This window comes from Nannobrachium achirus (assembly GCF_963921795.1).
Source record: "Nannobrachium achirus genome assembly, chromosome: 13".
Classification (NCBI taxonomy): Eukaryota; Metazoa; Chordata; class Actinopteri; order Myctophiformes; family Myctophidae; genus Nannobrachium; species Nannobrachium achirus.
The window spans coordinates 7,522,806-7,594,894 of NC_137833.1; the positions used below are offsets into that span (position 1 = coordinate 7,522,806).

A 72,089-nucleotide genomic window follows, 5' to 3' on the forward strand; every position below is an offset into this window, starting at 1 on the left:
AACTCGGAAACCAATAGGTTTTAAGCGCCCGTCTCTTAGTATGTTGTATAGCTCTTCGAGACGAACGCGTGGATATGAAATTAATAAAAAAAAATCAGATTGTCTTCAAAACCCCCAAAATTACATGAGACTATAGTAAGGCGTCAAAACAAAGATTTTAATTCTTAAATTTCCAATAGTGTCAATCCTTTGGTATGTTGTAGAGCTCGTCGAGACGAACGTGTGGATGTGTGACACATTGCTGTGCGACCCCTGGAACCCTACTTTTTTTTCGACAAATGCAATCCTAGATTTTTCAAAGTGTGATAACTCTGAAACCAATAGGTTTTAAGCGCCCGTCTCTTAGTATGTTGTATAGCTCTTCAATACGAACGCGTGGATATGAAATTTATTCATTTTTTTCAGATTGTCTTCAAAACCCCCAAAATTACATAAGACTATAGTAAGGCGTCAAAACATAGATGTTAAGTCTTACATTTCCGATAGTGTCAATCTTTTGGTATGTTGTAGAGCTCGTCGAGACGAACGTGTGGATGTGTGACACATTGCTGTGCAACCCCTGGAACCCTACTTTTTTTCGACAAATACAATCCTAGATTTTTCAAAGTGCGATAAGTCTTAAATTTCCAATAGTGTCAATCTTTTGGTATGTTGTAGAGCTCGTCGAGACGAACGTGTGGATGTGTGACACATTGCTGTGCGACCCCTGGAACCCCACTTTTTTTTCCGACAAATGCAATCCTAGATTTTTCAAAGTGTGATAACTCGGAAACCAATAGGTTTTAAGCGCCCGTCTCTTAGTATGTTGTATAGCTCTTTGAGACGAACGCGTGGATATGAAATGTATTCATTTTTTTCAGATTGTCTTCAAAACCCCCAAAATTACATAAGACGTCAAAACATAGATTTTAAGTCTTAAATTTCCGATAGTGTCAATCTTTTGGTATGTTGTAGAGCTCGTCGAGACGAACGTGTGGATGTGTGACACATTGCTGTGCGACCCCTGGAACCCTACTTTTTTTCGACAAATACAATCCTAGATTTTTCAAAGTGCGATAACTCGGAAACCAATAGGTTTTAAGCGCCCGTCTCTTAGTATGTTATATAGCTCTTCGAGACGAACGTGTGGATATGAAATTAACTCATCTGCTGCCATTTAACAATACTTTCGTACTCTCATATGCCAAACTGTCTCCATAGACTTCCATGTAATTCATAGTGCACGGATCATGCACACCCATGCCTAGATAATGCACCACGTGTGTCCACATTGCTCACAGCTTTCAAACAAAAAAATCCGAATGGAAATCCGTTCAGGCATTCATGAGATAGCAGCCATTATGTTTTCCTAAAATGTAAACAAAGATGGCTGCCATGTTTGAAAGATGGGGTTGCTATGGGGGTTAAACATGCAATTTCGCGATCGCTATCATGCCTACTAAATGTAAAAAAAAAAAAAATGATTTTTTTGTTTTTTGTTTTTTTCAAAAATTCTCGGGTTCCTCGGGCGTGGCAGGGTGGTACATCGCGAAATTCTCGGGTTCCTCGTTTTTGGCAGCATATGAGTTAATACAATTTTTTCAGATTGTCTTCAAAACCCCCAATATTACATAAGACTATAGTAAGGCGTCAAAACATAGATTTTAAGTCTTAAATTTCCGATAGTGTCAATCTTTTGGTATGTTGTAGAGCTCGTCGAGACGAACGTGTGGATGTGTGACACATTGCTGTGCGACCCCTGGAACCCTACTTTTTTTCGACAAATACAATCCTAGATTTTTCAAAGTGCGATAACTCGGAAACCAATAGGTTTTAAGCGCCCATCTCTTAGTATGTTGTATAGCTCTTCGAGACGAACGCGTGGATATGAAATTTATTCATTTTTTTCAGATTGTCTTCAAAACCCCCAAAATTACATAAGACTATTAAGGCGTCAAAACATAGATTTTAAGTCTTAAATTTCCGATAGTGTCAATCTTTTGGTATGTTGTAGAGCTCGTCGAGACGAACGTGTGGATGTGTGACACATTGCTGTGCGACCCCTGGAACCCTACTTTTTTTCGACAAACACAATCCTAGATTTTTCAAAGTGCGATAACTCGGAAACCAATAGGTTTTAAGCGCCCGTCTCTTAGTATGTTGTATAGCTCTTCGAGACGAACGCGTGGATATGAAATTAATTATATTTTTTCAGATTGTCTTCAAAACCCCCAAAATTACATAAGACTATATATAGTAAGGCGTCAAAACATAGATTTTAAGTCTTAAATTTCCGATAGTGTCAATCTTTTGGTAAGTTGTAGAGCTCGTCGAGACGAACGTGTGGATGTGTGACACATTGCTGTGCGACCCCTGGAACCCTACTTTTTTTTCGACAAATACAATCCTAGATTTTTCAAAGTGTGATAACTCGGAAACCAATAGGTTTTAAGCGCCCGTCTCTTAGTTTGTTGTATAGCTCTTTGAGACGAACGCGTGGATATGAAATGTATTCTTTTTTTTTCAGATTGTCTTCAAAACCCCCAAAATTACATAAGACTGTAAGGCGTCAAAACATAGATTTTAAGTCTTAAATTTCCGATATTGTCAATCTTTTGGTATGTTGTAGAGCTCGTCGAGACGAACGTGTGGATGTGTGACACATTGCTGTGCGACCCCTGGAACCCTACTTTTTTTCGACAAATACAATCCTAGATTTTTCAAAGTGCGATAACTCGGAAACCAATAGGTTTTAAGCGCCCATCTCTTAGTATGTTGTATAGCTCTTCGAGACGAACGCGTGGATATGAAATGTATTCATTTTTTTCAGATTGTCTTCAAAACCCCCAAAATTACATAAGACTATAGTAAGGCGTCAAAACATAGATTTTAAGTCTTAAATTTCCGATAGTGTCAATCTTTTGGTATGTTGTAGAGCTCGTCGAGACGAACGTGTGGATGTGTGACACATTGCTGTGCGACCCCTGGAACCCTACTTTTTTTCGACAAACACAATCCTAGATTTTTCAAAGTGCGATAACTCGGAAACCAATAGGTTTTAAGCGCCCGTCTCTTAGTATGTTGTATAGCTCTTCGAGACGAACGCGTGGATATGAAATTAATTATATTTTTTCAGATTGTCTTCAAAACCCCCAAAATTACATAAGACTATATATAGTAAGGCGTCAAAACATAGATTTTAAGTCTTAAATTTCCGATAGTGTCAATCTTTTGGTATGTTGTAGAGCTCGTCGAGACGAACGTGTGGATGTGTGACACATTGCTGTGCGACCCCTGGAACCCTACTTTTTTTCGACAAATACAATCCTAGATTTTTCAAAGTGTGATAACTCGGAAACCAATAGGTTTTAAGCGCCCGTCTCTTAGTTTGTTGTATAGCTCTTTGAGACGAACGCGTGGATATGAAATGTATTCTTTTTTTTTCAGATTGTCTTCAAAACCCCCAAAATTACATAAGACTGTAAGGCGTCAAAACATAGATTTTAAGTCTTAAATTTCCGATATTGTCAATCTTTTGGTATGTTGTAGAGCTCGTCGAGACGAACGTGTGGATGTGTGACACATTGCTGTGCGACCCCTGGAACCCTACTTTTTTTTCGACAAATGCAATCCTAGATTTTTCAAAGTGCGATAACTCGGAAACCAATAGGTTTTAAGCGCCCGTCTCTTAGTATGTTGTATAGCTCTTCGAGACGAACGCGTGGATATGAAATTTATTCATTTTTTTCAGATTTTCTTCAAAACCCCCAAAATTACATAAGACAATAGTAAGGCGTCAAAACATAGATTTTAAGTCTTAAATTTCCGATAGTGTCAATCTTTTGGTATGTTGTAGAGCTCGTCGAGACGAACGTGTGGATGTGTGACACATTGCTGTGCGACCCCTGGAACCCTACTTTTTTTCGACAAATACAATCCTAGATTTTTCAAAGTGCGATAACTCGGAAACCAATAGGTTTTAAGCGCCCGTCTCTTAGTATGTTGTATAGCTCTTCAAGACGAACGCGTGGATATGAAATTAATAAAAAAAATCAGATTGTCTTCAAAACCCCCAAAATTACATAAGACTATAGTAAGGCGTCAAAACATAGATTTTAAGTCTTAAATTTCCGATAGTGTCAATCTTTTGGTATGTTGTAGAGCTCGTCGAGAACCCTACTTTTTTTCGACAAATGCAATCCTAGTTGTAATACGGTTACTGAACAAACTCTATAGCAATGATTACTATCACACTGGTGTTTAGTGGTATCTCTTGTGGTCTTCTATCTGTTCTAGTTCTATATCAAAGATTTTTTTTATGTTCTAGATATGTGCATTTATAGATGTAGAACACATAGCATTTAAAAAACAGACATAGCACCAGTAATTTATAGATCTAGAAGGAATATAATTATACATTAACTCATTTAGTGCTCCTGAAATTAACGGATTAAAATGTCCAGCGTGCCTCCCGCAGGCTGCATCCACGACCGTTGTCTTATTTTGAAGGCCAGAAGTCCATAGCGTAAACACTTCCGGTTTGATGTCATCACGTCATTCACCGGAATCGCTCGTCATCAACATACTGTTGTGTAATGGCGGATCGGTGCTTTTCAACATGTGTTATATAAGCGAGAATCTACTGCCATCCTCCCTTTAAAAGTGTTGTTTTGAGATAATGGACATTAAAGATGAGATTCCCCGTCTGCCTCAATGTTATGGGATTACTATTTTGTGCTCGTGGATCCGTGATGATGATGAATCGGCGAGGGCGATCGTCTCAGGACCTTCCACCAGGCTACAGGGTAGGAGAACCGCCGTTACAGTAATAGAGTACTTTTCGCGAGTATACTCGGGATCGGCACCATGTGCTACTCGAGTATTTTTCACGAGTATTCTCGGGATCGGCGCTAATTGAGTTAAGATGCTTTTAAATGGAACAAAATATCAAAACATGCATTAAAACATGAATTACTACAGTTAGTTACAATCAACCCCTCGAATCAACATTCCTGTAAGTGCAATTAGCAGGACACTGCAGGGAATTGAACCCCATCCTAGTGAACCAGGAGTGCCAGACCAGTGTCTTTTGCTTCTTGACGTTTTTTTACAGGTTGAAGACAAACTTAACTATTAGATTTTTACAACACTGGACGTACACATCACACGAGACGGCGCGCCTCCGTCATCTCCACCAAAAACAAGTGTTCCTTTACAAGAACCGAACTGAACCCTGGTGGTTATAGGATTCACCTCAACCAGTTAGAAAATAACAGCTCCAGATTTGACTAACAATAGAACAGCCCTTTCACAGACATCAAGACCCCAGGGGCTGTATTTTGATCCATGCCTTATGCCTAAACTTATTTGCTTTTCTTTTACGATCTTGAAAAAAACATTTCTAAATATTTCAAATAGCTGATCTGCAAGCTCACAACGTGCAGATGTAGATCAGCATTTGAAGTATTTAAAAATGTTTTTCAAAATATAAAAAAAAAAAAGGCAAAGAAGTTTAGGCATAAGCCATAAGGCATGGATCAAAATAGAGCCCCAGGGGTCAATGTGCTAATGGTCCAGAAAGACCAAGTCCCCCAGACCCATCCTGGCCTCAACACCCTAGGTGCTAAGACACTGATGCAAGAACATATCCTTACATTAAATACATAGAATCAAAAGATTTAAATAAATATATGTAATAATAAAAACTAAGAAATCCATCCATACATGCATACAAAAAAATATAAAAATAAGTAGCAGTGAAAACAGCAGATACAAGATCACAATGTGGCGCAAAGTGACACATTGTGATCTTGTACATCTGCCATTTCCACCAGTGAGTCCTGGGCAGATTTCCCTTTTGGGGCTTGAGCTAAAATGCCTTAAAAAAAGAAAAAAGAAAATCACTCCCAGTGCCTTCAACAACAATACACCAGAAACAACAGTAGTAACAGTAGCTGCAGTTTGGTCTGTTAAACCCTCAAAGGACAACTAGTAATAAAGAAACTGCTGGCTTATTGTGTCTAAAAAGACATATTTAGCCCCAATGCGTACGCATGCCCCACATTTTAGCACGGTAAACGTGCTAAAACAATAGAACGAAGCAACGAAGCAAATGAAAACATTTTAACACTCACTTTTTCTTTTCTCTAATTACAATCTAAAATATGAACCCTTGTTGTAAAAAAAAATAAAGTTGTCCTTTAAGGACGACTTCAACACTTTCTGAGACTGACTGTGCCATTTTATAATATGATTATAAATATTATATATGAAGATAGTTTGAGATCCAGATGGTCCATGGACATCTTTCAGAACGACTACAATAATACCTGTATGCAATCAAAAAAGTGGAAAATTAAGACAAACGTAATAAAAAAAAAAGAAAAAGCAGGGCACTGCAGGGAATTGAACCCCGCCCCAGTAAACCAGGAGTTCCATACCAGTGCCTTTTGTTTTTTCATTTTTTTAACAAGTTGAAAATCATACATTTTAGTAAAGTCACTTCACATTGTACAGTATGCATTTATCAGACCATCAGAACTCGGTTTACAGAGTAAACCGATGCATGGAATGTATAGACACAGTTTACCGGTGAGTCTAGTTTACTGAGGCACTACACTAAGAAATAGCAGTTTAAACAGTACAATAGCAAAACTAGAAAACTACAATTCTTGGAAATTGCAAGTGTTGTTGGAGTTTTGAGGAATCCCGTTTTGGGATAACAGCATACAATACAAAATGATACATTTGTTTTGGATTTTTGGATTTTATAAATACAAACGAAAAATACAAATGAAATAAAAACAGTAAGAGGCTCTGCAGCAAAGCGGTTGGTCACAGAATTCCTAGAGCAGCACAGCTGTACAGTTGGAGATAATGAGCCTATTGCTATTTCAAAAGTTTAGTTATATAGCATGCTTCAAAAGAATATTTGAGGTGGTGTACAATAAATGAAAAATAAAATCACATGAAACAATACATGGAAGTTAAAAGCACAAACAATGCTTTACAACTAAAGGGACAACTTATGGTGCTTGGAAAAACAAGTGTAATAATTCCCAATTGATATTATCTATCACAGGCAAAAGAAATGATTATGCATTAATTGAGACATGCCTATGCAGTCATGACCAAATAGAAACCACGAAAACAAAGAACAAAAGCACAATAAGTCGCCAATTACACCTATTAAAACAAAGTACAAATACGATAGTCAAATTCACAATCTTTGCAAATCGGTTTCCTCACTTGTCTTGCTGAGCTGCCTCATATCCTCATCACAAAAGCATTTCATCCATTTAACAATTAATTTGTACAATTATTCCATAATGTTAATGTTACAATAGTCTAAACTGTTCACTAAATGCTTAAAGAAAATTCCTTAGACGAACTAACAACAATATTTATTTAACATTTTGTTTGTGCTCATAAAGTTTTCGAAGTGCTAAAAGGATAAAGTGCAGCAGCAAATGTTTAGGTCGTAGGGCCATCGTCAGTTCCTCGCCTACTGACCGCCGTGGTGTGCCGTGAAAATGATAAGAGACAACGCAAATCACATTACGCAACGCAAGTGGCGCAAAATTATACAAGACATGAAATCACATCAATCCACATCATATACCCCTAACCTCCCTAGCCCTAACCCTATGTTTGTATGTGATGCGGACCAAAGATCATTCGCAAATGTGAAACGACGCCGACACATCAACCCACATCAAATACTGGGCCCTAATGCATGTTCGCATGTGATGTGGACTGGCGTGATGAAGCTTTCCCTGCATATTATATTTGGTGTCATAGCACTGACCGTGGTCCTATGACCTAAACGTTTGCTGCTGCACTTTCACTTTGAGCACTTGGAGAACTTTATGAACATGAACAAAATGTAATAGAAACATTTTATTTGTCTAAAAGACAGAGTCTTTTTTGCTGCCAGTTCTCCTTTGTTCGAGAACAGGACACTTGTAGACTGAACATCCCTTTCTTCTTTTTCCAAATTCTCTTTTTACCATTATTTCAAAAGACAATATTTATTACATTTAATTTGAAAACATAATTCAACATACATTAATTTCAATTTCCATTGAAAATAATGAGAAATGAAAACAGATATACCAGCTAAGCTTGTAGATCTGCTGTTTTCACTGGGTCCCGGGGAATAGTCACGTCTTGTGAATCTCCAGCTAAAATGTTATGAGACTGATGTTTACGGCTTTACACTGACATGTTGACATCTCAGTGTTTTTGCCATGGTTTGTTTATTGTTCATTTCAGATCCATAAGTGACTATTCTTCCTGGGGTTAAATGGTACTATTCAAATTAATTCATTAAATTACACACAAGCAGCCCAAATGGAACGTGCCATTTCATGAAGTAAGAAAAGTGCAAGAGATTTGAAAGCTCAAAACGAGCTTGTAGTCTATTTTCACTTTACAATTAAAATGGCATACAAGCAGCAAACAAAAAAGCAATAAATTAGGAACAATTTCTTAAAAAAAAAGAAAAAAAAGAAAAAAAAAGAAAATAGACTTACAAGCTTGTTTTGAACTTGCAAATCTAGTATGCCCAGCTACCAGGCACAAATATGTAGAGTTTAAAGCCTACTCCTTAGACAAACTAGGATATATCTTTTCATTACATTGTGTTGGTGCTCATAAAGTGATCTAAGTGCTAAAAGTGAAAAGTGCAACAGCAAATGTTTAGGTCGTAGGGCCATCGTCAGTGCCTTGCCTACTGACCACCGTGGATGATGAAGCTTTAGCCACAAATGATGCATAAATCACATCAATGCACATCACACACTGGCCGCTTATGGGCAATGTGTGATGTGGACTGGCGTGATGACCTTTCCCCGCAGACGACGCAACGCAAGTGACGTGAAATGATAAGAGACAACGCAAATCACATTACGCAACGCAAGTGACGTGAAATTATTCAAGACATGAAATCACATCAATCCACATCACATACCCCTAACCTCCCTATCCATAACCCTATGTTTGTATGTGATGCGGACCAAAGCTCATTCATACATGTGAAACGACGCCGACACATCAACCCACATCACATACTGGGCCCTAATGCATGTTCGCATGTGATGTGGACTGGCGTGATCAAGCTTTCCCCGCATATTATATTTGGTGTCATAGCACTGACCGTGGTCCTATGACCTAAACGTTTGCTGCTGCACTTTTCACTTTGAGCACTTGGAGCACTTTATGAACATAGAAGAAAATGTAATAAAACATTGTCGTTTTCTCTTGTCGGCTTTTCTTTTTCCAAATCATTTTTTACCATTATTTCAAAAGACATAACATTTACAGGTTTATTCTCTTTTTTTTTACATTTATTTTGAATATATTGCAAGAAATTCCATAGAACATAATGGAAATTAGAATATTGAAAACTGCAGATCTACCAGCTAAGCTTGTAGATCTACTGTTTTCACTAGGTCCCAGGGAATAGTCACATGTCTTTTTGATCTCCATCTAAAACGTTATGAGACTGATGTCAGAGTCAGAGTGTGTTTTTGCCATGGTTTGTATATTGTTCATTAAAGATCCATAAGTGAATATTCCTCCGGGGGTCAAATGGGATTATTCAAATTAATAAATTACATACATGCAGCACACATGGAACATGGTCCATTTCATGAAGTAAAAAAAAAAAAAAAAAAAAAACTTTAAAGAAATCAATTTATTTCTTAAAGAAATAAGTGAAAATAGACTTACAAGCTCACTGTGAGCTTGCAAATCTATTGCAATCTTTTTTACAATTAAAATTCAAATTACATACAAGAAGCAAGCACAAATAGAACGTGCCATTTCATGAAAAAGTTAAACAAAGCAAAAATTAAGCAATAAATTAGAAACAATTTGTCAAAGTGAAAATGGACTTACAAGCTCGTTGTGGGCTTGCAAATCTATTATGCCCAGCTACCAGGCACAAAAATCTAGAGCTTCCAGCCTACGCCTTAGACAAACTAGGAAATATCTTTTTATTACATTGTGTTGGTGCTCATAAAGTGATCTAAGTGCTAAAAGTGAAAAGTGCAGCAGCAAATGTTTAGCTCGTAGGGCCATCGTCAGTGCCTCGCCTACCGACCGCCGTGGATTATGAAGCTTTAGCCACAAATAATGCATAAATCACATCAATGCACATCACACACTGGCCGCATATGGACAATGTGTGATGTGGACTGGCGTGACGACCTTTCCCCGCAGACGACGCAACGCAAGTGACGTGAAATAAGAGACAACGCAAATCACATTACGCATCGCAAGTGACGCAACATTATAAAATACATGAAATCACATCAATCCACATCACATACCCCTAACCTCCCTAGCCATAACCCTATGTTTGTATGTGATGCGGACCAAAGATCATTCATAAATGTGAAACGACGCCGACACATCAACCCACATCACATACTGGGCCCTAATGCATGTTCGCATGTGATGTGGACTGACGTGATGAAGCTTTCCCCGCATATTATATTTGGTGTCATTACACTGACCGTGGTCCTATGACCTAAACGTTTGTTGCTGCACTTTTCACTTTGAGCACTTGGAGCACTTGAACATAGAAGAAAATGTAATAAAACATTGTCGTTTTCTTAAGGCTTTTCTTTTTCCAAATCATTTTTTTACCATTATTTCAAAAGACATAACATTTACAGGTTTATTCTCTTTTTTTTTACATTTATTTTGAATATATTGCAAGAAATTCCATAGAACATAATGGAAATTAGAATATTGAAAACTGCAGATCTACCAGCTAAGCTTGTAGATCTGCTGTTTTCACTAGGTCCCAGGGAATAGTCACATGTCTTTTTGATCTCCATCTAAAATGTTATGAGACTGATGTCAGAGTCAGAGTGTGTTTTTGCCATGGTTTGTATATTGTTCATTAAAGATCCATAAGTGAATATTCCTCCGGGGGTCAAATGGGATTATTCAAATTAATAAATTACATACATGCAGCACACATGGAACATGGTCCATTTCATGAAGTAAAAAAAATTTAAAAAAAATAAAATTTAAAGAAATCAATTTATTTCTTAAAGAAATAAGTGAAAATAGACTTACAAGCTCACTGTGAGCTTGCAAATCTATTGCAATCTTTTTACAATAAAAATTCAAATTACATACAAGAAGCAAGCACAAATAGAACGTGCCATTTCATGAAAAAGTAAAACAAAGTAAAAATTAAGCAATAAATTAGAAACAATTTGTCAAAGTGAAAATGGACTTACAAGCTCGTTGTGGGCTTTCAAATCCATTATGCCCAGCTACCAGGCACAACAATCTAGACTAGAGCTTCCAGCCTACGCCTTAGACAAACTAGGAAATATCTTTTTATTACATTGTGTTGGTGCTCATAAAGTGATCTAAGTGCTATAAGTGAAAAGTGCAGCAGCAAACGTTTAGCTCGTAGGGCCATCGTCAGTGCCTCGCCTACTGACCGCCGTGGATTATGAAGCTTTAGCCACAAATAATGCATAAATCACATCAATGCACATCACACACTGGCCGCATATGGACAATATGTGATGTGAACTGACGTGGCGACTGGCGAGCTTTCCTTGCAACGCAAGTGACGTGAAATGATGAGAGACAACACAAATCACATTACGCAACGCAAGTGACGTGAAATTATTCAAGACATGAAATCACATCAATCCACATCACATACCCCTAACCTCCCTAGCCATAACCCTATGATTGTATGTGATGCGGACCGAAGCTCATTCATAAATGTGAAACGACGCCGACACATCAACCCACATCACATACTGGGCCCTAATGCATGTTCGCATGTGATGTGGACTGGCGTGATGAAGCTTTCCCTGCATATTATATTTGGTGTCATAGCACTGACCGTGGTCCTATGACCTTAACGTTTGCTGCTGCACTTTTCACTTTGAGCACTTTGAGAACTTTATGAACATGAACAAAATGTAATAGAAATAAAATCTTAGTTTTCTTAAGGCTTACTTTTCCAAGTAATTTTTTTTTACCATTTCAAAAAGACAAATAAACTGTATTTGCAGATTTATTCTCTTCTTTCTTACATTTATTTTGAACATAATCCAAGAAATTCCATAGAAAATAATGAAAATTAGAATATTGAAAACTGCAGATCTACCAGCTAAGCTTGTAGATCTGCTGTTTTCACTAGGTCCCAGGGAATAATCACGTATTTTTGATCTCCATTTAAAACATTATGAGACTGATGTTTACATCAGAGTGTGTTTTTGCCATGGTTTGTTTATTGTTCATTTCAGATCCATGTGAATATTCCTCCGGGGGTCAAATGGTATTATTCAAATTAATTAAATTACATACATGGAGCACACATGGAACATGTTCCATTTCATGAAGTTAACACATATGGTGGCAACCCCGAGTTTCCCGAGTTTGTATTGGTACTAGTGCTGTGCCAACCCCGAGTTTCCCGAGTTTGGGCCGTTTTTGAAAAAAAAAAAAGTTTTTTTGGACCTCCAGAAATGTATTAGGCATGATCGCGATCGCGAAATTGCATGTTTAACCCCCATACCAACCCATTCTTTCAAACATGGCAGCCATGTTTGTTTACATCTGAAGAAAACATAATGGCTGATAAATCATGAATGCCTGAACGGATTTCCAAGCGGATTTTTTTGTTTGAAAGCTGTGAACAGCATCTACACACGTGGTGCATCATCTAGGCATGGGCGTGCACTTTTTACACACTTGCACAATTACATGGAAGTCTATGGTAACCATGGCAACGCGAGACATTGAAGAGAAAAAATCATTGCAAAAAAAAATAAAAAATACTTTAAAAAGAAATCCAATTTGTTGCTTAAAGAAATAAGTGAAAATTGATTTACAAGCTCGTTGTGAGCTTACAAATCTATTGGAATATTTTCTTTACAATTCAAATTAAAATTACATACAAACAGCAAGCACAAATAGAACGCGCCATTTCATGAATTTAAACAAAACAAAAATTAAGCAATAAATTAGAAACAATTTGTCAAAGTGAAAATGGACTTACAAGCTTGTTGTGAGCTTGCAAATCTATTATGCCCAGCTACCAGGCACAAATATGTAGAGCTTCCAGCCTACGCCTTAGACAAACTAGGAAATATATTTTTATTACATTGTGTTGGTGCTCATAAAGTGATCTAAGTGCTAAAAGTAAAAATTGCAGCAGCAAACGTTTAGCTCGTAGGGCCATCGTCAGTGCCTCGCCTACTGACCGCCGTGGATAATGAAGCTTTAGCCACAAATAATGCATAAATCACATCAATGCACATCACACACAGGCCGCATATGGGCAATGTGTGATGTGGACTGGTGTGGCGAGCTTTCCCCGCAGACGACGCAACACAAGTGACGTGACATGATAAGAGACAACGCAAATCACACTACGCATCGCAAGTGACGTGAAATTATACAAGACATGAAATCACATCAATCCACATCACATACCCCTAACCTCCCTAGCCATAACCCTATGTTTGTATGTGATGCAGACCAAAGCTCATTCATAAATGTGAAACGACGCCGACACATCAACCCACATCACATACTGGGCCCTAATGCATGTTCGCATGTGATGTGGACTGGCGTGATGAAGCTTTCCCTGCATATTAAATTTGGTGTCATAGCACTGACCGTGGTCCTATGACCTAAACGTTTGCTGCTGCACTTTTCACTTTGAGCACTTTGATAACTTTATGAACATGAACAAAATGTAATATAAATAAAATCTTAGTTTTCTTAAGGCTTATTTTTCCAACTCATTTTTTTACCATTTCAAAAAGACAAATAAACTGTATTTGCAGATTTATTCTCTTCTTTCTTACATTTATTTTGAATATAATCCAAGAAATTCCATAGAAAATAATGAAAATTAAAATATTGAAAACTGCAGATCTACCAGCTAAGCTTGTAGATCTGTTGTTTTCACTAGGTCCCAGGGTATAGTCACATGTCTTTTTGATCTCCATTTAAAACATTATGAGACTGATGTTTACATCAGAGTGTGTTTTTGCCATGGTTTGTTTATTGTTCATTTCAGATCCATAAGTGAATATTCCTCTGGGGGTCAAATGGTATTATTCAAATTAATTAAATTACATACATGCAGCACACATGGAACATGTTCCATTTCATGACGTTTAAAAAAACAAAACTTTAAAAAGAAATCCAATTTGTTGCTTAAAGAAATAAGTGAGAATAGATTTACAAGCTCGTTGTGAGCTTGCAAATCTATTGCAATATTTTCTTTATAATTAAAATTAAATACAAGCAGCAAGCACAAATAGAACGTGCCATTTCATGAATTTAAACAAAACAAATTAAGCAATAAATTAGAAACAATAAGTGAAAATGGACTTACAAGCTTGTTGTGAGCTTGCAAATCTATTATGCCCAGCTACCAGGCACAAATATCTAGAGCTTCCAGCCTACGCCTTAGACAAATTACATTGTGTTGGTGCTCATTAAGTGATCTAAGTGCTAAAAGTAAAAATTGCAGCAGCAAACGTTTAGCTTGTAGGGCCATCGTCAGTGCCTCGCCTACTGACCGCCGTGGATTATGAAGCTTTAGCCACAAATAATGCATAAATCACATCAATGCACATCACAAACTGGCCGCATATGGGCAATGTGTGATGTGGACTGGTGTGGCGAGCTTTCCCCGCAGACGCCGCAACACAAGTGACGTGAAATGATAAGAGACAACGCAAATCACACTACGCATCGCAAGTGAAGCAAAATTAAAGACATGAAATCACATCAATCCACATCACATACCCCTAACCTCCCTAGCCCGAACCCTATGTTTGTATGTGATGCGGACCGAAGCTCATTCATAAATGTGAAACGACGCCGACACATCAACCCACATCACGTACTGGGCCCTAATTCATGTTCGCATGTGATGTGGACTGGCGTGATGAAGCTTTCCCCGCGTATTATATTTGGTGTCATAGCACTGTCCGTGGTCCTATGACCTAACGTTTTCTGCTGCACTTTTTGCTTTGAGCACTTGGAGCACTTTATGAACAAGAACAAATGTAATAGAAACACGTCTTAGTCTTCGTCTTAAGGCTTTTCTTTAGGCAGAGAGAATTTTTGCATTCATCAGACGCTCTTAATCCAGAGCGATTTACAATAAGCAAGGACATCAACGAGGCAATACGTTAAATGCATAGAAATAGTCATCTAAAATACATCAAATGACGACGTGAGTGACGACACGCATAAGAGCCGCAATCGGGAAGAAATAATATCAAATCATGATTATGAAAGACAAATCACGATACGCCCGCGGCGTATCATGATTTGTGTCTTTTATAATCTATTATTCTAGTCCTGTGAAACGACACAAGACACGACGTGAGTGACGACACGCATCACATCCCTCCACATCACAGACTGGGCCTAGACTGAGTTCGCGTGTGATGTGGACTGACGTTAATGATGGCCGCCACCCCGCGCAATCACATTGGACCTACCTTTAGTCTCCAGTCTTCATGAGTGACGGGCAACGAACGCGAACGACACGAACCCGACGTGCAACTCTGGCCCGCCACCCGCTAAAATGACGCAATGCAACTGACAACTCACATAAATGCACATCGCATACTGGTTGTATGTGATGTGGACTGATGTGATGAAGCTTTAACCGCAATAAAGCTACTTGTGAATGACATCAATGCACAACATACTATGGACGACATTAATACACAACATACTATGAATGATAATACATACAACAACAGCAGAGAAAAACCAAGTGACCATTTGATCACTTGGTTTTCCTTTGAGCATGAGCGGCCTTACATCACTTCCTGTTCTGACCTAATCACCTAGCGTGAAAGACGCGACCGAGCCGCAATCGGGAAGAAATTATCAAATCATGATTATAAAAGACCCAAATCCCGATACGCCCGCCGCGTATAGTGATTTGTCTTTTATAATCTATTATTCTAGTCCTGTGAAACGACACAAGACACGACGTGAGTGACGACACGCATAAGAGCCGCAATCGGGAAGAAATTATCAAATCATGATTATAAAAGACACAAATCACAATACGCCCGCGGCGTATCGTGATTTGTCTTTTATAATCTATTATTCTAGTCCTGTGAAACGACACAAGACATGACGTGAGTGACGACCAGCATCACATCCCTCCACATCACAGACTGGGCCTAGACTGAGTTCGCATGTGATGTGGACTGACGTTAATGATGGCCGCCACCCCCCGCCCGCGCAATCACCTACCTTTAGTCTCCAGTCTTCATGAGTGACGGGCAACGAACACGAAACGACACGAACCGACATGCAGCTCTGGCCCGCCACCCGCTAAAATGACGCAACGCATTTGACTCCATGAAACCATTAATAGCGCCATTATAAATCCTAGTATACATTATACTGTTCCCTATCGCTATATTAGTATAATGTATACTGTCCCTGTTACTATATTATAAAACCTAGTTTACAGATACTGTACGCAGTCACAGTATGTGTATAATAAAGTATCACTAATATAGTGACAGGGTCAGTATACGTATACTAGGTTGTACAATATAAACAACCTAGTATACATATACAGTCCCTGTCATTATGTTACACAACCTAGTATAAGTATACTGTCCCTGTCAGTACGACAAATGGAACCAAATGGACCCATGGAGGGTCCATTTGGTTCCATATGTACACAAAACCTACTGGTGAAGAACTGGTGCAATACAAGTTGCAAGGTAAGAAAGAAGAAAGAAAATATATATACTTTTTTTTTTTTTTTGTAGAATCTCAAGACACAGGGAGATATATTTATTAAACAAAGGATAGAGAAGAGAAAAGGGCAGAAATTAAAGGCTGAACTTGGGTTAGAAACCTTGTATGTCCAAAACTTACTTCAGGAAATGGAAAAATAAAAAAGAACTTGTGAACTTAAGAATTATATTCAATCCATTGGAACACAAGCTCTTAACACTTAATCTGTTCAATATTTACGTAAACAATTAAAATTTACCAAATTGTTCAGAAATCTATGCCGATCTATGCGCTGTGCGCTTGTAGATCGGCTACGTGTGCTACTTTAGTGTGTGACACTGCAGTAAGGAAGTCAGGACATTAATTTAACAAAAAAAGGTTGAAAAATGGAGACAAGGTTTCTTCCAGACAGCCTCAGATAAACATGGCCAACAACAGACTCTACTCACTACACACTAACCAAGGAAGCAAATGACAGAATCATCATTTGCATTCCCTGTTAGTTTAACACTGCCCTACAGTGGTTTTCAACCCTTTTCACATCGATGTATTCAGCATTTGAGCCACGGGCCAGCATTTTATGACATTTAGCCTCTCAGACCCAGATAATGTTGTTATCATTTAGATACGATTTTGCCCACAATTGCTGTGTTGATGTTGGTGCAATAGGAGAGCAACCGCTGATCAACATAGCAATTCTTCTACATTCTCTCATTGTAGAGCCTAAATTAAATCCATGTTTAATAATATATAAAAACACTTGAGAGCGTAACATGAAACCAAATGAAAAGACTTTAACCTCTACAAGGGTCCGTTTGGTTACAAACTCTCCATTTAGCTGGGGACCACCTAGAACCCCCTCAAGGACCACTGGTGGTCCCCGGATCACTGGTTGAAAACCACCGCCCTAACAGCATAGATGGCTGTAAACACAGTGTTAAGGGCACTACATGCTACCAATCCGTCCATCCATCCATGATGGCCGCCACCCCGCGCTGTCACATGACACAAATACACAACGCAGCAAATACACGACTCGCAAACGACGCGCTGCAAGCGCCGTGAAACGAGACACGGCGCGAATGACGCCCCACGGTAGCACGTAGCATGTAGCCTCCTTAAATAAGCAGCTGCAGTGGGAATCAGAAAGCTCACCCAGCCGGCATACCTCCATGTTGTTTCCTACCTCCCACAGGCTGCCAGAAGTTGTGTTCTGAAATGACAGGAGAGAAAAAGGCAACATTTAGTCTTTTTTAATAGTATAAAATAATAGTTAAAATAAAACATACACTATGCTTTCCTGGTTTTAAGGGGTTAAATGTATTCGTTTGGCATTGATCATTGGAACTCTTTTTTTTTTTTCACTTTAAGGCCTCGTAAACAAAAGCTGCAAAAGGCAAAAACCACAGACAATCTTAATTATGGTTGTCATAATCCTTACCATTACACACAAGTTCATATATTTTCATACATTTTCTAAAACAGTGGAAACAGCTGACCTACAAGGCTCAGAATGTGTCGTGATGAGGTTTTGAGCTTGTAGATCTGCCATTTCCACTCTGATAACTCCATTATTAATGCATTATGTTGAAAGCATAAAAGTAATTAAATTATGTATCATATGTCATATCTGCCTTGTGCAACTTTTGTTTAAGAAGCCTAATACTACACAGATAGTACACATTTGTATTACTACACATTTGTATTCATAGTGTTCCAATGTTCAATGTCAAAAAACCATTTGCAATCATTTGTGTGACAAGGGATATAGTTAACACCCTAAATCAGGGGTTCCCAAACTGTTTTGTCTCAGGGCACCCCATAAATATTTTTTTAATCCGAGGCACCCCTACTTTATTCACTCCTAGCACCTTATATTTATAGCATATCGTCGTTGTCGGGTGGAAACAGCAGATCTACAAGCACACAATGCCTCCCATCGCGAGGCGTTGTGTGCTTGTAGATCGGCTGTTTTCACTAGTTTTGTGCGACAGTCATGTATGATAAAGCAGGGCTTTGCTTTACCAAAAGACGATCACATTTGAAACTTGGAGATAAGAGGTTTCTGCCCGACAGTGATTATTGTTGCGAGATAATAGCCATTTGTTTAGAACTGACTGAAAATAACTTTGTGCTTCAAGTTTAAAATGATACCAAATATTTTTTCAAGTGTCCAAATAAATTCCATTATCTCGCGTCACCCTGGACTGCCGTCACGGCACCCCAGGGTGCCCCCTCACCCACTTTGAAAACCCCTGCCCTAAATTACTTTCTATGGATTACTCCCCCCATGCCGACTTGAGACCTTTGATCCTGGTCCATAGAGAACCACTGCTGGTCAAATTATTGCATTAGGAATGCAACAAAAAAACTATAGTTATCCTTGATTAGTCACTTATACGAGGTACAGTTTGTGTGGCAAGCGCAGCCCAAAAATGTTTGCTTGGAGCATTGAATGATGGCACTCTTCCACAGTAATAAGGAAAAGAAAAACACATATTGGCTATTTTTACACCCAAACCCATTTAAAAATATATATTTAGTATCATTTTAATGGTCAATGGTTGGTGTTGCAAGAATCAACATAAAAGAATACTGTATACATATACAAAATCTAGTTTACAGTATAGTCCACCTTGTGTTATCCAGGTACGTACCTTTCCAGGTGTTCCGCCACTCGGTTGATGACTCAGTCCATGGAGGACCTTATGGTTGAAGAATCCATACAGCGAGTCAAACCCTGAGTCACAGCTAGAAGAAGACATGACTCAGCGTTTTAATCACGCTGTATGAAGTTTAGTCCACTCTGCAGAAGGTCACCTGCAACACACACATACACCAACATTAGATTAATTTTCCCCCACATTTAATATATTGTAGAATTACTATAATATTAAGTAGCCGCAAATTGTAACACTAGATTTGTTTTAATATGTTGAATCTAGGGTTGCATTACCTCCCATTGGAAGCCAATGCATGTCTTGCTATCTGATTGTATCAAACAATGTCAAACTAACCAACATTGCGGCTGTATGGAAAGCTTGAATTATCCTCTATCTATCTGCAAAGTGTTTGTTTCATAAAAACCACCCCGTAGACAGATAGTGTTACTTTCTGTCAATAAATCCAAGCAGATATGTTTTTTTGTTGAACTTTGGAAGCACTCGTCTGTGAAATCTCGATATTTCGACATCCCATTAGATAGATACCTTTATTATCCCAAGGGGGAAAATCAGTTGCCCAGAGGCAGTATAAGGTTATTTACAAGAAGCCAGCAATTTGTCAGACTTAAGGCCCATTCCCACTGGGCCAGATAACAGATATCTGGAGATATTTCTCCAGATATTTTTCCATTCAAAGTGGATGGTAGATACAGATAAAAAGAATATCTACCACAGATATTTGCCACAGATACTTTTATCTGTGGCAAAACATTTTTTTATCTGTATCTACCATCCACTTTGCATGGAAAAATATCTGGAGAAATATCTCCAGATATCTGTTATCTGGCCCAGTGGGAATGGGCCTTAAGGGTTAGGCTTAGGCATAGTTTTACTATTAGCATTCACCAGCGTCGGCAGATTAGCCTTCACCAGCTTCGAACTAATGGGACGTCGAACAAATGGGACATCGTAATATTGCTACGCTCCAGCGCTCGTCTTCAATAAGGCAACATCCCGCTGCCTCCTGCATTATGTGACATTTAGAACCAGGTGGTACAAAGGACCGTTGAGTGATTTCCCACACTTTGAAGAAATAATCACCTGAACTGAATTTCTTTACAGAAATTAAATCATGACATGTCTACGATGTATTTTTTATGAAATAAACAGCTAGAAAGAGGATAATTCAAGCTTTCCATACAGCCGCAATGATGACGAGTTTGACGTTGTTTAATACAAATCAAAACTTTTGCATTGGCTGCCTATGGGAGGTATTGAAACCCTAATTTCAACAAACTCTAGTATTGCAATTTGCACGCACACACACAGACACCACCCCCCCCCCCCCCCTTTGTTTTTATATAGCAGATATACAAGCTCATGAAAATTTGTGCAAGTCTTGGAATATTTCAAATCCTTCCAAGGTTTTTTTGAAAACCCTGTTTCTATGTCAGTGGTGCTCACACTTTTTCATGTGAAGAAATCCCCCAAAATGATATGTATTTGGCAACGGACCCCCATCTCAAAAGTGAGATTTGCACACATTTTCACGAATTTTAAAAAATAGCAGATCTACAAGCTCGCAGCGTGGCACGCTGTGAGCGTGCCACGCTGCGAGCTTGTATATCTGCTATTTTTCAATAGCTAAAGTACAAAATAATTAAGGCCCCTCCACCTTGGGCCCTAGTAACTCAGTCCCCCATAGACTTTTACAACAATATTTATAACAATTACATTAAAGGGATATTTCACTTTCAAAAAGACTTTTGGTCATAATCGTCTAATCAGGCTTTTATGAACACCCTGGACAGTTTTTAATTTGCCTGCTTCGATATTTAGATATTTGATGTAAATGTTACCAGGCCCTCCAGGCCCAGGGCTCCTCCCCATACACACCCATTGTAACTTTAAACTACATTTTAACCATGATAGATTAATTAAAACACCCATTATTTTTTCTGGTGACCCATAATACCCCCCTAATGCGTGAGTGAGCAGGCCGTGTTTTTTTTTTCCGATAACTTTTCATTTATTTTTAATAATTTTGTATTTTATTTTTTCCATTTCCCAAAGAATTATTAAAAATACATGAAAAAGGTTATCGAAAAAACAGCCTGCTCACGTATTAGGAGGGTAGTATGAGTGACCAGAAAAATAAAGGGTATTTTTAATGAATCTATCATGTTTAAAATGAAGTTTGAAGTTACAATGGGTGTGTATAGAGGAGGAGGGCCTGGTAACATTTACATCAAATATCTAAATATTGAATCAAGCAAATTAAAAACTGACCAGGATGTTCATAAAAGCCCGATTAGACGATAAAATGACCAAAAGTTTTTTTGAAAGTGAAATATCCCTTTAAGCCTAGAACCAAGCCATCCAGGATCTGAGTGAATCATGACCATAAAACCTTTGATCCTTTTAATATTGAATTATTTGATATACTACATTTATTAAATGTTTAGCGATTTTCAACATTTTCTTTTCACAGACAATGGTTTCATGGTCATGATTCACTGACATCCTGGATGGCCTGGTTCTAGGCTTAACATAATTTTACAAATATTTTCATTAAACATTACCCAAAAAAAAGCCAATTCTTCATGAGTTAAAAACAAAATTCAATGATTTCATTCAGTAATCTCATGAAGAAAATCCAAGAAATTCCATGAATTAGAACACAAATGTTTAAGATGTAGTGAACTGAAAACAGCCGGTCTACAAGCTCACAATGCGGTGCGAAGCGACGCGTTGTGAGCTTGTAGATCTGCTGTTTTCACTAGTTTGGGAACCACTAGAAGGTTTGGGAACCACTGCTCTAGTGAATATTAACTGAGCACCAATGACCCGTATGGACGGACAACACGTGTGGCTTTAAGAAAATCCCTTCATATTTAAAATCCATCCATGAATGGAGGAGGACGGGCTTTAAACACAGAACTGCACAAGACTATCTGTGTGGCGCTGTTGTATTAGTGTGGCGCAGCAGGCGAACGCCGGTATTACACTCGATGCGAACGAGGACACACGACGGCGTTCAAACACACACGGGATCAAAACACGTCTTTATTCAACTTGACGCATTATTACGGAACACAAACGACCCGGATGGTCGGGGAACATCCATGGCTTTGGGTTTAAATACTTTGCGTGTCGTATTGGGTACATTTATGGGGAATTTAGAGCCATTAAAACTACAATTACATCGATCACATCATTAAAATCCATGACCGTGGCTTCAGTTTAAATTATATAGATTACAAACAAACCCAACTATGGCGGATGTTTGTTTTATCACAATATCTCACACGTTTTGTCCGTTTGGTGTCATAATTCAGTCCTAGGATCAACCCAGAGTGCTTGACTAATAACAGTGTAAAGTATTGGTGGATAAAAGCGTGTCTTGTTTAAATAAACCAAACATTTACCTTCTGCAGAGCGGCGTGGGGCTGAGCAAACAAACAATGGGTAGCGTTCCTGTGTTCTATTTATAGACATTCGGTCTAAAGCCCCGCCCACTGGTTCCGGTCTGTGTAGTCTTTGATTGGTTGTTTGTTTGTTTGATTGATTGATTGATTGATTGAAGTCTTTATTAGAACAGCCATTTGTGGGTCACAGACCAGGTTCTATGGGTCATCACGACTCGAATAATAATAGCCTAATCCAATTTTCTTTTCCTACAAAAAATAAAATAGGCCATGCATTTCAAAAGATGGAAAACATTTGAAATGTAAGATTTTAAAATATAATAATAATAAATACGTAGTGAAAATAGCCGATCTACAAGCTCTCAACGTGGTCACAGGCTAAAAGAAAATTGGGAAATTTAGAAGGTTGCATAGGATTGATTGATTGAAGACTTTATTAGAAGTTTGCATAGGAAAAGGTACAGTTTCATGACGGTACAGTTCACTGGTACAAGGTCTACTAAAAGGAGATCCATGAAAAGACTAAGCTTATTTCCACAGGAAACCATTTAAGTATCTCATTGCGACCGTCAGGGAGCAGTTTACTATGAAAACCTCCACCGGCCGTCCGTCCGTCCGTCCGTCCGTCCGTCCGTCCGTCCGTCACACCTTTGTGACCATCAACAAACGTCACACCTTTGTTGATGTTTAAATCGAAGAGTCTTGGTCAAATACTTCTGTTGGTTTCTGCACTGATCATTTATACAATTCAGCTGTGTTTGCTCGTGTCATCATGATGAGGTCATAAATCAGCCATGCCCAAATATAGATTTTACGGGTTTACATGCTTACTCAGTTATTCGTTATGTGAAAGTCCTATGACGTCTATGATATCTGACATCATCATACATACATTCCCTTTTATGCCCATAAATGGAGATCCCCTCTGTAGAACCAGCCACTGACATCACTGTAATGTCAGGGGAACCAAATCCCTTTTATGCCCATATATGGAGATCCCTGTGATGCCAGGGGAACCAAATCCCTTTTATGCCCATATATGGAGATATGGAGATCCCCGTGTTGCCAGGGTAACCAAATCCATTTTATGCCCATATATGGAGATCCCTGTGATGCCAGGGGAACCAAATCCCTTTTACGCCCATATATGGAGATCCCTTATGTCATCAATATTAAGCCCATATCTGTGAATATCTTTGGGTACCAGATGTCTCCATATATGGTTAAATGGTCCGATATACATCACTGGCCAGAAGACCAAGAAATGGTGCAACCTCGCCCTTTGCTTTTCTCCCTATAGGCATCTTACTGGTAGGTAGTTTAATGAGGAATGCAGTATGGTGGTAGGTAGGTAGTTATGGCCTTTGATGTAAGATTTTCACTTTCTAGGATAACTATATTTGCTATTCCCAGATGATGCCCTTTTAGGGTACCCCTCATGCCCATATATGGAGATCCCCAGGCTTTACTAATTAACATAAGTTTTATGCCCATATATGGAGATCATTGTCCCAATGTCATCAGATATATGGGCATAAATGGACACAGGCAAACTAGATGGGCTGTATGGATATCCAGATGTGTGATGTAAGTGTTTTATTCCAAATGTGGCACCCCACAGACATATTTCCAGAAACAAAATCCCTTTCATGCCCATATATGGAGATTTCTGATGTCATCAATCCCAGGCCCTGTAAAAAACATGGTTGCTATGGTATGAGCAACTTATGTCTCCATATATGGAGATTCAACTTCAATGAGTAACCATGGCAAACTGTCAACTGCCCGTATGTCTTGATAATTGGTAAAACAAACTTTTGGCCTATTTGTGGAGATAAGCGACCAACGGTCGCTTATCTCCCGATTAGGGAGTCTTACTGGTATAAAATAGAGGAAAAGTACAGTTTCATCAGTCTTTGATGAAACTAAAAGAAGATCCTAGTAAGATTTTCAGCTTATTTATATCAGCTTATTTAGGCCTACACAGGAACCACTTTATGTAGCCTATCTCGGTAACAGGAAAACTCGACCTAAAACAAACTCGACCCAAACTCGTTTCCCAACGGGTCTGAGGCCTTAAGCTAGATGCAAAATAGACCAAAATCTAATCTTTGCTTCTGGGGGTCCCTGGAACAAAATATTTTGCGATGGGGGTCTGTGGCAAATACATATCATTCTGGTGGTCTTTGACATGACAAAGTTTGAGAAAAAAATGATAGCCTCATACGTTTTTTTGGAGCGGTGAAAGCGCTCCCAATGAACAGGTATATCCGTGGGTATGTGGCTGGCTGGCTGGCTGGCTGGCTGGCTGGCCCTGTCCGTAGCCTGGGCAATACCTTGAGTGGCCACACACAACACACTAGTTAAAGGAGGGGCGCTGTTTTGTGCAGGCCAGGCACACTCACCACTCACTCACAGGCACAGTTTACACTCACTCACTCACTCACATAGGGTACAGCTGCTCAAATTCACCGCTCCACTTCGAACCGAGGTTTGATTTTCAGAAAATTGTTAGGATTTAGAAGACATGTGTAGAATGTGCCTATAGTGGTTAAGGAACCCCAAAATGTGCTATACTTGAGTAAAAGCAGGCTATGAAAGTATTGGCATGATCGAGTACTGTTTGAAAATAGCAGATCTACAAGCTCACAACGTGTCGCATCGTCAAAGACAAAAAAAATATTTTTTTATAACATATTTCAAAAATAGCAGTTCACAGCGCGGCACTCTGTGAGCTTGTAGATCTGCTATTTTTTAATAGTTAAAGCATGAAATGCTGGTTAAAGTGGTTAAAATCTGGAGTATGTGTGTTCCTGGGCTTAAAGTAGGGGTCTTCATCAGGGGGTCCGGGACCCCTAGGGGGTCCTCAGATTTACTACCGGGGGTCCTCCAAATCTTGTGATAGTGATAGAACATTTTTTTCTCTTTTTTTATTTTAACCACTTGAACCCTATAGCGTCCATATTCTGAGAACCAAATATAGCCGATCTACAAGCTGACAACGCCTCGCACTGCGAGGCGTTGTGAGCTTGTAGATCTGCTATTCTCAGTAAAGAGGTTTGGTGTAGAGGGGAAAAAGTGCAGACTAATTACAGAGTGAAAGGTCAAGTTTATTAAGTATTGATGGAAACGTTGAAGACCCCTGGCTTAAAGGGTTAAAGGGATAGTTCACCCCCAAAATGCTTTTTTCCCCCTATCAATTACTCACCCACGGAGACGTGAATTTGTGGATATTGTTTTGTTTTTGTCGCGTTCCTAAGCCAATCATTTGAGGAGACTCTTTGTGTCTCCGTTGTACTAACATGCACTGTGTTCTCTGTCTGGAGGTCTTCTGGGCAACGTGCCACCCACCAGAACATGCCCTTCTTCCATTTAATTAACGACATTACACACGCGTGCATCACGGTTGTGTATGTAGAACTATGTGCTCTCACACACACACACGCACGCTGCAGGGGCGTCACAAGAGGGGGGAAAGTGGGACTGGGTTACCAGGGCCCAAGGTGGAGGGGCCTTAATTATTTTATGCTTTAGCTATATTGAAAAATAGCTGATATACAAGCTCACAGCGTGGCACCGAGTGCCACGCTGCGAGCTTGTAGATCTGCTATTTTTGAAAAAGTTGTGAAAATGTGTGTGCAAATCTTTGAATATATGTATTTTTTTTTTAAGCGAAGATTTGTAACTCAAATTTTGCTTCTGGGGGGGTCCCTGGAACTAAATATTTTGAGAAGGGGGTCTGTGGCCAAATACATATCATTTTGGGGGTCCTTCACATGAAAGTTTTTGAGCACCACTGACATAGGTTTTTCAGACAAATTTTCACGACTTTTCAAAAATAGCAGATCTACAAGCTCGAAAGCACGGCACTCGGTGCCGCGCTGTGAGCTTGTATATCTGCTATTTTTCAATGTTAAAGCACAAAATAACGCGTAATGATGCGTTCCCAGTCTAAATGGGTTAAACCCTCTCCCCCTATATGAAGATCATTCATGGGGGGGCCCGCAGTGAATCCTTGTTGTACCCAGGGCCCAGAATTTGATGTGACACCCCTGCAAGGCCGCATATTGGAACTTGCTCACATCGTGTGCTCCCTTCAGACATGACAGGAAATGAGAACTCCTTCGACCAAAGAAGGAAAAAAAAAGAAGAGAAATATTAACTTGGAAGTTCTATAAAAGCAAATAAACATGGTCTCCCTGACTGTCTCCAGCTCTGTGAGTGCCAAGGCCGAGTCGAACACACAAACTCCACACAAACGTCTTCAGCGAGTCAGACCGCCTTTGGAACTGTCAACCGCCTTCTCTGAACTTTGATAAGCGCACAGGACCACAGAGTGCACGTGTGTGCGTGCGTGAGTGCGCGTGTGCGCGTGTGAGAGAGAGAGAGAGAGAGAGAGAGTGTGCAAGCAGTTACTGAAACTTTACTGCTTTTCAGTTTGCATGAGACAGTTTTACGGGGTTGTATACTTGCCAACCGTGTCGCACGCTTTTCAGTTATTATTATTTTTATTTATTTATATGATGTTATTTTATACTTCTTGCTGTAAAAAGTGACTACAAAAAAAGGGGACTATACAAACAAGTTAAAAAGACCTTGAATGAAAACGCTACGGGGCAAGTTCAATGGAGCGTGTCGATATTGCGCCGTAACATTCGTTCGGGCGTCGCATTTGTTCAACGCTGGTGATTGGTGAATGCTAACCTGGTGAAATGCTAACCTGCCGACGCTGGTGAATGCTAACCTGGTGAATGCTACGATGCCTAAACCTAACCCAAACCCCAACCCTAACCTCAGTAAAACTATGCCTAAATCCAACCCTATAACACCTAACCCTAACCCTTAGTCAAACGAATGAAACGTAGAAATATCAAGATTTTCCAGTATATTATATCATCAAAATATTGGGGTTATAGCATGCAATAATTCAGAAAGAGATGAGTGAAACATTGGTAAATGCCCTCTGTGGATGCCGAGCCCATAAAAGAAGGCACTTTATAATTTTAGGGCCTAAATTCTTTTATGTCCTCAGCATCCACAGAGGGCGTTTACAATGATGTATTACCCTGCTTAAATCGCTCTGGATTAAGTGTCTGTTAAATGCCTACATTTGAGGTATTTAGCAGACGCTCTTAATCCAAAGCGACTTAACAATAACCAGGGTAATACATCAATACATCAACATCAATACTGCCCTACAAAGGCAGAGTGCAGTAACTACGTTTTCGAATTTCACCAAAAAATGGGTTTAAAAGTGTTACAGCTTATCAGCCAAATGAGATAAAGATATAAAAGTGATATTACACTGATTGTACATCTGTTCTTGAGGTAATTGTTCATCCCCCAATATCATGAAGGCTAATTTGGTACAACATACCAAAAGATTGGCACTATCGGAAATTTAAGACTTAAAATCTATGTTTTGACGCCTTACTATTATCTGCCCTACAAAGGCAAAGTGCAGTAACTACGTTTTCGAATTTCACCAAAAATTGTTTTAAAAGTGTTACAGCTTATCAGCCAAATGAGATAAAGATACAAAAGTGATATTACACTGATTGTACATCTGTTCTTGAGGTAATTGTTCATCACCCAATATCATGAAGGCTAATTTGACCGTTGGGCGACACAAATAAATCGGTGTGTCCCAAAACGTAGTTACTGCACTCTGCCTTTGTAGGGCAGAATACATTAAATGCATAGAAATAGCAATAGCAGAAAAATAACGGACAGTAGGTAGACCAAGCACCTTATTCAGTAAAAACTTTATATAAAAACCTAGAAAAGAAAACAAATAGAAAATGCTATCTAATTTACATGTATGGTCATTGAGGGTAGGCGAGTGCTACGGTAAGTGCTATGGGCTTAGATGGAGTCTGAAGAGGTAAGTCTTCAGACCACGGTGGAAGCTAGGGAGTGAGTCTGTAGTTCTAATGGAAGCTAGGGAGTGAGTCTGTAGTTCTAATGGAAGCTAGGGAGTGAGTCTGTAGTTCTAATGGAAGCTAGGGAGTGAGTCTGTAGTTCTAATGGAAGCTAGGGAGTGAGTCTGTAGTTCTAATGGAAGCTAGGGAGTGAGTCTGTAGTTCTAATGGAAGCTAGGGAGTGAGTCTGTAGTTCTAATGGAAGCTAGGGAGTGAGTCTGTAGTTCTAATGGAAGCTAGGGAGTGAGTCTGTAGTTCTAATGGAAGCTAGGGAGTGAGTCTGTAGTTCTAATGGAAGCTAGGGAGTGAGTCTGTAGTTCTAATGGAAGCTAGGGAGTGAGTCTGTAGTTCTAATGGAAGCTAGGGAGTGAGTCTGTAGTTCTAATGTAAGCTAGGGAGTGAGTCTGTAGTTCTAATGTAAGCTAGGGAGTGAGTCTGTAGTTCTAATGGCACAATGACTGACACAATATGTCCATAAATGGGCTTTTCCTTATGAATGGAATGGGGAAAATTCAAATGCTAAGACGAAATTCATTTTTTTCTAAATTCGCGTCACAGCAACCACTCTTGCAATTTCCAAATGCATCTTTCTAGGTTATACGTGGTTGCGGAGAGTGTTGCGCACCGACCGACACTGGCCCATCTCCAAGCTCACATCTCCGTGTGAGCCAGGGCATTCACCAAATATTAGAATATTCGAATATCAAAGTCACTATTCGACGTTGCTCACCGAAGTCGAATATTCGCTTATTTATTGTTTTCTCTTTAAAAAATATATTGTTTATAAAACGTGGCTAGATAGGAAGTCATAAGAATGAGTTGTCAATGCCCCTGGTGGATGAATTTGTTAATGCTCTATACCAGGGGTTCTCAAACTTTTTTAGGCTGTGACTCCCAAAATAAACATATTTGAACTGGGGACCCCCACCCTGACAAGCACTTGGAATTGTAGGTATTACATTTAATGTGACTCGGTTCCGCAGATAAATATTGTGAAAATAGCAGATCTACATGCTCACAACGCCTCGCAACGCGAGGCGTTGTGAGCATGTAGCATGTAGGCCAGTCCTGTCGAATATTCGACTATTCGAATACTTCGAATACTAAAAATCACTATTCGTGAATGCCCTAGTGTGAGCTTGTAAAACAGCTATTTTTATAAATAGGCAAGACTCTGGCGCGCAACTAGGTATAAATCAGGCTTAAGATCACAGGGAGGAGAACTGGCCTCGGCAACAGCAAACAGACAAGGAGGAGAGCTGGCCGAGGCAACAGCAAACAGATAGAACCCAGCAGTTCTGGAGACAGTACAGTATGTTCTCCATTAGAGGCCGGGCCAAAACACAATCAGAGGTGATGGAAAACTTCCTCAGCACAATAATATTCCTGCCTCTGATTTCATGAAGCTTCTCTCCATTAACAGCTGAAAACAGAACGGAGCACGGCTGTGGTCTGACCGGGAGAGCCCCGCGCTAATCCGGTGGCATTTAGAAAAATATGAATTATTCCGAATGTTGCAGTGGAATTGAAAAGGGTCGCTGGAACAGGAGCGAGACAGACAGACAAGAGTCTATATTTTGATTGTCTACTCTTATTGTGCCGATCCCGAACAAGTTTGGCTTTATTTCAATCCAATACAATTTTTTTTATATTATTTTACTTACCCTGAGCTGCTTGTAGAGCCGTGGGTGGTCCTGGCTCGTCCTACGCTTTCCAGCGAGCCATTTTACATGGTCCGATGATATATTCCATTAAAAATGGTTTAAAATACATTTTTGAGCCCCCCAATGTTCACCGAATGTTCGGCGCCGCCGGCGGTACGACGTCCAGTGTGCCGATCCCGAATTAATGCAGCTTTTATAATGAAATGAATAAAATGATCCGAGGCCTACTGAAGCCCCGGCCTAAATTTTCCATCGACCGAGATCCGGCCGCCCCCCGGCCGGCCGTAAACGAGTAACGCCGCCGCGAATCGCCGCCGAATCCAATGCAAACCCACATCTTTGAAGGTCATTTTCTCTGGATTGTGTTTTTAGGGAGGCGGCGCAAGGTTTATTTACGGCGAAATCGCCGAAAAATTATCTTTTAAATGAGAAAAAAGCTAATAGCTATTTTGTAGCCATTTTCATCCGGGACCTTTTCATGACGTGCACGAACGTGAGCACGCGCGTCACTGCAACGTGAGTCCCCGGATGCTAATGCGCTCGCCTATGGGAGATACCCTGGCATTCTTTGGCGCCCTCTAGGGGCTGGCACTGGAAGGGTTAAGCACCAGCTCTTATGCCTTAACTTATAAAGGTCTGTCCATACTGTCTCCGACCACCGAGCATTTTGTCGGAAAGGTCCAGTTCGACTACAAAATGACGTCACTCGCATCTTCTGAAAAGCATTAGTCCGAATTAGAGTTCAGAAAGCTGCACCTTCGGAAAGTCGGAACTCACCGACATAAAGTTTTGGTGGTCAATCAATATACAACCCAGAGAGTCTGAAAGGGGGACAAAATAAATCGCGTCCTAATGAATATCATATCGTCACTGTCTGCCCAAAACCTACATTTTTGGCATAAATCAAGGCTATTGAACACCCTTTACATCTGAGTGTTGGTTAAAATAATATTGAACCAATGGAAAGTATAAAGTGCTTGGGACAAAACCTCCTAACTTCACACTTTCTGCCAAACCAGCGAGAGAGAGAGAGAGAGAGAGAGAGAGAGAGAGAGAGAGAGAGAGAGAGAGAGAGAGAGAGAGACAGAGAGAGACAGAGAGAGACAGAGAGAGAGAGAAGGGGGAGAGACATAGAGAGAGAGGCAGTGAGATGTGCAGGGCGGCACAGACAGGGAGGATGGGAGCTTATTAGGCCCAATCTCCTGAGGATGACAATAACGTTAATTAGTGTCGGAGAGAGGAGTAATGAATATTCTCAGTCCCGGTCCCTCTGGTAGTAGCAGAAGCTCTGTGTAGCAATTCAACACATCCTTATTCATTTCCTTTCCGGTCTTGACGACCGCACTGTGAATGCACTGCGAGGGAACCTGGGGTTCAGCAGTAATACAACTAGACTATAGATTTACTCTCACAGTACAAGCAGGGACTTCACAAGGGGGGGGGGGGGGGGGGGGGGGTTTTGCTATATAAGGTGCTGGGAGTGAAAATTATAATGTAGGGGTGCCTCGGATTAAAAAAATATTCATGGGGTGCCCTGAGACAAAAAAGGTTGAGAACCACTGCACTAGATTACTACCACGGTATCAGTCTGGAGACTCTGGACTTCAGCCCATAGGGAGAGAGTATGAGAAATCTGAGAATCACCGGGCCAATCAGTGACTGTGTTTGCTGTTCGTATAAAAGTGAAAAGCAGTCACTGATTGGCCCGGTCATGTTCTGATTTCTCATACTGGCTTGTGCTACCGTGGAGGAACGTGTGAGTGGATCCACGTTATCGGTCTGGTAATGCCAGGCTACTAGATTAGTACAGGTTGGTCAAAACTCCTCGCTGTCAGGTGAAAAGAAGCGTCTGGTGACTCCATCTATAAGAGGAGACGCGTCTGAGGCGTCAATTGGGTTTGGCAAGGTATGGCAGCTAACATACCTTGGCTCCAGGGGGAAAAAAACTAAAATGCATGCGTGCCTTCCTGCGCGTGCAAGACACCAGTCATGTTGCCATACCTTATCTTTTGCTGAACTGACGCCACTGAGACGTGTTAAAACAATTAGCGGTTTGCTGAGATGTGACAGGGAACGGGGACAACACAGTCTCATACCGGGGACGTCAGGGAGCTACGTTTAGTCAGAAGCCGGTGCAGGCAGTGGTTGCCTTCTCTGGCCGCCAGCGACAGCAATAACTGCCTTCCAGGGTCCACTCATAGACATTCATTGAGATCTAAGACGGCAGACCGCGCCGTCTCTGCCCGCCCACGCATGCGCACTCAGCGAATTTATCAGCAACTTCTTGGTGCTGACGTCAGCTTTGGAGGGTAGAAATCCAAAACGTGCGCTAAACAGCTTGTTTAAAATGCACCAAACCACACGCCAGCACACACAAAAACCTGTAAATATTTGTGAGCATTTCCATCCTAGTTTTGTATTTAATAGTTTTGTATTCTCTGAGAACGAGACCTTTATTTAACGTTTCCAACCCGTGACATCACGTCACATTACTTCCGCATGCGCGACATGATTGACAGAGACGGACCAGTACGGCAGGGGCGTCAATTGGGTATGGCAGGGGTATGCAGCTGCCATACCCTGGGTCCAAGCAGGGGGGACAATAAAAGTTACCTTTAAATATAAATCCATGAATGTCTCTTTGTCTATCTGTATTAGGATGTTGTTAAATTACAGTAAAATAACTACTACATTTTACAAAAACTTTAACAAGGCACATTTAGGCTACTAACATGCCAAGTTTAGCTGCACTTGAAAAACCGTTCCAGGCTGCCATATCCAGCCCAAGAAACCGTAGAAACAGGGAAAAAATCAGTCGTGTTGCCATACCTTAGCTTTTTCTGAACTGACGCCACTGCAGTACGGGTCTGAGACGGACATTTGGTAGGCCAATCAGAGGCAGGTAAGGGCGGGTCTTTCCCGAAAGTTTTCGTTGTGATTGGGTAATAGTCACTTGGCAGCAAGTTTTTCACACTACAGAAGGCTAAGGGTTAGGTTGTGATCAATCATTGTTGATGTTTTGTTCACAGACCGAGACGCTTGGAATTGCCATGGGAATTACCTACTTCTCATAACTCTATGGGAGTGACTGAGGTATGTAGCCTTTCTATCTATGAGTGTCTGCATGTATTAAAGTAAACACGTTTAGTTGTGAAATCTTCACCACAATAGAACAAGGTCAATGGCGTTATTGTTAACATGTTATGATTGCTACAATTTCATACTGGCACAAGGTCAACTAAAAGGAGTTCCTAGTAAGCGTTTTGGCTTATTTGCACAGGAACCACTTTATGTATCTCATATAACATTGAAAGACAGGCAGATAGAAGTGGTGCAGTGGTGATTCAATGTTTGGGGGGTCGCGAACGTCGCTATACAGGTCTATTGATATGCAAATAGTTAGTTTCTTTGTTAAACAGTTGTCGAGGTGTGAACTGGGGGGGGGGGGGTGCGAGACCTTCTAGTAGAACACAGTACTTTGCATAGGGCATTATTAAAGGGGCTATCATAATTATCTACCCTGTGCTGTTTTCCTCCAGGGCTTTTTAAACAAAGAGATTCTGAATATCAATTCAATTCAAAGGAGCTTTATTGGCATGAGAAAACATACGTTTACACTGCCAAAGCAAGTCAAATAAAAACAGTTGAAAATGGGGAACATCAGACAGTGCTTATATGGTTTAGTTATAGAACTGTAATGGTCCATTGGTGGCCACTGGAACATTTGCTCATGATAATATTTCATTGATGTATTCTCATCAATTAAGAAAATGGATAGAAACCTGAAAGCTACATCACTTTGCATTCTATTATGCCAAGTACTGTGTTCTGTCTGTCTTTCAATGTTATGTGAGCTACATAAAGTGGTTTCTGTGTAATTAAACCAAAAAGCTTACTAAGGTCTCCTTTTAGTTGACCTTGTACCAATGATTTGTAGTGTCATGAAACTATTTTCCCCTTGTACCCATATATGGAGATCCATGTACTGTATATGGAGATATGCTGTGAGAGCCCAAACATGCTTACTCAGTTATTCGTCCTTATGACATCTGACCATGCATGTATGGTCTTATGACCATACATGGAGATCCCTGTCTGTAGAACCAGCCACACAGATATGGGCTGTCTTGGACAGCTGTCTTGGCCATATATGGATTCTGTTAGTGTGGTATGTGGCCTCCATATATGGGCATTCCCATATGAAGTCCTGTTAGATATGGGCTTAATATTGATGACATCAGGGAACTCCATATATGGGTATAAAGGGATTCTGTTAGTGTGACATCACAGTGAAGCCAGAGCGTGATGTCAGAGCGGCAAACCCATAATGTTAAGAGTGGTTCCCCTGACAGTGACATCAGAGCATGATGTCAGAGCGACAAACCCATAGAACCACAGTGTCAGTCAGGCGTGACAGAGATACATACATACGAACAAGCTGTGACCGTTCACATACTAATACTAAAAGTCTGTAGGCTAATAGTCCTCTCAGGGTAATAATAACCAGGCAGACACTAGCCTTACAGTGAATAGGATAGTATAGTCAGGCATTGACACTAAGGCTTGCCCACCTGCCCCCGGCAGGTAAATGAAACTTTGGGGCAGGTGAAGTTTGCATTCAGGTTGCCCGACTGGGCAATTTCTCATTTGAGAGGGGACACGACCGTCTATAAACAACACAAGATATCTGTCTAAACACCTGAACGTGGCCATAAAAAAGATATAAAATGACAAAGTATGAAACCATAGCAATCATAACTACCTAGGTATTTGGATTTGGAGGTATTGAGGTATGATTACAAATTGTTATTGAGTTAAATTGAGTAGTAATTAAAATCTTACCTATCATTTTATAATGGATGATTTACTTTTTGGGCAAGTGTACATGACCTTTGGGCAAGTAGAACATGACCTGTACTTGCCCGACGGGCAAGTGCCTCTTAGACCTTAGTGTCAACCCCTGATAGTTATGTAGCTATAGTTATTATTATAAATGTTTAGATTACGGCAGAAGCTAGTGATTAAGGCTGCAGTTCTAATTGCAATTGGGAGTCCATTCTACAGTTTGGGAGATGGAGAAAAGACTGGGACAAGGGGATCGTTGTCCAGGGTGTTTTAGCAAAGGTTCTGTCAGCTTCCCTGTGTTAGCTCATCTTAGCTTTCTTATTGCTTTGAGCTTTAAATGGAAGCCTGCATAAACAAGAGTTTCACCTCACTGTTACCTGTAATTGTGTTGTGACAATAAAGTTGATCGATTGATTGATTGATTGACTGATTATCTGAGTAAGTGGGAGGGGTTGTAAGGTTGGATCACGCTTTGAAGGTATGGGGTGCCATAACTTTGGTTGCTTGGTAGGCCCGCATCAGTGTTTTGTACTCAGTGCGGGCAGCAGCTGCGAGCAAGTGGAGGGAGGGGTAGACCTGAACATTTTGGCTGGTTGAAGATCAATCATGCTGCGACATTCTAGATAATTTTCAGAGGCTTAAGTGCACATGCCGGAAGGCCAGTGAGGAGAGAGTAAATGTTGATGTGTGTTTTCTTTTCTTCTTTTTTTTGGTTGCAGGTGGTTGCAGTGAGACACCTGTTCCTCCCAACGATGTTCCTGACACCACCCTCGGAGGTCTTCTTCACTCCAGATGCAGTCACGAGAGCTCTATCTGTGTGGAGCAGAGAATATCACCTTTATGGATGATGATGATGATGATGACAGTGACTTTGAATGTCTGATGACGACAGATTCTCACCCTCCCTGCGTCAGACCCTTGACGCTGTCAAGTAGCCTTCCGCGTTCATTCCAGACGCCATAAGGCATGCTCAGCTCGTCCATTGCAGACGCTATAAGACAGTGGGCCGACCCTGCCCACCTCTTTCAGACGGGCATGCGGCAGATCTCTGAGACTGTTGCCATAGCAACATTGGCTAAGATGGAGACAGCCAATCACAAACTTCGGCTGCCTTAACTCAGTTGCTTTTTTGATACACTCAGACTGACGACCTGCTGTGGACTATATGGGAAGATATAGGTAGATAACCAGTAGACCAGTGGAGGGCAGTAATACACCTGGCGGCGTCCACACTGCCGGAAGTCAAGAAGAAGAAGAAGAAGACGACCTGCTGTTTCCTGAATGGATTGTTGTTGAAGTGAGCAAGAAGCGTAGCACTGTCATGGATTTATGAATGCCATTCAGGTAAGATACAACAATAAAGCCATCATATAGAATGACTCAATGGGGGTTTATTGTTAGCATGTTAGGCCTGTAATCTGTATCTATCCTGCAACAACATATTAAGCTAATTTAAAGCTAAGCTAAATACAACAACACCTCCCCCAGCCAGGGACCCCTTAGCTGAGAGACATGAATTGTTGTAATTCCCCCAATAATTCCCCCCAATTCCCCCAGTAGTAACCCTGGAGGGGGTCCCCAGAGTTACTACTGGGGTCCTCCAAATCTTTGAGTGATAGAAACTTTTTTTACTCCGTTTTTATATTAACCACTTGAACCCTAGCCTCCATATTCTGAGAATTCTAGCCCAAAATAGCAGATCTACAAGCTCACAACGCCTAAATCGGCTGTTTTTGGCAAAGAGCCTTGGTGTAGAGGGGAAAAAGAGCAGACCAAGTACAGAGTCAAAGGTGAAGTTTATTAAGTATTGACAGTTCAAGTGGTTAAATATCTGAAAACACAAATTTACATGACAATACACTGATTTTGCTGTCAAACACCCTGTGCTGACCCCTTAGCTGAGAGAGAGATGAAGCAGGGACCCCTTAGCGGAGCGACATGAAGCAGGGACCCCTTAGCTGAGAGAGAGATGAAGCCGGGACCCCTTAGCGGAGCGACACGAAGCAGGGACCCCTTAGCTGAGAGAGAGATGAAGCAGGGTTCCCTTAGCGGAGCGACATGAAGCAGGGACCCCTTAGCTGAGAGAGAGAGATGAAACAGGGACCCCTTAGCAGTCCCTGCTTCATCTCTCTCAGCCACGCTGTCCCTGCTTGGGGTCCCTTAGCTGAGGGAGAGAGATGAAGCATCAGATAAGGGGGTCCCTGCTAGAGTTCTCAACGGGCCTGAAAATTAAGGCCCGGCCCTAACTGGGCCCTAACTGGGCTGGCCCAAGGCCCTACCCTACTTGTTAGCATACATTTTAGGCCCTACCCGGCCCGAAAACGTCGGGTTGGGTATGGTCAGGTCTATAACAGAGTAATAGTAATAAAATAAAATAAAAAATATATTTTATTTTTTCATTGAGCCCGAGGCCCTACCTGGCCCTACTAATTAGCATACATTTTAGGCCCTACCCTAACCCTACCCTAAATGTCGGTCGGGTTCGGGTATGGTCGGGTTCGGGCAGAATTTGAGAACTCTAATCCCTGCTGCCTTCAAGCAGGGCACTAGGAACGTGGGCACCTAGACGAGTGGGCACCTAAATTGTGATTTTCCACATTGCATATTAGCATGCTGCTTTGTTGCTGGTACTGTAAGTCAGTGGTTCTCAACCTGGGGGTCGGAACCCCCAGGGGGATCCCCAAATTATTTTGTGGAGTCCCCAGTAAACAAACCAACATAAACGTTAGGTGTATAGAGCAGGGGTCTTCAACAGGAGGTCCTCAGAGTTACTACAGGGGGTCCTCCAAATCTTTCTTCTTTTTTTATATCAACTTGTATCCTAGCGTCCTTATTCTAAGAACTTTAGCCACAAATAGCTGATCTACAAGCTCACAACGCCTCATGCTGCGAGGCGTTGTGAGCTTGTAGATCGGCTATTTTCGGCAAAGATCTTTGGTGTAGAGGGGAAAAGGAGCAGACTAAGTACAGAGTGAAAGGTCAAGTTTATTAAGTATTGACGGTTCAAGTGGTTAAATATCTGAAAACACAAATTGACAAAAATACACTGACGATTGTGCTGTCAAACAATGAAGCTATATGGAATCTATGATAAGGTAGTGGGGGTCCCTGCTTCATCTCTCTCTTAACTAAGGGGTCCTTGGCCTGAAAACATTGAAGACTCTGGTATAGAGGGTATATCTGCACATTTCTAATGTTTAGGCAGAAAGTGTGAAAATAGTTGATACATGCTCATGTTGATCGACATGTTACTAATACAGCCTTTATCTTTTGTTCTGCATTCAAGTGTCACCAACCAGAAGTGGCAGCCGAAGTATCGTCAAAGATCTCACTAATCTGACGTCTCGCCTGTGCTAGCTGGGATGCATCTGCCACTGTGCTCTGAATCTCCACGCAAGCTCTGGTCTTCTCCACCATATCTAAATAGACCCCAGTCCTGCCACCCGTACGGCGAGGCGGCACAAGATCTACTGCTCTTCAGCAGAAGGCACTACAGAAGGTGACTGCAGTGGAGGTGAGCTTCCCTCCCTCCAGGGAATATACAAGAGGCCATGGCAATGGCTGAACGGATCACAGTCGCTGAGAGGCAAGCAGTAACAGCCGCTCTAACAGACTCTGGAGTTCTTCTTGGCTGCCATCAGACAAATGAACAAACATTGAACCCTATCCACCTGTTTCCGCAAGACTTTACTGTAGCATTATCTGCGGGACACTTCCGTTTAACAGCAGACATACAAGCTCACGTCACGTCGCAGATGCAACCGTTGTGAGCTTGATCACACTCGGCTGCGACGCCGGAAATGCCGCTCGCCTTCTGCGCAATGCACGATGGGACGTTGGAAAGTTGTGGATATGGCCAGGCCCAGACTGTGTGGGAATTTGTCTTTGGCTTATGTTTGGCATTTTGCACAAATTTGCATTTTGCAAAATGTTCCAGTTTGAACTTGAGCTTTGCACTGTTCAGGTAGTTAAGATCTTAATATAGACCAGTGATTCTCAAATTTTGAAATTCCCCACGGGTCCATTTGGTTCCATTTGTACGCTGTCAAAGTTACAGACTCGTCACGGTCAATTTAGACCCCCATAGGCTAGAGAACCTAGGCTAGAGCAGGAGTTCCCAAACCTTTTTGTCTCCGGGCACCCTATAAATATATTTTTTAATCCAAGGCACCCCTACATTATAAGGTGGAAACCTTGTATGTCCAAAACTGTTCCTTTTGTATTTATCATCTATAAAATGTCCTAAACTAGTGAAAACAGCAGATCTACAATCACACAAGCACTTAAGATCTACAAGCACACAATGCGAGGCGTTGTGTGCTTGTAGATCGGCTGTTTTCACTAGTTTTGTGCAACAGAGGTTTCTGCCTGACAGTAATGATATTTTTGTGATTATGTTGCGACTTGCGAGGAAAACGTTGAGATAATAGCCACTTGTGTTTAAAATGATACAATTTTTTTTCAAGTGTCCAAATAAATTCCAAATATTATCAAATTACTGTAGCTTGCGGCACCCCGCGACTGCCGTTGCAACACCCCAGGGTGCCCCGTCACCCACTTTGAAAACCCCTGGACTAGAGAGTCCCTGATAACCACTTTGAGAACCACTGATATAGAATATTTAAGCAGCTTATTTATTTATTTATTTTAACACAGATTTGAATGTGGTATTATTAACACTGTACATACAGTAGCTGCTGTTAGAGTTTTTAGCGCACAATGAATTTCACTTGCCTTTTACTTGTAGATGGTATTGCTGACAATACAGCAATGATTGAAGAGTGAGTTGTACTGTATGTTATGGATATATGTAATAAATGGATTGGTATATCCAACTCAAATACAAACCTCTGGACATTGAATTTATGCATGCGTCTGACTAAAAATGTATTAAACTATAACTGGTTTAAAATTGTAATTCTGGTATATGACAGTTGCTTCTGATCTGAAGTTATATTTCTGTTACAATGACCATTAAGTTACAATAGAAAATGCATTTCTATAATTTGTGTTTAATTAGTGTTGAAAACATTAAAATATGATTCTGCATTGGCTTATTGGGTAATCTTTATAATCGGTTTATAACAATTACACTAGAAAAGCATGTAGACAGAAGGCGTAAACAGAAGCATGACATGGTGTTCTTGCATAAAAACATGTTTTCTTTACTTTTCACTCAACGAGTCCTTATGCATTATATTATGGTCTGTAATCAGAAACATGCAACACTTAATGCATACTACATTGCTGGATTTTCATGTGCCTGGTGTTGGAGCCACAGTATTGCGACTCAGCCATAGCCTTGCATACTTGCATTTCTGCTAATAAACAGAATGAAATAGGAAGGCCGGGTTGGAGGGTTGTGGTGGCATGGTAAACCAGGAAGATAAGACCTTTTAGGGTGGGATTTCTAAGGCAGCTCCAAAAGTTCCTAGGTTATCTCTTGCAGTTTGGATAAGACACTGGGCTCTGCATGTACATTTCCTGTAATATTCATACAGAGGAGATATGTGTGTAAATGTGTACGTGTTGTTGTACATTGTCTATAATATACATGTAACAAAAAATGTACAAATAAAAATATTGTTTAAAAAAAAGAGTACAGGGCAGCTTATTAAAATATTGTGTTTGTGTAACCTATAGGAGACTGAACAGATGAAAATATTCATTAAATGACAATGGGGCAATACTTGCTCTGTTCAGGCAACCGTTTCATATTACACAACTTGAGTTGCTTTACAACCACTAGTCAAGCAATAAGAATCACAGTATGCTATATAGTGGAACACCACAACATATGCTGGAAATATGAAATATGCTTGCACAGTCGGCTCCACAATGTACTCTTTCACAATGTTCCTTGGCAAAACTCTGCAGAATGATTTACACACATTGCAAAAGATCACCTGCCTAATCCTACTCACTATCTTTGCACAGTTCATGATAATTAATGATAGGGTTTTGTAACTCTACAGATGAAAGTAATGAATATGAACCTGGATATTCTGCATGCGATGCTAACACCCACAAAAGGAACATTCCTTGGTCAAGGACAGGTAGACATGGCAGGCTACTATAGAGCGTAGGCTGTTTGCATATTTACTCCATTAATCCTGATTTGTCATACTTTGTTAAATGACAGTGTGTAATGAATGAAGCTTAATTGGTATATAAATGATAAAATCGCAACGGTGTGAATTCTAACCCTAACCCTAACCCTAAACATAACCCTAACCCTAGCCCTAAACCTAACCCTAACCCTAACCCTAAACCTAAACCTAACCTAACCTAACACTAACCCTAACAAATGTAGGACTAATGACCTTTCAGACTTATGGGCAGTTCCCGGTACGAAGTGAGCGGTGGTATCAAACACGACACCTGCATATCTGTCTGTGATGTCAGCTATCGCCATACATCGAGTAATGTGCTCATACCGACACTAAAGCCCATTTTCGACTGCAGCTTTAGCTCCACACCACACCACACTACACCACACCACACCACACCGCACCACATAAAAATATCTACATTTTCCATTACACAAAAGTACCCCTATCAGTAAGAAACAAATTGACCCTTTTAACTGTGATTATTATACAATATACATTTGTATTACAACTATCCTAAATTATAATACACTATAATGTGTTATAACTGTGATTATAATACACAATAAAGTATTAATGTATTACTATGATAATTATAATACACTGTAATAGATTATAATAGTGGTTATAACACAATAGAATCTATTATCATGTGTTACAACTATATCCTGGTGGTCTAAATGAAAAGTCAGTGAGTGATCAGTCATTATGAAGTGTTTGGCCCTGTTTGGCCTAGCTCAGACCTACTCTAGACTGGATACTTTTTAGTACCATGTTTAGTACCACTTTCACACCACTCTACCCAGGTCCTTGTAGTGGAAAACCTGGCACAAGTGGGCGGTGTGGTGTGGAGTGGGGTCTGTGGAAAAGGGGCTAAACATACACAGAAAGCCAGACTTAGGGGCGGTAGCACTGCTCAAAAAGGATAAAAAGTCAGATAGGCTGTTACTGCTGCACTGTAACAAAGTATAAGTCACATCTGCTAGTTTTATTGAGGTTAGGGTTAGGGTTAAGGTGAGGTTTAGGTGGTCGGACCAAAGGGAGTCGACCTAATGACATGTTACCCCACGTTGGCCCCATTTCACATAAGTTCTGCTGACAATGTTTATTATACTGTAATAACTACAAAGATGCAATTCTGGGAAATTGAAGGTTGGTTCCTACTTGTAATACATTTAACCAGTGTTTGTAGAAGTGAAGATGCTGGTTTTATGTGTTACTAGTCCTGTGCCCGGGGGTGTGATGAGGGACTGAATGTAGGAGTCTCAGAAGTAATGTTGGAGAACCCAGACCGCTGCCTGTTGGGCAGAATAGTTACAATCTATGTCCAGTTGTGCAATACCCGTTGTATACCCATATGTGTTCTGTGTCCAGGCCAGGCTGTGATGTCATCTCCAAATTGGTGACACTGTTTAGTATCAGTGGTCAGCATGCAGACGGACGGTCAGACAGCGGACAGACACGTCATGACAGGATTGACGGAAATCCCCATGACCCATTAGTTCATTTTGGTTTCATCATGATGACATAATAATTGAAACCCCAATAGACCCACACAACGTCAGAAGTTACCCTAGAAACAATTAATCGTACAATAACAGTCTGGTTACCCTGTGCCCACCAGCAATGGGCTAGTGGTGTTTATGCTTTAGGCCTGTTCGTGCACTTGCATACTCGGACAACTGCATGGCTCGGATATACAGTATATGGAAAGTATGTGTAATGTGGTGATATGAGATTGGATATGAACTTGGATGTTGGACATGGTTGTGTAAGACTGCCTATGATGCATATGAGCTTATATCTTTGGTGTGGTAATAATTATGCAGATTCAGAAATGGCACATTTTCTTGGGTTTTAAAGGCATTATAATAAATAAAGTACCAGACTGTTCTATATTTGCCCATGTAATCGTTCCCCATTACACAAATCATGGACTATGCTTTGTGTTCAGAAGTGACAATTCTCAACTGATAATTTCAACAACATAAAAGTCTAAAGTGAGTCAACTGTTAAATACACACAATTTCCAATTTGAAGTGAACAGATAATGTACGGCCACACTGTCACATGTACAATGCAATGCATATAGAAAGAAGACAGATGGTGTCTGAAAATGGATCTTTGCCCCTATACAGTAGTTAACTATATAAAAACTAGGCTATATGAGAAATAGTGCATTGAGTAGATCAAAAACAGCTATAGAAACAGACATGAAAGGAAACCATTTGCATTCAATTCAATTCAATTTTATTAAAGTGTCAAATCATAACAAGTTATCGCAAGACACAGGGGGGTGGAGGGGGATGTACAGTACACGCACACACACACGAGATCTGCATGTGCGGTGCGCGTGTGGAGGATGCACACGCACGCACGCACACACACACACACACACACACACACACACACACACACACACACACACACACACACACACACACACACACACACACACACACACACACACACACACACACACACACACACACACACACACACACACACACACACACACACACACACACACGTTGATTAGCATTAGATGGGATTTTGCCTCTCAGACCCAAAAGCAGATCTACATGCTCACATTGCCTCGCAACGCGAGGCAATGTGAGCATGTAGATCGTCTATTTTAACAATAGAAACTGCGCTATACAAAATGTAATGCCTCAACTCTTAGTGCTCGTCATGCGGTTAAAATGTGATTAACTGGCAGTTAAAATTAGATTGTTTTGGGGGTCACGGCCTGAAAAGGTTGAGAACCACTGACATAGGTGATAACAGGTAAAGGTAGACTTCTTGTAATTGATGTCCATAAGGGTCCATTTGGTTTCATTTCACACTCTCAAGAGTTAAAGAAGCTCTATAAGGGTCCATTTGGTTACCAACTCTCCATCATTTAGCTGGGACCACCTGGAACTCCCTCACGGACCACTGGTTGAAAAACACTGCTCTATCCCAATCTGAACATTTCCTTAGTGAAAAAACAAAACAAAAAAACAAAACATATACATCATCACTAATGTCGAGTACAACTGCTGTTCTAAATGCTGAAACTACCTGGTACAACTGCTAGTTTAAATCCTCTTTGGGATTGAAGTAGAGACGTCATGACTGGCATCACCACTGGCGATGCCAATGACATCACCAGGAACACTGTTCTCTCATTGCCTGTTAATGATGACCTTTGCCAGAGATGCTGGTCCCTGATTCAAACAAGAGAGGACACCGTCATGCATACCCAAGAGGGTGTCAGGCACATTCGCCTAAAACGTATTCGCCTAAACGCATTTGGTCCTTTCGCCTGGCACTTTCGCCGTGGATGAGAGAGTTTTCACCCACCCTTTCTAGACGATTCACGCATTTACGCACACAGCTGCAAGAATACATTTAACAAGTGCATGTCATCTCGATCTACATGCTCACATTGCAAGGTGTTGTGAGCATGTAGATCTGCTATTTTCACAATAGAACTGTGTTATACAAAATGTAATGCCTCAACTTTTAGTGCTTGTCAGGGTGGGGGGTCCCCAGTTACCGTAAATATGCACTGCACCTGCATAGGGCATAACTGAGATAAGAGCCATGCAAATGCTTCACATTCTTCCGTATGAAAAGCATATAATTCCCATAGGTAGGCTACGTATCAATTAATTATTTGGACGCACCTGATTCCAATAGCTCTAATCTGTATTGATGTGATTACTATATAGAGCACATAGCCTTGAGTAATGGTCACCGTTTGACAGGAACACCTGTGACAGTCACTATAATATTTAAATTACAAAGGGATAATATGCAAACATGTACAGTCTGACAGCAGAATTGATTAGAGCTATGGAATCAGGTGCATCCAAATAATTAATTAATTGATATGTGCACTGCGCAAATAGGTCATGAGTCATGACGTCCCGATATACATCATAGCATTTGATTTGGAAGACTATCATAGGCCTACTGCTAGTATGCTTTATGGTGAAGAAGTTTTGTAAAAAGGATATGCAGCAAAATTGTTCTGGTGAGAGGCGTGCAGATCCTCCCGCAAGCATAAACTTTCCGTGTCTGGTTTTGGTCAGTGCGCTCTCCTCTGCTCTGTGCCAAATTCTGACTGTCTGCACCTGTCTGTCTGTCTGTCTGTCTGTCTGTCTGTCTGTACCTGTCTGTCTGTCTGTCTGCCCACAGCGTGGCAGCCCGGCCAGTGCGCTGCATAGCGTGTCATAAAAGACACACAACTTAACTTTAACATTTTAAGCCAGGCAAAATGGATAAAAAAATGGACCCTTGAACATTTAGGCGAAATGGCTCTTCAACGGCGGTGAAAAGACTCTCCTCCGCGGCGAAAGTGCCAGGCGAAAGGACCAAATGTGTTGAGGCAAATACGTTTTAGGCGAATGGGTGACCCCCCCAGAGGACACACATCGCAGTACTTGTGTGCTCTCTTGCACAAATAAATATGAATGAAGGTATACAGATATGGTAGTCATGATAGTCCAAGCATGTCATTTCACCCAGCAGTCCATGGCCATTAGGAGCATACATGGCAGTATCCACATAGAACCTCACCCGTCGCTGCATACTGTTGTGCTCCGAGATGAGGTCCTATAAAGGTGCCGCAGCGATGGCCCGTACCGCCTCCACATCGAGTTGGAAAACACTCGAAACTAAATTTTATCCAAAAAGTAAAGGTAGTTCAGAGCTCCCAGACTGTGGTTTCCTATCCCAGGGTACATAAAACATGAACCACGGCATAAAACAACCGATTAAATCGTTAGTTTTGTAATGTTTTCCCATTCAACCGGAACTACTGTACTGTAGTCTCGCGTAGCCAGGGAGCATTTGCAAATCGCGTTAGGCAACAGTCTGGCCACGCGAGACTACGCCAGGGGCTTTTCTGAATTTAATGACACTAAATAAGCGTGGTGCATGTTTTATGTACCGTGGGATGGAAAACCACAGTCTGGGAGCTGGGAACTACCTTTACTTTTTGGATACAATTTTGTTACGAGTGTTTTCCAACTCAACGTGGTGGCAGTCCGGGCAGTGCTGGGGTACCTTTATAGGACCTCATCTCGGAGCACAACAGTATGCAGCGACGGGTGAGGTTCTATATGGGGCTAACATGGCAGCTGCCAATCATGTCTTTCCATCATAAGTTGTAACCCCCCCCAACAACCATTCCGTGGGCATATCCACTCTCAGTCCAATCTCGCATTGCCGTCCAGTGTAGAAGTGCTCTCCGTAGCATTACTGATCCCAGGGGCCTGAAATCCACCCGGACACAAAGCACGAGAACCTCAAGCAGCAGTCAGTTGTCCAGGTGAGTCGAAGTCACTTCATCCCACACGTCCATGTCAATGATGTTGCAGGGCAAGCGTTCCTGTAAGTACACAAGTATTACAAAAACGCACATTATACACAGTATATGTGTATGTGTAATATATACTGTACACACACACACACACACACACACACAAACACACGCACACGCACACGCACACACACACACACACACACACACACACACACACACACACACACACACACACACACACACACACACAGAGCTGGGATCAGCCCGATCGACCAGAATCGACGTCTGAGCATTAATCATTAAAATGCGTCCGACCCGTGCCGAGGCCCGAACCTTATGTTTCCAGCGCTTTTTCGCCTCATTTCTTTTTCTTTGAGGAAGCCACTGATTTACACTCACTAGCAAACTTGTTCTAATGTGCAGCACATTCATCGTGCCTGCATTTTACCCTTAATATGAATATTAATCGACAATGTGGCTTTTGAAAGTGTTTAAATAGTAGGCTACGTTGATAATTAAATAATACAAATAATAACGTGCGCTAAACAGGACGTCTGACACAGTGACTGCTGCAGGTTTCTGCGCCTGGAAAATAACAGATCTACAAGCTCACAACGCGTTGCGGATGCGAGGCGTTGTGAGCTTGTAGATCAGACAGTTTTGTCACGGAACACACCGCGATGAAGTATAAAAGCCAGGATTTACTTGAGTGATGTGATGTGTGTTGAACGGACAAGGCTGGCACAGTGCACTGCGACTGCACACAACAGCGCAGAAAAATAAACATCCAATGCAAGGGACAGGAGTGGGAACACAAGCTAGGAGCTCCATTCAGCGGCACGCCATTTCCAATCAAACTATAAAAACGTGTTTACCTCAGCATGGGACTTTGTCGTCGGGCTTGTCGGGCCCCGCGGGTTTTCGGTCGGGTATCCCAGCTCTAACATACACACACGCACGCGCACGCACGCATACACACACACACACACACACACACACACACACACACACACACACACACACACACACACACACACACACACACACACACACACACACACACACACACACACACACACACACACACACACACACACACACACACACACACACACACACACACACAGAGAGAGCGAGAGACAGAGACAGAGAGAGAGAGAGAGAGACAGACAGACAGACACAGACACAGACAGAGAGGGTCCTATATTTCTTTTACCTGATTTGTCCTTTCCTTACAAGAGAAGACCTGGGAACCTTTCTTGACACCTTAAAAGATGAAATGAAAGATCATTAAGCCATGATGCTTTGTAATATCTGCACAATTCTATAAAATCTATAAATTATCCAAATCTCTGTCTGTGTTTATGCCAGTAGCCAATCAGGGGGGCTTTTATTCCCAAAGCTTCATCAGAGAGGGGCAAAGAGTGGTTTTCCATGATTGGTCAAACTTCATGTGACATCATAATGTCTTACAATGACAATGTTGGGTAATGTTGTAAGTACAGGACAAGCACAAGCACAGGATAATTGCCTAGCTATGGACATGGCGAACGTAGGTCGCAGATTAGTATGTGAACGGTCACAGCTTGTCAGTATGTATGTATTAGTGTCTCTGTCACAGACAGAATGGGTTTGCCACTCTGACATCAGGCTCTCGCTTCACTGTGATGTCACACTAACAGAATCCCCTTTATGCCCATCTATGGAGTGTCATCAATATTAAGCCCATATCTAACAGGACTAGGCCACATCGGCCACATACGGCCAAGACAGATGGCCAAGACAGCCCATATCTGTGTGGCTGGTTCTACAGACAGGTATCTCCATGTATGGGCATAAAATCTGGAGTGAAGAAGACCTACGAAGGTAGTGTCAGGAACATCGTTGGGAGGAACAGGTGTCTCACTGCAACCAACTGGATGGGGGAAAAAAAGAAGAAAAGAAAACACTCATCAACATTTACGCTCTCCTCACTGGCCTTCCGGCATGTGCACTTAAGCCTCTGCAAATATCTAGAATGTCGCAGCATGATTGATCTTCAACCAGCCAAAATGTTCAGGTCTGCCCACACAGAGTACAAAACACTGATGCTGGCCTACCAAGCAACCAAAGTTATGGCACCCCATACCTTCAAAGCGTGATCCAACCTTACAACCCCTCTCGCTTACTCAGATAATCAGTCAGTCAGTCAGTCAATCAATCAATCAATATATGAACTTTATTGTCACAACACAATTACAGGTAACAGTGAGGTGAAACTCTTGTTTATGCAGGCTTCCATTTGCAGCTCAAAGCAATAAGAAAGCTAAGATGAGCTAACTGACATCACGCTCTGGCTTCACTGTGATGTCACACTAACAGAATCCCTTTATGCCCATATATGGAGTTCCCTGATGTCATCAATATTAAGCCCATATCTAACAGGACTTCATATGGGAATGCCCATATATACCACACTAACAGAATCCATATATGGCCAAGACAGCTGTCCAAGACAGCCCATATCTGTGTGGCTGGTTCTACAGACAGGGATCTCCATGTATGGTCATAAGACCATACATGCATGGTCAGATGTCATAGACATCAAAGGACGAATAACTGAGTAAGCATGTTTGGGCTCTCACAGCATATCTCCATAATACAGTACATGGATCTCCATATATGGGTACAAGGGGAAAATAGTTTCATGACACTACAAATCATTGGTACAAGGTCAACTAAAAGGAGACCTTAGTAAGCTTTTTGGTTTAATTACACAGGAACCACTTTATGTAGCTCACATAACATTGAAAGACAGACAGAACACAGTACTTGGCATACTAGAATGCAAAGTGATGTAGCTTTCAGGTTTCTATCCATTTTCTTAATTGATGAGAATACATCAATGAAATATTATCATGAGCAAATGTTCCAGTGGCCACCAATGGACCATTACAGTTCTATAACTAAACCATATAAGCACTGTCTGATGTTCCCCATTTTCAACTGTTTTTATTTGACTTGCTTTGGCAGTGTAAACGTATGTTTTCTCATGCCAATAAAGCTCCTTTGAATTGAATTGATATTCAGAATCTCTTTGTTTAAAAAGCCCTGGAGGCAAACAGCCCTGGAGGCAAACAGCACAGGGTTTCCAGTGGAAATAAGCTTAGTCTTTTCATGGATCTCCTTTTAGTAGACCTTGTACCAGTGAACTGTACCGTCATGAAACTGTACCTTTTCCTATGCAAACTTCTAATAAAGTCTTCAATCAATCAATCAATCAATCAATAAATAGATAATTATGATAGCCCCTTTAATAATGCCCTATGCAAAGTACTGTGTTCTACTAAAGGTCTCGCACCCCCCCCCCCCCCCCCGGTTCACACCTCGACAACTGTTTAACAAAGAAACTAACTATTTGCATATCAATAGACCTGTATAGCGACGTTCGCGACCCCCCAAACATTGAATCACCACTGCACCACTTCTATCTGCCTGTCTTTCAATGTTATATGAGATACATGAAGTGGTTCCTGTGCAAATAAGCCAAAACGCTTACTAGGAACTCCTTTTAGTTGACCTTGTGCCAGTATGAAATTGTAGCAATCATAACATGTTAACAATAACGCCATTGACCTTGTTCTATTGTGGTGAAGATTTCACAACTAAACGTGTTTACTTTAATACATGCAGACACTCATAGATAGAAAGGCTACATACCTCAGTCACTCCCATAGAGTTATGAGAAGTAGGTAATTCATGGTAATTCCTCGCGTCTGTGAAGTGAACAACATCAACAATGACCACAACCTAACGCTTAGCCTTCTGTAGTGTGAAAAACTTGCTGCCAAGTGACTATTAGCCAATCACAACGAAAACTTTCGGGAAAGACCCGCCCTTACCTGCCTCTGATTGGCCTACCAAACGTCCGTCTCAGACCCCGTCTAAGAGGAAGTGTGCTTCTAGTTAAAAACACAGCCTTCAGAATCAAAATGATTGTTTACGTCCTAAATGTAACAAAAAAACATGACATCGTTTCGAGAAAAAATAAATACTGTTATTTGTTCCAAAGCCACTGCAACATATAGCTGCTTTTTGTTTAAAAAGCATTTACAAACGTAAAGGTTGCTATAACAACATTTTCGGTCAGAGCGGATACGGAAACGTTATGTTATGTGGACGTGGTGTGAATCCGGATGCAGTAGGCGGGATCTAATCAGTGCGAGGAACCAGGAAATTAGAAATACTATTTATTGCTGGACATTTTCATAAATTAGGCATTTGTGTGCCAGCATAATTGATTTATGGACAGGCGCATCTATTATATAGATCTATTATATTTTAAACAAAAGTTTACCAGATATTTACTGCTGTCAATCATGTCGAGCATGCGGAAGTAATCACGTCGGAGACGGAGCGGTCTGCCGTCTTTAGAATGAATGAATGTCTATGAGTGGACCCTGGAAGGCAGTTATTGCTGTCGCTGGCGGCCAGAGAAGGCAACCACTGCCTGCACCGGCTTCTGACTAAACGTAGCTCCCTGACGTCCCCGGTATGAGACTGTGTTGACGGGGAAGAACTGGCGTAATGATGAAGTATAATAAATAAAGGGTATTAAATGAAAACCGGCCCAAGAAAACTGTTGATCAAAAAGACAAATGAAGTAGGGTATTAACGACTCGTGATTTTTTGCAAGTCGACTCAACTCAGTAAAAAGTTGAGTTGAAGTCGATGACGTCATCACATCACACATGTGATGATGAAGTTAGATGATTAACTTAATGTGAAACATTGTTTTCTCACTCAACAAACCAACATGAAGTTTAAGCGTATAGAGGGTATCTTCACATTTCTAAAGTGCCAATATAAGGACTTTTTAATACCTCTAAAATGGCAAATTAAACATTTTCCAAATTGTCGAATATATAGAGGCAGAAATTGTGAAAATAGCAGATCTACATGCTCACAACACCTCGCATCGCGAGGCGTTGTGAGCATGTAGATCTGCTATTTCCACAATAGAAAGTTTTTTTTTTTCAACTTCGACTTTTGACTTTCTCTGGTGGGAGTCGACTTGTGTATTGAAGTCGACTGAGTCGACTTGTCGACTTTTTCGTTAACGCCCTAAAAATGAAGCTGTATGTCGTGTGATAAGTAAGTATTCCGACATGCGCACGCTGTTAAACGTGCTCTGCAGTGCAAATGTCAACTAGGCCGCACATGCAGTCGCATTAAAACAACATTTCACAGACACTTCTCTGTCCCGCTGAGAAAAAAAAAAGAAATAAAAAAGAATAGGAAAAAAAAATCTATTTTACTGGACGCCATGATGAGAACTGTGGTCCCTCTGCACCGCTGTGCCAAAGGGAACAGGATGAGAGGAGCGGGATGAGCCAAAATGATCTCTGCCCAAATCTTTCATATGCTGCACGCTGTGCGCTTCACCGCCATATAAAGAAACTCTTAGCTTTGTTTAAGGCGTTTAGGCCGCGAATGCATTGTTTTACGCTTTATCTATAGAAAAATAGCAGATATACATGAAGCTTGAGCACCACACGAGTGCCACTCTGCAAGCTTGTATATCTGCTATTTTTGAAAAATCTTGAAAATGTGTGCAGGTCTTTGAATATTTTGACCAGATTCTATTAGAGTCTTCTAAATCCTTCTAAGGTTTTTTGGGAAAAAAAATAAAAAAAAATAAAAAAATTATGTTTCTATGTCAGTGGTGCTCAAACCTTTTCTTGTCAATTTGGCCACAGACCCCCAGAAGCAAAATTTGAGTTACAAATGTCTCCTTCAAAATCACATATATTCAAAGATTTCCACACATTTTCATGACTTTTCTAAAATAGCAGATCTACAAGCTTGCAGCGCGGCACCAAGCGCCATGCTTGCGAGCTTGTAGATCTGCTATTTTCCAATAGTAAAGCAGCTTGAGGAAGGTCAACGAAACGTTGCTTTTAATAAATGCACCTCTGGAACGTGCAAGTGGCAGTGTGCTGTGCGGGTGTGTTTCTTCTTTGAAATTCATTAATTCTAACAATAGTAAAGCATAAAATAATTCTACCCCTAAATGGGTTAAAGAAAGAGAGAGAGAGAGAGGGGGAGAGAGAGAGAGAGAGAGAGAGAGAGAGAGAGAGAGAGAGAGAGAGAGAGAGAGAGAGAGAGAGAGGATGTCTGTGTTACTATTGTGCCTCAAACGTAGAGGCACAATGTTAATAGCAGCAGTGTTAACGGTGCCAAGCTTGGCTAGCACTCAGTCTGTGTGTGTGTGCGTGCGTGTCTGTCTGTGCGTGCGCACGTGTGTGTGTGTGTGTGTGTGTGTGTGTGTGTGTGTGTGTGTGTGTGTGTGTGTGTGTGTGTGTGTGTGTGTGTGTGTGTGTGTGTGTGTGTGTGTGTGTGTGTGTGCGCGTGCGTGCGTGCGTGCGGGGTCCACCCACCCGTCTGGATCTCCGTCAAATCATAAAGCTTCACTTGTAAACAGTCTTATAACCGGAGAGTACAATCCCAATCCCAACGCCACGAGACGAGAGACTCCGTCTCTGTATGCCCGATGTTTCATATTAACCACTGGCGGGCCTAGCCCGGCCCTGGGCCCTGGCTACGGAGTTACAGAGACCCCCCTCTCCCACCCCCCTCTCCCACCCCCATCCGCGCCCCCGCTTTTAACACGGTTCAAGAGAGAGCCGCGCGTAAAACGGTTGACACGTTGCCCATCTCTTGAAGCTTTCTGACACGGACGTCTATAAGAGCCCGGGGAGACATGTGTGACAAGGCTTTTATGGTACAGAAACCCTTCACAGTCTGTTTAGCGTGGCGTATAGCGTGGACGCCGGTGCCCGCTGGAGCCTCGCATAGCTTCCCTGTGAGTTAGTGGAACTCCAGGAGCAGCCCGCCGCGCTAGCGCTGCGTGTGCCATTTGCATACCTTTATGTATGGTCCGTTGCCATGGTTTCACTGACCTCGGCTAGCTTTGCTCGCTGCTACCGTGTCTCGTAAAAAATGAAAAAAAGTCCAAATATGAAAAATGTGTTGGCACTTACTTGGAGCAAGAAGGTAGGCACAAGGGGATTTGTTTTCATTTTTTTTTCTTTCTAAAAATAGTTTCCATTTCAGTGGAAATATTTCTATGAATAATCAATGAGTTTATTTTCCAGACAGACAGACAGGCAGGCAGGCAGGCAGGCAGGCAGGCAGGCAGGCAGACAGACAGACAGACAGACAGACAGACAGACAGACAGACAGACAGACATTCCAGTGTTGTTGCTTTGGGATGTGTTGCAGTCACAGTGTCTGATGATGTGTAATAAATGATGTGCTGTTTGTTGCGTGGACGTTTCTTTTTTTATCTTGTGCCGCATGGATTTGAGATGAAGAGTGCACTGAAGAATGTGTCTGAACAGTCACTGCCTATATCATCTTCTACGATTACAATTTAGGCATTTAGCAGACGCTCTTAATCAAGAGCGACTTACAATAAGCAAGGTGATACATCGATACATCAATAGCATAGAAATATCAACCAGGCAAAATAACGTAGGTAGACCAAGCACCGGGAGAGCCGGGGCCGGTACCCACGTGTCCGCCTCGGCGGCGCCAAGAGAGACGTCAACATGAATCTGTCCCGTATAGCGCCACCATCAGTCCCATTTTTCAAACACATTTTTGGACACTGCTCCAACAGACTTTGCCCAAAAATCACGCAAATCGGTACACAGTATGTCTACACTCATGTCTTCAACATGGATCTGTCCCATATAGCGCCACCATCTGGCCGATTTTTTTAAACACATTTTTGGACACTGCTCCAACAGATTCTGCCCTAAAATAACGCAAATCGGTACACAGTATGTCTACACTCATATCATCAACATGTATCTGTCCCATATAGCGCCACCCTCAGGCTGATTGACATTTTTGTACACTGCTCCTACACGTTTTGCCCTAAAATCACGCTGCGACTTGACGGTCGCTTATCTCCCGATTAGGGAATCTTACTGGTCAGTAAAAATATATATACAGTATAAAACCTGTCTATCTTTCATGTATGGTCTGTAGTTCGAGTCTGTAGTTCTAATGGAAGCTAGGGAGTGAGTCTGTAGTTCTAAGTGTGACAGGGAGTTTATGTACCTGTACACAAGATGTAACAATAAAGTACAACCTTGAACCTTCCATGTACTTCAATAGGAAATAGAGCAACGTGATGTGTGTTCCTGACATATCATCTGGACAAGCAGCCTGACTTTGACTGATGACAATAATACCACCATGTGATTTGAAGAAAATAAATAAAAATAAACTGCTTTCAGGCCGTTGCATGGCTCTTTATGTGTTGTGACAGCTGTTTGGGCTTTGGCCGGCGAGGAGTTATTTCTTTTTGTGTTTTCTGGTGTGGAGTCTGCGGAGAGGCCAGCTTTGTGTTGCATCCTGGGAAGTGGAGGATTAGCTGTTATTCAGATGAACAGCAGGTTCTGCTGCTACGTATTAGCACGCTTCAGATCAGTGATGTAAGTACATTTACTTAAGTACTCTACTTAAGTACACTTTTTAGGTATTTGTACTTTACTTGAGTATTTCCAATTTCCAATACTTTTACTTCTGCTCCACTACACCTCAGATCCAAAATATTGCACTTTTACTTTTGGTACTTTAAGTACATTTTGATGCCAACACTTTCGTACTTTTACTCAAGTACATTTTGAATGACAGACTTTTACTCGTAGCGGAGTACTTCTTCTACATTGCAGTATTGATACTTTTACTTTTCTTTTTTTTAAGTAAAGAAATTGAGTACTTTTTCCACCACTGCTTCAGATTATCATAAACAGAAACCGTCTTTCGCAACAGAGAAAGAGGGACAGTATGTGAAGAATGATTGGCTGAATCCCTGAAATCAGGTTATTTACATAATGTTTTTATTTTTTGCACACTGCTTTCGTACAGTATGCAAATAATAACATGCAAATAAATGACGTGGGAGTTTGAGGAAAGACAACAGTGTACATTTACTGTACCAGTTGGCGGGAAGCCAGATCACGTGAGACTGTCATTATAAGTGGTGAGGGAATTAATGATGTGAGGGCACGTGCTCGCTCGCTCACTTGCACGCACGCTTTCACGCACGCACGCACGCACGCACGCACGCACGCACGCACGCACGCACGCACGCACGCACGCACGCACGCACGCACGCACACACACACACACACACACACACTGGAGCGTGTTCGCTCAGATCATAGTGAGTGATCGAGTCTTCAGTAACAGGGACGTGCAGAGAATGTTAGAGAGGCAGGGGCTGAAATTTCTCAAAGGGCCTTTTGGTGAAAATATTGAAAATAGCAGACCTCCAAGCTGCGACGCGTTGAGCTTGGAGGTCGGCTATTTTCAGTACTTGATACCACACTAAACAAGCATAAAAAAGGCAATGTGGTGTACAGCGTGGATTTCTACACAGAGAGGGCAATTCTTTCAACATAAGATGCTGCATTATAGTTCAGGAGAGTTTGGACAAGGCAATTCTCTTGAATGCTGCCTTCAGGTATGGCATAGAAAGAGGGGGCATTTGTATTTCTTTCACCATAGTAAAAACTGCATTCATGGTCTGGAGAGAGGACACTTTTTACAGGCGGGTAAAAGAAAAGGGCAGGGGCTCAAGCCCCCCTTTGATGTCTATGTGTGCACGTGCCTGTTCAGTAATGATGAGAGAGGGGTCTTGCTATGAGGCAGACGCCTTCGTTTCCATTTCGAGAGAGAGAGAACGAGATGTACAGACAGACAGACAGACAGACAGACAGACAGACAGACTGACGAGCGTTCCATGTTCCACAGTAGATGATTTAAGGGGCGCTAAAGCAAAGCTCTAATGCTCTCTTCATTTGTGACTGAAGTCTGGCTTAACAGACGACGATGATAGTACAGTAATTACTCCTACGTTAGGCCAAAGAAGGGGACACTTCCTTTGGAACTAAACTGGCACCACAGACAGTAGCAGTCATCACAAACTGTAGCCACATAACTAGAACGTGGAGTGCATATCTATGATAGTCCACTCAGGCTATTAGACTTTTATGATGTGTTAGGCAGTGGCGTCAGTTCAGAAAAATCTTGCACGCACGACACCAGTCATGTTGCCATACCTTAGGAACAGGCAGATACATTGATTTTAAGAAGTACATTTTATTTCTTCCCCCGTTTCTACGGTTTCTTGGGCTGGATATGGCAGCCTGGAACGGTTGTTCAAGTGCAGCTAAACTCGGCATGTTAGTAAACGTGCCACAATACCTTGTTAAAGTGACCATTTTGCAACATAATAACCAGCACAGATAGACAAAGAGACATTCATGGATTTATATTTAAAAGTAACTTTTATTTTCCCCCCTGGACCCAGGGGCAGCTGCATACACCTGCCATACCCAATTGACGCCCCTGGTGTTAGTTGCTATATTACCTTTTAATTTTCCTCATAATTGTTTTTGACTCAAAACGAAATGTTGGTGAAACAATATGTCACCATTATTTACTGTCTTGCTGGTCTCTTACTTGTTCTCAGAATCATTAATACTTAATAAGCTATACTTCCAAAACTTTTGTATCAATTTGTAGCAAGTGATACAAGTAATTGTGTTGCTCTTGTCGTCTACTTTAGTGGTTTTCAACCATGTGGCCCTTGAGGGGGTTCCAGGTGGTACCCCAGCTAAATGATGAGAGATGGTAACCAAATGGAATAATGGATAGATCTTTAACTCTTAAAGAGTGTAAAACGAAAACAAATGGACCCGTAAGGGTTCATTTGGTAAACATCTGCAATACTTAACCAATTTAGGCCTAGAATTATTGAATGCTTTAACCAGTGAAAAATAGCAGATATACAAGCTCACAGCGCAGCACCGAGTGCCGCGTTGCGAGCTTGTAGATCTGCTATTTTTGAAAAAAAGTTGTGAAAATGTGTGAAAATCTTTGAATATATGTATTTTCAAAGCGAACGTTTGTAACTCAAATTTTGCTTCTGGGTGGTCCCTGGAACTAAATATTCTGAGATGGGGGTCCGTGGCCAAATACATATCATCTTGGGGGTCCCTCACATGAAAAGGTTTGAGAACCACTGACATAGTAGTCTCTCAAGAACAGACTAACTGAGCTCCAGTTAAGTGAAAAGGACCTTTTCTTTGACGATGGCTGGCCAGATTGCTGACATAGAAACAGGTTTTTTCCAAAAATCTTAGAAGGATTCAAAAGACACTTATAGAATCGGGTCAAAATTCTAATTTTACAATTTTTCAAAAATAGCAGATCTACAAGCTCGCAGGCATCACATCAATACAGCATGGAATCGTAGACAACGATAACGAAATGTTCCAAGTTTGGCTAAATGTCATCAAATGGTGGTTGGTTCCGTAGCTCAAATACAGAATAAATAATGGACCAGTGGCGTCAGTGGTGTCATTTCAGCAAAAGCTAGGGTATGGCAAAGATGGGAGTCCTCATGGCAGTCATGGGAAAAGGCATTACATTTTGTATGATACGGTTCTATTGTGAAAATAGCAGATCTACATGCTCACAACGCCTCGGCTATTTTCACAATGTCTGAAAAAATAAAAATGACTTTTTTACACATGTTTCTACAGTTTCTTGGGCTGGATATGGCAGCTTGGAATGGTTGTTCGTGTGCAGCTAAACTTAGCATGTTAGTAACTATGCCACAATTAACAATAATGCATTGCACCTGTGCAGCTGACCTGCGGAACCTGGAAATATACCATTTTGTGCAATATGGGGAGAATACAAGTGTGGAGAATATCATTATAATACCGTGTTAAAGTGTAGTTATTTTACTGTAATTTAACAACATAATAACCAGCACAGATAGACAAAGAGACATTCATGGATTTATATTTATAAGTAACTTTTATCCCCCCGCCCCCCCCCCCCCCCTGGACCCAGGGTATGGCAGCTGCATACCCCTGCCATACCCAATTGACGCCCCTGCTTGATATGAAAAGGGTTGAAAACCACTGCTTTACTCTCATCATTATAGATAGATAGATAGATAGATAGATACCTTTATTATCCCAAGGGGGAAATTCAGTTGTCCAGTAGAAGCACAGCAGTATACAGTTATTTACAAAGTTACAGAGAAGTAAGAAAAGATAGATAAGAGGGGGAAAAAAACAAAACAAAGACAAGAGCAGTACAGTACCAATAAAGAGAAGGTGCATCAATAGAGGGGGCGAATAATATATAAATATATATACATAAAGTGTCTTGCAAAAGAGACCAAAGCAGTCAATGCTAGTGCAAACACGTATCTCACTGTCATTGTTAAATAAAGCAAAAATAAATGTACTGCCTTCAGACCCAAATATAGGCTTCTGGTTCCAGCAGAGTAGCAAGAAGAAGGGCCTTGAGCCTGGCTGGAACCCATGCAGTGATTGCAGAGAGCTCTGCGATGTAGGAGGCTGAAATGATACCAGCACCACCAGCCACCGTCCAGCACCAGGGAGAAGAAAGATCACCCCGTCATGGAAAAGAAGGAAAAACCAGAGAGAAAAATGTGTGCGAAGAAAGAAAAAAAAAAAAAAACCTCCCCCACAGAGTTGTGATGAGTAGCGCTTGGCCCTGGGATCTGGCTCTCACAGCCAAGGTTCTGCACAGATTAAGATGCACTTCTTTCCCCTCAAACATGGCAGCGGAGCGGAGCGGCCTGCCAGCTGTACCAGACCAGAGCGTTGTTTATGCACGTGTTGGAACCCGCGACAGAGAGAGAGAGAGATCCCTGCCACTTCCAGGGGCGTCATTTGAGTCATCAGATCACATTTAACCACAAATTAACAAAGATTGTGTAGTTAAGATTTCCAATTAGTTCCACAATTAAGAGAAGGTTAAGAGTAACAATTAGGGGTGTAACGATATAATAACTGAATCGAAAAATCGATTTTATTTTGCAATGATCTACTATATCGTTATGAAAAAGCATATATCGTACCGTTTTGGCTTTGTATCGTATCGTTTAAAATGCAGATAATCGGTATCGAATTGTTTTGCAGTGCAAATAATTGATTGTATGGAAACTAACTATTTGTGCCTTGTATTAGCAATTTTAAGAAGGAAAGTGGTTTAATTACTTTTCCATTCCATATAGCTACTCTTGGTCTATCGATAAATGTGTGTAATCTCTGTGTTCATGTCAAGGTGCAGGTTTGTCCATTTGTGTTGAAATATAATGACCATGCATTTGCTAGAGATTCACAGTGTTTACTTATTTTTATACATAATAATAGATTTTAAATCATTGAATCGAATCGAATCGTATCGCCATGCATGAACGAATATCGTCCATGTATCGTATCGTCAACCATGTATCGTGATGTGTATCTTATCGTTGTTCAAATGAATCGTTACACCCCTAGTAACAATGCATCTCTCACTTAAGCTTTTCAATGTGTGGTCTTCCTTAACTAGGTCTTCCCTGTTCTCTGAAGAGAATATGAGAAAGATTGCTATTCTCTATGGTTCTAAACCTCAGCATTATTTCTGTGGTAGAGACAGGTTTGGAAAGAGATGTGGCATCAGTGCCAACAAATTGTTTTTGCAGACTCATCTGATTTAATCGCAATCAATGCCCGTCCATCTACATGTGACATGTGTTATAATTCAGAGGTTCTCAACCTGTGGGTCTGGACCCCCATTATTTTGGGGGGTTCCCAGATGATTGGCTTAATGTGCAACATTGTTTTCTCACTCAACACTAAACAAACCAAGATAAAGTTTAAGTGTATAGAGGGTATCTGCACATTTCTAAAGTGACAATTTATGGACTTTTTAATACCTCTAAGATGACAAATTAAACATTGGCCAACTTGTCAAATATTAGAGGCAGACATTGTGAAAATAGCAGATCTACATGCTATTTTCACAATAGAACCGTGTCTCTTGGCGATGCATTGAGAGCTTGTAGATCCAGTATTTTAGCATTTTTAGAAATAGGGCTATGGTTACATATTTTTTGACGCCCCTATTTCTTTCTGAAATTAAGGGTTAGACACACAGTGACATAAAAACATAAAACAAATCCCAGAGTTAAATCTGCAATACGATAATGTCATGTCCAAACCTGGATTACCTTTTCTGCCTCTCTTCCAAGATGGAGTTCCTATACTTGGCCGGGAGATAATATTATTGCACTGACGAGCTTAAGGCAGTACTACTTGTCAAATATCCATATATCCGAAAACAAGCGTCTACATTTCTCAGTGGAAGAGTACCACCTCCAACTATATAGATGTGCAAATGCAGTTGTGTTCCATTATACAACAGGTCCGACCAAGCAATCTAATTGGTTAGGCTCTCTATCCGTGTTCAAACGAGCATGACAGCACACCTAATCAAAATATAAAAATCACACCGTTGTGAAGTGAGCGGCGGTAGGGTGTCAAATATCAGTATTTGATACCGTGGGAAAACCCTTGGAAAAACACATGGTCATACACGCAAAGCCACATGTTGGAGCGGTACAGTAAGCACCGCTCAAAAATTTGCTGTGCTGATCCGACGAGAGCAGAGTAGAGCTAGTAGCTAGGCTAGCAGTTTGCATGGGAAGTTACGTTTAAAGACTCACTCTGTCCGTAATCAAGTTTTTTGAGTATTTAATGTTTTTGAAGCTTTTCTATGAAAATCCTTTTCATAGAAAAAATTACAATTTACAATTTTTGACACACAGTTGCCTTTGTGATGTCATCCAGTCACAGCCAGGGACAGGCCAATCACGTCCTCTTCAAAGATCTGTGTCCCCTGTCATCTCACATGTTTATGCATGCATGAAGTCAGCCTCTGATTGGGCAACGTACCAGGAAGAGAACCACACTGTGCGATTGTAGATCAATGTAAAAACATAATGTGGCAGATTTTCAACAAATCAAAATGTTGACAACAGGGATGTGGCATATTGTTCCTGCAGGCGAGGCAGGAGTTCAGTTTGGGAAAGGTTTGTCTAGACTAGCGCTGACTGGACTGGCAGAGTAAACTGTGACTGTGTCTCTGTCAGACCCCATGTATTTCCAGTAGTTTACGGCCGTAGAGCCCGGAGATTTCTCTATGTCTTTCACTGCCGGCTTCTCCTACCTGTTAACGTGGGCGCTCATCCAGTTCCCATCGTGCGTGATCGGACACTGCTATGCATCGTGTGTTCGCGTATTCCATCAGCTTCTCAAATCCGTTAGCTAACGGGCCAAAATAGACGACGGACCATCAGCTTCCGGTTCACGGGCTCAATGATAAGTGGTCCGCTCAATAATGTGTCCGTGTAGAAACCGATCACAGAGCATTAGTTCCGGCCTATTTTAGTTCCGCTTCGATAAAAACTTTTTTTTTTAATTAAAGCTTATTAAATCTCCGGGTTCTACGGGCATGGCAGAGAAGGGGTACAAAGGGGTATTTTTTTGGCAGCAAAATTGTTAACAGAGATAACTCTCCCATAAAGGTTGTTGTTTTGAGAACTAAAATACCCCACAATATGAACATATTTAAATGTTCCAATCATCTTCATGGTAACTCTAGTATAATCGCAGTATTCCAGTGGAGTCGCGGCCGTGCCGTGATTACTGGCACTTCAGTGAAGCGGTCAGGAGCCTCCGCTCCGTCTCGTTCCAATCCTGACCGTCTCGTTCCAATCCTGACCGTCTCGTTCCAAATCCTGACCGTATCACTGTCCGTACCAATAATCACAGTAACGCACACCCTCTCGTTAGAATAACGTTGAATTAACATCTATTTACAGATTGGTTTGAATAACATTTGTATTCAGTAGAAATTTGTTCCGGATTGCCTTTTTGGTCCCTCGACTAAAATATCATATCCCAGCACGTTATGCATGATATATTCATTATGCTCTGACAATGAGCCCCACTGTCGCCATGCGAGAATGGATGATATAATGGCAAGGGAAAGCGAGCTGTCAGAGCCTGCATCATCTGCGCTGTCGTCTGGCTGTCCGCTGCTGCCAGAGCATAATTTCCAGGGTGTGGGAGGGTTGTTTTGTTACGGCAGTGAACCGTGGTGAACGGAGCAGGCCAGCGAGGAGGGCTGGGCGGGGAGAGAGAACTCTGGTCAGTGGTCAAGTCAAGTCACATTCATTTATACAGCACATTTCAGTGTGGAGTTTGCATGTTCTCCCCGTGTCTCCTATGGTAGATACCCTGACAATGCAGTAATCCTGGTCTCTATAATCCCTCCCCCTGGAAAGGAACTGGTTGGAATAACGTGTTCCTTCCACGAGCTACGTCCAAACGGGGGAAATCCCCCCGTCAGGTGAAAAGAAGCAACTTGGACTCCTCGTGCACAGAAGGAAGCATGAGGTCAGTCTGTTGTCTCCCCAGGCGCGGCAGAGGGAGAGCAGAAACCAGGATTACAGGTTAGGTAATTGGCACTGGGTGAAAAAAAATGGGTTACAAAATTGTGGGATAAAAAAAAATATATACAGTATATATGTATGTATATATATATAGGCCTATATATATATGGGTCAGTGACGTGACGCCCCAAAAAACATGTTTTTAAAAAACTTTAAATAGCAGGCATAAAAATTATTTACTCACTCTCAACTTTATGGAAACACATTTTGTTTTTAGATATTTTATTGGAATCAGACTTTATTGAGCAGTTTGTTGTACTTGTGCCTAAAACCGTCATCTGGTGTGACATGACAATAATTGTTCATAAAATGAAAATGGAGTACACCTTTCTTAAGTTACTCACTTTATCAAAGTCCTTTATCATAACTAACCTGTGATCCACTATAGTTTTGTGAAAATTAATTGAATCTGTATATTTTTTTCATAATCAACACTCTGTGTGAGGCCCATGTTGTCGATCTTTCAACATATTTTAATTTTATTCTGACAAAAACTTTCTTTAAAATTACACAAATATTTGTGACTCTTCCTGATACTATTTTCTATGTAAACCATACACATTTTTTCGGTTTCATCATTAATAAAGGTATGATTTCTCACTATTTGGAATGTCACACCAGATGACTTAGTGTCACACCAGATGACCATATCTTCATGTGTCAAAGCAAACTGTGTTTTAACCTACCTATTAGTGAGTACTGAACTTTACTGATTGATTAAACAATTACCCAGGAAAAACAGCAACAGTAAAATTGCTTTAACATTAAATAACATGGCCTTAATATTTCTGAACAAGATAGTATTGTTGGGCCTTAACATAGGATAACAAAGAATTGTAGTAGTAGATGGATGATGAGGATGTGCACAGGAATGCTACGCACACCTAAGTCTTCTGCCGGCCCACGGCAGAAGGATCTTAAAGAGACAATAAGGTGCATAGCCACACTGGGAGCCAAGGCAACATTTTATTAACACCAATTATTGGAAACAACTCAGCATTCAGGTGTATTACTTTTTTCCGAAGTCTCCTGAACTTGAACACAGCATTTTGAGTTGAACAAATTTATTTACGAATCATGTCGTTACACCACATCTCCACTAGCTAAAGAGTGCTGGGTTGTGCAACTCCGAAAATAGCTGATCTACAAGCTCTCGCAGCACAATGCGTTGAGAGCTTGTAGATCAGCTATTTTCGCTATGTTTGTCTCGGGTCCTACCTTACCTCATTGTCCAGTCCAGTGAGTGAAAGTACAAAAGTATTAGATTAGATTAGAATAGACATTTAGACTGCATTGTACATCAGCCAGTCACATTTGGTGAGGGTATGTATCTAGACATTTAGACTGTATTGTACATCAGCCAGTCACATTTGGTGAGGGTAGCAAACCGTTTGCCCTGTTGCGGTTCTGCTATGCCACAGACAACTTCCTGCTCTTTATAGAAAATGCAGTCTCGCCCCTTTGGCCAGACAAAACCATTTTTCATTTTTCCAAGTTGATTCATGCAGTTTATCTCTAGCCCCTCCTTATTAATGGTAACAATCTGCCCCACATATGGCTTTCCCTCATATTTGATTATGACAAACTGTCCTTGTGTGTATTCATCTGAGGAGGTGTCTGAATCCTCAGCTTGGGCCTCTCCAATAGATGCACTTGTGTCCAGCACCTGAGTAGAAGACCTTCAGGAGGAGACATTTAAATGTAATTTATTTGTCAGGTAGATTGTTTTTAGTAGTAAAATGTAATTACTAGCAAGTCCTCAAGTTTGCCAAGTATGTTATACTCACTGAGCTCCGGAAGCTGTTTTGGGCCTGCAGCTGACCTGGGAAGGGGGCAGTTCCGCAGATGGGCCACCACTTAGTTAAGGAAGAAAAGGAATGAATGGATGACATAAGTTACTTTATTGTCATTAAACAGGTACAATTACAGGTATCATAAAATTGGCAAAGAGAATGATTTAGTTATACTTACTCATCACTTGTCTTGTCACCTGGCACCTCAGCCCTGGAGACTTGGTCGAACTGTAATTTCCGTGGGTTGTGACAGGTGCAGATCTGAGGAAACTGGCAGAAACAACTCAGGTCTCTGTAAACTATCTTTCCCGGGAAGATAGAAAGAACCTGGTGCGTAGTGCTGATGCCAGTCACTGGACGCACTGATGGAGGGACCATTTCATCCATGTTGGATATCTTCTCTTCTTCGATCCACATGACAGTGACTTTTTCAGAGGACTTCTGTAAATACTCACACAGATCCCTCGGTGTTTGTAGGTCACTGCCTCCGAGGACATACATGTCTGCCTTACGCTTCAGCACCCCTCCCACACCATCAGGTGCGCCCTTTCCATGGGAACGCTCTGAAAAGTTCCAGGTGACCCTCTTGAATCCCCATGTATAAGGAATGCTGCTCATGAGGAAGCAGTTTGTGCGATTCCGGTACTGGGTTGCTGGCCCATCACTGAGGACATGCAGGGTGTCAATTGCATTGTCTTGTTTTCCTCGGAAATCATCAATAACTGGCTTGATGTGTGCCCACACAGCACGCTCATCATGGCGTAAGGACTGTGAAATGGTGGCATAGCACTGGGAGCCACTGACTGAGTAGGCAACTCCGGTATGCACTGTTGCCTGCTGCCTATTGCCACCAAAATGAAACGCCTGAATCTCTGTGTTTAGTTTACATGCATAGTTCTCAGAAAAGTCTATATGCAAGACCATTTCATTGGGTTGGATGCTCTCCTTGATGTGTCTGAACTGCTTCACCTGATGAAGCCAGTTGAGCTGATGACTTGCAATCGCACTGATCCTCTGGTTGAACACATCAGTGAGTCCAAATTAATCAATTTATTTGAATTGTGCTAAATCTATAACTAGTAGTCCTACTTTTTTTCCTTCTTTTTTTTTGTTTTGCTGTATCCAAGTAAGGATAAGAACAGCTATGGTTTTGTTTAAATGCCCTTCCTCCATATCCATTCATTCATCACTATACAGTATGTTTGTGTATTTTGGAAATAATAAAATCACATTTTCTGTACCACCCATTTTCTGTTGTCAAGTGTCTTATATTAACTGCTTATAACGGATAGTTATTATAAAGTGTTACCACAATATAAGGTTTAGGTTTCTGTGAAGGGGTTTCTGCTCTGTCTGATGAATTTGCTGTATCACCGAATGAAGCTAAATTAAATTATGTAAAAATGTTTAAAACGTTGTTTTAAACATGTTAAAATGTTTTAAATGGACAAAAGAAACATGGGACTTGTTATTTATTGTTATGTCTGTAGGAAAATACAGTATATATCATCTGGTGTGACAATCAAGTCATCTGGCGTGACAAGCAGATATGTCACACCAGATGACGAAGTGTCACACCAGATGACGTTTTCTGCATTTAGGACTACCTTGAGGCTACCAGGTACACATTAGCATGCTAACAACATGCTAGCTATAACAAAACAACCTAGATTTACATGTAATTATGACCAAAGTTTCAAATAACTTTTGCTTTATTAATGAAAAAGGTGTCACACCAGATGACATCCAGAAGTGCCACACTTGTCAAAGTTTCAACAAGATGGCATTTCATGAAAATGTTAAAATCATAACTCACCTCAGACACCTGTCTTGCAGTTGTGCTGGGAGTGCTGAATAGCCTTACAGAAGAAGGACCTCTCTAGCCCAGTAGGTGTCCAAATTATTGCCTGTTTAATTTTTCCAAACTAGTGTCACACCAGATGATTTTGGTTTGGGGGACAAAATCGTTTTGATCAGAAATGTCCTGCACAATATTCAGAAGGTTTTTGACAAATATATTTTTTATTTATACATGTTTGACACCGAGGACAGCGAAAACGCTACGTCACGTCACCCACCCATATATAGCACATTTCATACGGGGTAATCTCGCTCTTTCGATGTGTCATCATTTCAACTACCAGCGTCGGCAGGTTAGCTACTCACCCGCTTGACAGTTACTGAGGTTAGGGTTAGGATTAGGTTTAGGTTTAGGCATAGAGATTAACATTCACCAGCGTCGGCAGGTTAGCTTTTCACCAGGTTAACATTCACCCGTGTAGAAAGAATGAACCGTGGAACAGATGCTATGTCGCAATATGGAAACGCCCCCATTTCATACGACAAGTGCAGACTCAATGTGCTTAGAAGAAAATGCAAATAAAGACAAAAAAAAAACAAAAAAAAAACAGACACAACTAGAAGCAGTGCTCTTCCGAGCACAGGTCTCCACCAGGCCAGGCGGCCTGTTATAGCGCCACCATGAGGCTGGTTCGATTCCCGCCGGGGGACGCTGTGGGTGCTGGGGGCGTGTTTCTCCCTCCGCGTCATCAGCGCCTGCACCCTAGGTGGGGTCGGCGAGAGGGCCTTTCTGTGTGGAGTTTGCTTGTTCTCCCCGTGTCTCCTAGGGTTGATACCCTCACAAAAATATGCAGTAATCCTGATCTCAATAATGCCTCCCCCTGGCCAGCCGGGGCGCCTGATGGAGGGGAAAGGAACTGGTTGGAATAACGTGTTCCTTCCACGCACTACTTCCATCCCGGGGAAATCCCCCCTGTCAGGTGAAAAGAAACAACTTGGACTACTCATGCATTGAAAGAAGCATGAGGTCAGTCCGTTGTCTCCCCAGGCGCGGCAGAGGGAGAGCAGAGCCCAGGATTACGGGTGACGAAAACATACTCCCCCCATGCCTTCGGCTGGTGGAGACAATGACACAAAATGAACACAATTAAATGTAAACATGCTTTAACAACACACTCCAAACCTAGATAAAAGCTTGTGAGAATATATAGGTCTTCAGTTTGCTTTTAAAAGCAGACACTGTTGTAACAGACCTCAGAACAGCTGCTATAGAATTCCACATAGTTGGACCATAGTGACTGAAAGCACCAGAACCTGATTTAGAATGTATCTTTATTTTATGTTTAGTGAGGAAACCTTTGTCAGATGATCTAAGGGTTCTGGTAGGTACGTATGGTTCAAGCCAGGGCATTAACGACTTGTGATTTTTGCAAGTCGTCTCGACTCAGTAAAAGGTTGAGTTGAAGTCGACTTTATCGTTTGATGACGTCATCACATCACACACGACCCCCAATTATTTTGGGGGGTCCCCAGATGATTAACTTAATGTGAAACATTGTTTTCTCACTCAACTGTAAACAAACCAACATAACGTTTAAGTGTATACAGTAGATAGAGGGTATCTGCCATAGACTGTAAAACAAATATGGACGATGCGAAGCCACTGGTTTCTATGCTGTGAAAATGACGTTTTTTTGGTCCCTTGTATGGGTGTCGCCATCATTGTTTGAATGGTACCCCAGGAATCATAAGGAATGCTATTGGCTGCCAACGGTCACATGGAACCGCAGGGATACATGGGAGAATGTGGTGTTGAGCCTCCCGAAATAAAGCACACAAAGAAGAACACCGGCTGGTATCAGTTTAGTTGGCCGCAACTTTATCATCAATTATAACATAAATGGGACCATATTTGCACAAAACGCATATCATGGTGAATTGGTGATTGAAACGGAGTTTTTCACAATAAAGTATTTATGATAAGGTTTATTAAGGTTTGAAAATCTAAGGGGGAAACGAATGGGGTCCAATGTAGACAAATTCTTTTTGGTACCTCGCGGGGGGAAAACAGCGCAACTAGCGGCCAAACATAGGAAGTTTTAGTTTCGTATTGGATTCGTTTTAAATCGGCGGAACTATGCCCCTGGTATCTGCACAAGGACTTTTTAATACCTCTAAAATGGCAAATTAAACATTGTCCAAATTGTCAAATATAGAGGCAGAAATTGTGAAAATAGCCGATCTACATGCTCACAACGCCTCGCGATGAGCATGTAGATCTGCTATTTTCACAATAGAAAGTATTATTATTTTTCTTTTCAACTTCGACTTTCGACTTTCTCTGGTGGGAGTCGACTGAGTCGACTTGTCGACTTTTCCGTTAATGCCCTAGTTCAAGCATGTCAGAAACATAGGAGGGAGCCTAAAGTGCTGGGTGAGCAGAGAGAACGGTGGTGAAGGGAGCAGGCCAGTGAGAGGAGTGCTGAGTGGGTACAGGGTGGTGAAGGGAGCAGGCCAGTGAGAGGAGTGCTGAGTGGGTACAGGGTGGTGAAGGGAGCAGGCCAGTGAGAGGAGTGCTGCGTGGGTACAGGGTGGTGAAGGGAGCAGGCCAGTGAGAGGAGTGCTGCGTGGGTACAGGGTGGTGAAGGGAGCAGGCCAGTGAGAGGAGTGCTGAGTGGGTACAGGGTGGTGAAGGGAGCAGGCCAGTGAGAGGAGTGCTGAGTGGGTACAGGGTGGTGAAGGGAGCAGGCCAGTGAGAGGAGTGCTGAGTGGGTACAGGGTGGTGAAGGGAGCAGGCCAGTGAGAGGAGTGCTGAGTGGGTACAGGGTGGTGAAGGGAGCAGGCCAGTGAGAGGAGTGCTGAGTGGGTACAGGGTGGTGAAGGGAGCAGGCCAGTGAGAGGAGTGCTGAGTGGGTACAGGGTGGTGAAGGGAGCAGGCCAGTGAGAGGAGTGCTGAGTGGGTACAGGGTGGTGAAGGGAGCAGGCCAGTGAGAGGAGTGCTGAGTGGGTACAGGGTGGTGAAGGGAGCAGGCCAGTGAGAGGAGTGCTGCGTGGGTACAGGGTGGTGAAGGGAGCAGGCCAGTGAGAGGAGTGCTGAGTGGGTACAGGGTGGTGAAGGGAGCAGGCCAGTGAGAGGAGTGCTGAGTGGGTACAGGGTGGTGAAGGGAGCAGGCCAGTGAGAGGAGTGCTGAGTGGGTACAGGGTGGTGAAGGGAGCAGGCCAGTGAGAGGAGTGCTGAGTGGGTACAGGGTGGTGAAGGGAGCAGGCCAGTGAGAGGAGTGCTGAGTGGGTACAGGGTGGTGAAGGGAGCAGGCCAGTGAGAGGAGTGCTGAGTGGGTACAGGGTGGTGAAGGGAGCAGGCCAGTGAGAGGAGTGCTGAGTGGGTACAGGGTGGTGAAGGGAGCAGGCCAGTGAGAGGAGTGCTGAGTGGGTACAGGGTGGTGAAGGGAGCAGGCCAGTGAGAGGAGTGCTGAGTGGGTACAGGGTGGTGAAGGGAGCAGGCCAGTGAGAGGAGTGCTGCGTGGGTACAGGGTGGGCAGAGAGAGTTTCCTGCCCTCTCAGATGGCAGAGCAGATGGCAGTGTCCTGACGCTTGGCTTGGCATTGTCCATCTCTCCACGCTGGTACTGCTGAAGGCAGTGTTATGAAATAAGCAAGCAGGTCGATGAAAACAAGCCCAAAAGAAGCGATTATATGTCAAACTTTGAAACCTATATAAGTCAGCTATATTGGAACATAGCCAAGCCTGGAAGTTCATCACTTGTGAACTTGCAGATCTGATATTTTAAAAAAGAAGTGACAAAATGTGGAAACAAATCTGATGAAAATCTGGTGTAGGCCTGGCTATCTCCCTATAGCTTCTGCCTCTCACCTCCCGTCACACTTTGAGGCCCAGTCTTACTGCTGTCAGATACAGTACACATGTCATGTCATGCACGCATGCACGCATGCACGCATGCACGTACAGTACAGTACAGTACAGTACAGTACAGTACAGTACAGTACAGTACAGTACAGTACAGTGCAAACACAAATGACCACATGGGGAGTCTGGGGACATCAAAAGCAATTATTTATTTAAAATGCCAGCTCTCCCTTAAGCCCATTTTATACTGTACTGAAAGCATCGAGATGAAATGAAAACAGACAATTCTTGGGATTGTTTCCAACACCAGCGGTTCTCAAAGCAAGAGCAGCACAAGGTAATCAAAAACAATCAAAGCATCACTACATACACTGTTCTCAACCTGGGGGGGTCCTCAAATTATTTTGGGGGGTCCCCAGATTATTAGCTTAATGTGCAACATTGTTTTCTCACTCAACAGTAAACAAACCAACACAAAGTTTAAGTGTATAGAGGGTATCTGCACATTTCTAAAGTGACAATTTAAGGACTTTTTAATACCTCTAAAATGATAAATTAAACATTTTGTCAAATATTAGAGTCAGAAATTGTGAAAATAGACAATCTATTATGCTCACAACGCAGATCGGCTATTTTCACAATAGAACCATGTTATACAATATGTAATCATTAATGCATCAACTCTTAGTGCTCGACAGGGTGAGGGGGTCCCCAGTTAAAATATATTTTGGGGGTCGCGGCCTGAAAAGGTTGAGAACTATTGGTCTGTATAAAAATGCTATCTAAATGACATGTATTGAAACACAAATCCTCTTCTCTGGGAGACACCTGGCACTTCATATTTTCACATTCAGGTCCGACTAGGACAAATGCACATTAATGTGTGGCTCCTTGACAAGAACATAATTGAGAGCCAGTGTCCATGCACTGAAGGCCAGGTCAAACAGAGGACTGTGGCCACTGCCCCCTCTAGTAGACCCTCTAGTGGACATGTGGAGACAATAAAGCTGTGGTTCTCAACCTTTTCAGGCCCTGACCCTAAAAATAATCATATTTTAACTGGGACACAAGCGCACAGCAATGTGCATCACATCTTATGCAACCAAATTACGCACAGTGACGGGCACACACACACACACACACACTGTTCAGGCAATAATACTCACAGCTTAATTGTTCCACTTCCAGAATCAGAAAGTATCCGTGATCTGATGATAATATCATTGTATAGTTTTCTCGCTGGCGTAATTGTATGTCCACCGTCATGATTAATGCCTTGCTTCCCACTAAGCACGCCGTCTAAAAGTGGTCTAATAGTGGTATAGATTTGAAAGTTTTTTTGTCGTCTAAACTTAGACTAGACGACTAATAGACGTCTAATTGTCGTCTAAATCGGTCTGCATTTAGACGACTGCCTCCGCGGTCCGCGGGCCGGTAAGCGGCCGCATACCCAGCTTAACCGGACGCTCCGCCCCTGCGCACAGCTGCCTCTTAATTGGTCGTTGGTAAATATGCCACACTGAATGCACTGTACAA

At 41.6% G+C, this 72,089-nt stretch overlaps 1 long non-coding RNA gene across 1 annotated transcript; it reads right to left on the bottom strand.

Moving 5' to 3' along the window:
* Nucleotides 1-44,018: 44,018 nt before the first annotated feature.
* Nucleotides 44,019-50,477, bottom strand: LOC308296896. The gene is made up of 4 exons (XR_013962645.1): nucleotides 50,409-50,477; nucleotides 48,572-48,624; nucleotides 47,926-47,975; nucleotides 44,019-46,775 (listed from the first exon to the last, which is right to left on the bottom strand). It is a non-coding gene; the product is annotated as an uncharacterized lncRNA (long non-coding RNA).
* Nucleotides 50,478-72,089: the final 21,612 nt, after the last annotated feature.